General features: G+C 39.9%; 3 protein-coding genes across 14 annotated transcripts; 1 reads left to right on the top strand and 2 right to left on the bottom strand.

Annotated features, from left to right (window-relative positions):
• The first annotated feature begins 2,275 nt into the window (after positions 1 to 2,275).
• On the top strand, positions 2,276 to 4,957 carry ndufb11 (NADH:ubiquinone oxidoreductase subunit B11). The gene is made up of 3 exons (XM_032569869.1): positions 2,276 to 2,505; positions 3,766 to 3,896; positions 4,754 to 4,957. The coding sequence occupies exons 1-3, from the start codon at positions 2,332 to 2,334 to the stop codon at positions 4,881 to 4,883; spliced, it is 435 nt and encodes a 144-aa protein (XP_032425760.1). The 5' UTR covers positions 2,276 to 2,331; the 3' UTR covers positions 4,884 to 4,957.
• Positions 4,958 to 5,162: 205 nt separating this feature from the next.
• Positions 5,163 to 13,251, bottom strand: LOC116724249 (mitochondrial carrier homolog 1). Of its 10 annotated transcripts, none has more exons than XM_032569776.1 (14): positions 12,974 to 13,251; positions 11,218 to 11,368; positions 10,782 to 10,866; positions 10,158 to 10,264; positions 9,782 to 9,841; positions 9,561 to 9,618; positions 9,319 to 9,354; positions 9,189 to 9,240; positions 7,692 to 7,751; positions 7,530 to 7,623; positions 6,681 to 6,728; positions 6,517 to 6,584; positions 6,180 to 6,255; positions 5,163 to 6,087 (listed from the first exon to the last, which is right to left on the bottom strand). In XM_032569776.1, the coding sequence occupies exons 2-14, from the start codon at positions 11,317 to 11,319 to the stop codon at positions 6,013 to 6,015; spliced, it is 921 nt and encodes a 306-aa protein (XP_032425667.1). In that variant the 5' UTR covers positions 11,320 to 11,368; positions 12,974 to 13,251; the 3' UTR covers positions 5,163 to 6,012. The 10 variants fall into 10 exon arrangements, with proteins under 10 accessions (XP_032425667.1, XP_032425676.1, XP_032425686.1 ...); XM_032569785.1 differs by lacking the exon at positions 12,974 to 13,251 and adding an exon at positions 11,538 to 11,671 and having other exon boundaries at positions 11,218 to 11,462; XM_032569795.1 differs by lacking the exon at positions 12,974 to 13,251 and adding an exon at positions 11,538 to 11,671.
• Positions 13,252 to 16,281: 3,030 nt separating this feature from the next.
• stk35 (serine/threonine kinase 35) lies at positions 16,282 to 44,225 on the bottom strand. 3 transcript variants are annotated; one of them, XM_032569754.1, is made up of 4 exons: positions 43,424 to 44,225; positions 40,278 to 41,086; positions 17,672 to 17,782; positions 16,282 to 17,311 (listed from the first exon to the last, which is right to left on the bottom strand). In XM_032569754.1, exons 1-2 carry the CDS (start codon positions 43,944 to 43,946, stop codon positions 40,344 to 40,346), a joined length of 1,266 nt encoding a protein of 421 aa, XP_032425645.1. In that variant the 5' UTR covers positions 43,947 to 44,225; the 3' UTR covers positions 16,282 to 17,311; positions 17,672 to 17,782; positions 40,278 to 40,343. The 3 variants fall into 3 exon arrangements, with proteins under 3 accessions (XP_032425645.1, XP_032425653.1, XP_032425636.1); XM_032569762.1 differs by lacking the exon at positions 17,672 to 17,782; XM_032569745.1 differs by lacking the exons at positions 16,282 to 17,311; positions 17,672 to 17,782 and adding an exon at positions 26,355 to 29,298 and having other exon boundaries at positions 43,424 to 44,224.
• Positions 44,226 to 60,948: the final 16,723 nt, after the last annotated feature.

The following is a 60,948-nucleotide window of genomic DNA, read 5'->3' as shown; positions in this document are numbered from 1 at the left end:
TGGTGTTTTATTGAAAAGTTGCTTACTCAGCAACTTTTAAATGTCCGTTTCTAACCTTTAGATGGGTTGTTTGAAGAACAAACTTGAACAAACGTCTGGAACCGTGGTATTGTCTTGTTTGACTGTGATCCAACTTTGCACCAGCCTTTTCAGGATTTTATTTCCTACTTTTTGCATGATTTAGTTAATGAGAGCATGTCTTGATTTCAGTCTATGTTTACCAAGTGTTTTACGTTGCCTGAATTATTTCTTTAAAGGTTTCTCTAAGATATACCTTTGAATAAAGATTCCACCCCTTTGAGCTAAAGAGGACTTTCTACATCCCAACCTTTGTCTTGGCCGGGAAAACGAGTCTCCCAAAAGAGATCTTGAATTTCTTCCAAATGTAACAGATGAGCTTGTTTTGTTTTGGTTTTTGAAACAAGATGTTCCAAAAAGAGTTATTCTAAGCGATCATCGCCTCATTTATTCCTGATCCACTAAATTAAATAGAATCAGAGGTGAATCGACTAAAGCAAACGATGTTGACTAAGGATAAAAGCAGAGAAAATTCCCCCTAAACTAATAATAATGGGTCAGTTTTTGCAGAATAATTTCATTTTTATAGGATTAAACCAGGAACTACATCATGTTGTGATTCCAATGTTTGATCTGAACTGTTTTCTTTTTCTCATGATTGTAACGAGCACAGACGGCACATGTCTTCTTGTTCTGTTAGATGATCTTTTGTTATTTTTCCTATTTTAATGATGTTTTCATGGTGACATGCCTTAAATGAGTTTGATAGATCACATTGCAGCAAGGACTGGCAGTCTAAGCGGTGCAGGTTCACCTGCTGGAGCTTTTTCTTCGATTTAACTCCTGAACCTTTCGGTCGCCATTAAAATGAACCACCAGGCAACCAAAAAAAAAAAAAAAAACTAAACAAAACAATAAATATTTGTTGTGGCAGGTCTAATTTTCGGTTTTGGAATGTTTTTCTTAAGACTGGCGACAGTGATGGTGAAACAGAACAGCAGGAATTGTTGATGTATGATTTCTCTACCAAACAGAGAGTCAGGAATGCAGCCAACAATTCAGCATTACCAGCTTTACTGTTTTGCGTGACACTCGAAGCTCGTCTGCAGCTTCTCTTTGTGGTGCAGAATGATTTACGGAGCTCAAGAACAAAATCTCACATTTCTCCAGATTTCCCCATTTGACTGTTTCTTTTCGTAACGTGGAGAGCGGCGTCTGTCTGCAGAGACCTGCAGTGAGCAGATGGACTTCGTTGAGCTGGTGGTGAGATGCTGTTGGTTCGAACTCAACTGATGTCACTTCACACCAGTTCATCTTTTAAACGCATATTAATGTTGTTTATTGTATATTGGACACAAATAAACAATCATGCATCTCACTAGTCGGTTTTGTCGTGTAGTCATTTTCTGGATATCTAAAATTCACAAAAACGTTTGACAAAATCCAAATTTAGTTAAAGGTTATACATTGCAGTTTTGCCAACCCAGCAGATTTCCCTTTCGCTTTCTCTAAAGCAAAACATGAGAAATAATCTAAAAAAATGTTACAAAAAAATAAGTATCATTATAAAAGAGGTTAAGCGACAATGGACTGATTCTTCAAAACAGGAGAATCTGTGTTATAGATTCTGTGTTAACTTAAAGCCAGAAACAACACATTGTTAAAAAGTGAAAATACAAAAAAGGTTTTGGAAATGTACAGTAATCTTTGTGGTAGAAGAATAATAAAATTAAATGTGTAAGACTTGAAGGAGAACATCCCATCTTTCATCATTGAAATAAAAATAATAACTTAATTTGTTCTGTAACAGAATAATAGAAGAAAACACTAATAAGCTTGGCACTTAGATTCAAAACTGTTGCACAATAAAATGGAAAATAATAAACTCAAGTTTGTTCCCATTTATATTAATTCATTTGTTAGATTTGTCAGAAATTGATTGTGCATGTGAATTTCTCTTCCTTTCCCTCAAATACTTGTTAAAAACTTTGGATTTGCTAAAGGAGATCTTAATGCCGACAACAAATGGCATAATATGAGTTACAACAATACCTATTTTATCTCTGTGAAGAATAAAATAGTTTGAAAATTAAATTTGAAAAAATGCTTCAATAGAAACCCAGCTGTTTTAATCCTTTTATTATTTATTGAACTGTCATTTGGAATTTCGTTATTTCTTTATTTTATATTTGGTCAGTTTGCATTACCATCGTCCACCAGCTGATGGCGGTAATGTTCCGGCTCATAGTAAGGCAAGTACAAAACGTAACATTTCCGCTTCCGGTAGCGCAGTATCCTTCTCGGGCAGGAGAAATGTTGTCCCGATTACCGCGGCTGGGGCTTGCGTTGCCCCGGTCGGTTTCTGTCCTTTCGACCCGCTTCGTGTCGCAGTCCAAGGCGGACAGCGCCATCTCCTCCACGGCTGTGACGGATCCGTACGAGCCCGTGAATCAGTCCGGACACGGCGAGGTCAGCCCGTACGCCAAGGTGAGTGCAGCTACTGGACCTCCTGCGAACCGAGCCTGCGCTGACGGGACTGTGTCCTGGCGGGGGGTGGTTCTGTTTACTTTACTAGTTTATTATGTGTTCAGGTGGGTTTGCGCTGTGCTGCAGGTTCAAATGTGACAGTAAATCTTTATTGAGAGAACCGTTTTTATACAAACACTAGCTAAACAGACAAAAACAACGCTGGTTGTTGTTTTTGTTGTTACAGCAAAACTTTTACAGCATAAAGTCCTGCTGTAACTTTATGTCCAGAAGTTACAGCAAGACATAAAACGAAGTATAGAATTGTAAAGTTTGCTAAAATCTACATTTTATCCAGACAATGTGAGGCTTTATTAGTAGTCTCTATATAGGAAGAAAACAATTTAAGCAATTTAAGTTCAAACTTACAGTTGCGATGGATAAAATTACTTTAATTAAACAAGCAAATCCCCTTAATTAATGAAATAATTATTTTAAACAGATACATCTCATCCCTCTCAGGTATGAATGTGTATTTATAGATTTGACTTTAGATAGAATATTAAATGAGGAGAGGCACAACTCTTGACAGCTGAACGTAAAGTTAAGATTATTTTCTGTTTGTCACCATTTATTTTTTGAGCTCTTGAGTATTTCTTTCTTATAAACCTAAACATTAGGTTTTAGCTAAACATTAGGTTTAGGTTTATTATTAAGTTTAGATTTACTAACAGATGATGATCACTAGATCTTTTTTGTCACATTCATAATGGCAGCATGTATCATCTCTGGTATACGGACTTGGGTGGTCTGTATACTCAATTATTACACTGAGGGATTAATAAGCCCTCAGTGTTATTACCTTGAGAAATAATGAGATTTGGTTATATATGAAAACAGGCTTTTAATGCTGAAAAATGACCAAATGTTACAAGCCATACATGTCACACAAATGGAACAGATACAGAGTTGCATTCACCGTCCATCGCTGGGCCACACTGAGCTCACCTTATGGATGGAACCAAGTGAGGCAAAGATTGTAGAGCGAGTTTAGCTTTTATTCCTCTCCGCAATCTGTTCCCTCCCTAAAGAATTGTGTTTCATTTTGTTTATGTGTGACTATAGCCAGTCTTATGTGATATGGTTATGTGAGCAGCAGCACGGTGCGTGTAAGCAGATAGGAGATAGAGGAAAACACAGAACCCATAACAGTCGTTTCAGGTCAGCTTTCGACAGCCTTCTCTTTTTTTAAAGAGTTTCTGATTTATTATTTTTGATCAGAATCCAGACTTCCATGGCTTCTCCACCGATCCTGCAGAGGATGAGAGGAACATGAAGGTGGGCTTCTTCCTGGGCATCTCTGTGGCTCTTGTTATCGGAGGAACCTTTATCCACTATTTACCAGACCATGGGTAAGATTATTATTATTATTATGTTTTATTTAGTTCTGTTCAGATGTGAGGTGACAGAGGTCAGGGAGGCAGGAAGAGTTTATTCAGAAATGTTTGGAAGTGCAATATGTTTCGGCTGCTGTTTGAAATATTCCTTTAAATCTCTCTAACCCAAGAAGCCATGACTGTCAAAATTGAACCCGTCCTGTATGTACCCAAAAATGTTGTCATTGTTCCGATGACTATTGTTGCAGAAAGTTTGTTGGTTATTCAAATGAAAAACAAGACTAGGCAAACCTGTCATAAAAAGCAATGACATGATAAAGTAAAACGAGCTTGATCGTTTCATGATTGTTTTTCTTGCGTTTCTACCAAAGACTGGTCGACAAAAGTCTTCAGTCTGGTGCAAAACGTATGAAAATGTTTTGAGACCATTTTCATGTTCCTTGAAAATGGTCTCAAAACAATATGATTGTTTATAGAAATAATTTGGCTTAGTGTGGTTAAACAAAACCCCACTGCGGTGTGAATATTGCACACACTGATATTGTGGTGAGGATATATCCTGCGTATGGCGCCGCCTTACAATAAGCAGTACAGTAGAATGATGGGAATCAAAAAGGTGAAAATGGTTTCACAGCCCTTCACAAATTGATGAGCAACAGCTCGTGGCTGCTACCTCTTTTGTGTTTTAGCTTCTTAGTGGAAGCAGGAAGGAGTTTTCCTCACTACCGCTGCAGTTTGTTAAATAAGGATCCAGTATAAATTAATGAGGCAAGCGCTGACGTCAGGGAAGACTACAAAGTTAAACGGTCCTATGTGGGCACTTTCATGTTAACATGAGGCCTGACCAGTATTTGGGGTTGTGTGGCTTCCAGGATGCGGAAGTGGGCCAGAAGGGAAGCAGAACGACTCATTCGGCTCAGGGAGAAAGACGGTCTGCCGCTCATCCAGGAGAATTACTACGACGCCAGCAAAATCATCCTGCCCTCCTCCAGCGAGGACTGACCCCTCCTGCACTGTCCCACTCTATTTCATGGTTGTTGTAAATCACTGATTAAATAAACTATGTTCTCATTGGATGATGTTTGGGGGTTTTTTTGCCTTCACATCTTGATTTTCAATAGTCAAATATAGCTTTTAGAGATTTCACCAATAAAATACCAATTCAGTTCTGAAAATGTTTCAGTTCACCCATATTTGACAAAAAAAAAAAAATCATAAGAAATCCAAACAAGATGTAATGACTCACTAGAGGGACCCAGAAAATCAGCCACGACACAGGAGTGAGCAGAAAACTCAGATTATTTATTAAAAGACAGCTCAGGCCGGCCACACTGGACCGTCAGCTGCAGCACTGGCCTGACGATCAGGTACAAGGAAGAGAGCAGATGCTCCACTGACGCAGGGCTCGGGAGGGAGTGCCCCGGGGAGGAGAAGCGCTGATGCTGGCCAGCGCACTAACTCTGAAGCGGCAGAAGTCCAGGAGAAGTACCAAATCCAGATCCAAATCCTTGGTCGGACGGGCTGAGGTCATGCACGATGGGGCAGAGAGCAGAATCCGTGGGAGTGGGCGTGAGCGGTGGGACCAAAACAGGTGTGGGTCGAGATCCAGATGGGCAAAAGGCAACAGCAAGGTGAAAGGGGCAAATCCGGGGAACAAGAGTGTGGTTGCAACGATGAGGGCGAGATGGGAGTGCTGGAAAACTACTTGCTGAAAGCGTTCGATAATCTGGCAGCGTGGTTGTGACGGAGAGAGGCTTAAGAAGGGAAACAGGGAGCGACAAGGAATAAAGGAAATGAGGGACATGACATGGATCGGCTCAAAACAAAGAACACAGAGCACCATGTGAACATCACACAGGAAGTAAAATGAAGGCAAAAATGTATGTAAAAAAAACAACTTAATTGTCACGATGGCCATCAGTTCATTTTCTCCAGTTAACCAGCGCTGATCCTTTGTTGCTGCAGTGAAGACATCAGAGCTGTGGCGTGGACTGGTCACAGTGGGCTGAATGGCCCCAAATCCTGTGAAAAACCTAATGAACCATGAACAGCACGGCCTCTTCTACTTTATCTGGAACGTAGTTCGAGGGTGAGATCTCTTCCTGCTTCATCCTAGCAAGTGATGACTACGTTAATCTTCGACAGAAGGCGGTAGAGTCACGGGCACCCGGCGGAAAAAGAGCCTGGAGCCTCTGAAGAGCTGACCCTGAAGGAGGTTGGGGAGAACAGTTGAGCTCTAAATGTTCTGAGGACAGGAAGATGGACATGTGGTCACTGCAGGTCAGACTGTCAGCATACCTCGGTACTCAGATGATTCCAGCAGTGCAGCCAGGATGTAAAGACAGGAAACCGAGGAGGAAGACCTGCAGCCAGACTGGAAACACAGAGCTGAATGAGTCCGAGCGGCAGCATGGAGCAAGATCAGCTTCTGTTTTCTGTGATTCTGACAATCAGTTCAAGGTGTTGTCTAAAGCCTTCGGGGAATTAAACAGAGTCCGACTTTGATCTGTTGCTTTAAATTGAGGAATCAGAGTGAAGAGTATCAAATTAAAATGAACTTCCAGGTTGTTAAAAAACAATCTGCCAGACCTCATCAAACAGAAAACAATAAATCGCGCCTCACTCTGTTACTCACCCACAGTTGTTGACGGCCATTACATCAGCAACCAGCGTGAATGGGTAAGTCAGGACCCTCAGTGTGATCTAGAGAAATGCAGTCAACATTAATGTAACCGCGGACCATCAGTAGCTGTCAAAATGAAAGTGCTATAATAATAATAATAATAATAATAAACTTACACTCATCACAAACTTTGTGTAGTTTCTTAGTGTTGATGCCTGACTAAACTAAAACAAGAACAGGAGTTAAACAATGAACACTGATGAAAAGGTTAAAGTTTTCCATTTAACTAATAGTACAAATTTCATGTGGAGTCCCAGACAGCTTTGATGGTGCAATACTAAAATAAACGGAACAGAAACATCGAAACCAACGATGTGATCTAGCAAGAAGAATGAGACAATAATTAACAGACTGAACTGATGCAAACAGGTCGAGAGTTCAGAGTTCATGATCCTTCAGGTGACCTTTAACACAAGTGCTAAGAGCCTGTGGAAGACGGTCTTAAAGCTGGAGGTAAAACAGCTTCGAAAGCTGTGAATACACTCACCGGCCACTTTATTAGGTACACCTGTCCAACTCCTCATTAACATAAATGTCGAATCAGCCAATCACATGGCAGCAACTAAATCCATTTAGTCATGTAGACGTGGCCAAAACGCTCTGCTGCAGTTCAAACCGAGCATCAACATGAGGAAGAAAGGTGATTTAAGTGACTTTGAATGTGGCATGTTTGTTGGTGCCAGACGGGCTGGTCTGAGTATTTCAGAAACTGCCAATCTACTGGGATTTTCACACACAACCATCTTACAGAGAATGGTTCGAAAAAGAGAAAATATCCAGTGAGCAGCAGTTCTGTGGGCACAAATGCCTGTTGATGCCAGAGGTCAGAGGACAATGGCCAGACTGGTTTGATCTGATCATCGCAAATCTTTTCACGCTCCTCTCCAAACCATCGGGCCTCAATATTAATGCGTGTTCTGACCAAACAGCATCACAGCTTGGATACAAACAGCTGGCATACGTACGCTGTCGTCTACAGCATAGGTGTTGATAAGGTAGGCCAGCAGGTTACAGCACCACAGGAAAAGGACTTCTCCCAGCACATGTGGAACAAAACCGCTGCAAACAAGCACACTGATCAGACCTTTAGGAATTAAACACACTGTAAGGACTGTAGAGCTACTTACGTATAAAATCCAGACAATCCTTCCTCCTTGAATATCGTCATGATACAACTGAATACACCACTGCAAATGAGAAAACACATTCAGCAATATTTCACCCGACACAAATGATACCATATAATTACATCAGGATTAGTGATTAAAGACTTGACTGGGGGGGATGAAGGGAAGGGCGTCTTCAATTTAGATGTCTCTGCAAAATGGAACCTAGAATAATCTTTGAAAACCTCAACAAGAAGTCTGGACTAAACTAACATGTTGACTTTATGTTAAAGTCTTATGTTGACTTATGTTGAAACAAAGAACAGTTCTGACTAACTGGAGCGATTCCTACCGATAACCGATCAAAGGAATCCAATCACTAGTGAACGACACAACACTCAGCAGCTACGATGACTTAGATTCCTCTGAGTAGTCCTGGAGTTGTTTTCTCTCCACCGGTATTTGTAACTTTTCTTTTGTATAGCCCGGTTTTAAGCCAGGTTTACATAATTATTTTTAATACAATCCTTTTGTAAGCTAACTGTAGAGTGGTGACCTCAAGTCACGGCGAATACACGGTCGTTTACACGCAGTACCTCGTGGACCACTAGATGGCGCCCGCGGACCACCAGTGGTCCAGGGACCATAGTTTGAGAAGGACTGCCTTAAAGTGATAATACTTTAAGGTACAAATATGTTTGACTAGCTTCAACTCCCCTTTTTTTACTTTTCAGTTTCTTGTAAAAAAAAAAAAAAGAAAAAAAAAAGATGTTCTGTTTCCTGGAAGTTAAGGTGGCTTAAAATTTTACCAGAAGTTTAGTTTTAGCACAATATGCTAAATTATGCAAAATGTAAATTTTGCAAAAGTATTCACATCACTTGGTACTTTTCTGCTTTAATATTACCTTTTTGGATGATACTAATCAAATTTGCTAAAAAAACAAAACAAAAACAAAAAAACAACCCCAAAACAACAACAAAAAAATACATACAAGCTAAATATTTCCTCATTTTGTCGTTTCTGTTGGGATTTGTGTCATTTTAGACTTTGCTCTTACATATAAAACAATTAACAGCTGCTGAAGCCTCATCCCACACTCGGCGTCACCAGTTTTTTTTTTTAAAGCACATGGAAAAGCTAGTTGTGCCAGGGCAGATTGCTCTAAATGGATATCAAGAGTTGGTATCCTGATTGTGTGAGTGAGTTTTTGTCCCATCAAAACTGCCTCTGACTTCAACATAAACAAATCACATCAATGAAACATAGGGACTTCTGTTTGTATGACCTTGTTTGTTAAGGGTGAGTGTGCTTGTGGGGACACAAAGTTGCTAAAAGTCACCAGGAAGGAGTCAGTCTGCCATGTCCAGAACTCAGAAGGACCAAGGAAGGGAGAGCACAATGCAATCTCCCTCAACGTGGATCCCCATCAGTGACTAGCTCTTCCCACATCTGTGTTGACTTGGAAAACTTTATAGGAAGTTATTGTACTGTACCTGGACCAGATCTTGTGACCTTACCTGTACTTGGTCTCTCTGCCAACGAACTGGGCCATGCAGCGCACTGACATGACTGCCAAAGAAATACAAAACAGCCGATCAGATAATCTACTGACTCTGGTGTTCACTCAGAAGCAGCACCGCACATCACCTTGGCTTTTATCGGACTGATAACAGGGCGCGTAGTCTAGAGAGCGGGAGACACATTTGTTGGTTTCACCAGTTAAGCGTTAATTTCGTCCTGCGTAAAAAAAACAATGCGCCACTTTGGCTTCTTTTGTCTTGCTTGAAATTGTTCCATTTGCGCCATCCGAGTAAAACCTTGTAAATGACATGAGGCCCAGAGGCAAGTTCAAAACCTCTGTAGAGGAAACCATCTTATTGAGGGCATACCATGAAAAGGATGGGTGGCCACTCTGGACAGGCACCGAAAGATCATATCATGTGATGTCTGAGGGGAAAAAAAGTGGAAAGAAGAAGGCCATTATGATTTTTGATTTCAACATGGCATGCTGAAACATATGAACTGTCAGTTTAACCCTCGTGTTACTTGGATTAAAGAGATAGAAAATACTGTACTGCTAATGATTCTTCAGAAACCATTGACCTCTCACCTCTTGGACCAATTTCCTAAAGGAATTCTGGTGCTCATCTTTTTTGGACTGAAGCACCCTCTGGTTATAGAAAAAAGTTACCGTTTGAATAAAAAAAAGTTGCATCTGAAAATAACTGTTGCTATCAGATCTGTGTTTATTAATGCAGTGAACATCAGTAAAAAGCAGTCGGAGCTCTGAGAACAGCATCTAAATAAATGAACACAAACATTGAACATAATAAGTCCATCTGGTGTTGCACAGGAAAACTTCCAGGCTCTATTACTTTCAGTGTTATTTCCAAGTATACAACAAGTGACTAAAATTAGTTTCTGTCTCAGGGAGCAAAGCATGAATTGCTGTGTTAATATCACCACAATATTAGTCTCTTTCTTACCCCTTCAATTTTGCCCCTCACCAAGGTAGAGATGGTGCTGGATGCTATACGAGGTGAGAGGCCCCGAAAGAGTCCCAGCTTTCCATCCACTCTGAGAACATGCTGAGCTGAAAACAAGCACACTTCCTCGTAGCTGTTCTGAACTACAGCGGCACAGTTATTTCTTAGTCAGCACATTTAGTTGACACGTTAAACATGCTGCGACAGACTATATATGCCGCAGCATATATAGGTCATATACTGTGCCTTTTTTAAAAAATAAAAAAAATACTTTATTAATCCCACAAGAAAATAAAATCTGCTCATCATTAATCCACTTGTGTCTTCTGGAGTTTCAGACAAAAGCCGATCCAAGCTGAATCAGAGAGCATGATCCTCACAGTGTTGCCTCCTTTTGTCCAGGGATGTGACTGCATCTTCAGGTGTAATGATATAAACATGCCCAACCAAATTGGAGTTAAGTGCCTTGCCCAGGGGCACATCGACATGTGACAAGAGGAAGCTGAAATCGAACCTACAACCTTCCGATCACAAGACAATTACTGTACACACAGAGTCACAGTCGCCCCCACAGAAGAGTGCTTTGGTCTTTGGATATCCCACATGTGCAGCCACGTAACTCACCGTAGCTGAAGAAACCAGGCAGGTATAGAACTGGTCTTCCAAACATTGTTGACCCAACAGCTGGAGGAAGAGGTTCGTGTCCCACCTGGGAAAAATGAAAAAAAGGGAGAGAATACAAACTGATCTGAGGTGGAGACAGAGGTGATACTCGCCCTGTATTTACTTCCCAGGTGGAAAAAAAAAATACTTTAGTATATTCCAAACATACGTAAGTGCGTATGCGTAAGTACATTTTAAATATACCAAGTATTATCATACTTATGATACAGTATTATCATCAAACACATTAGATTAGCTCATCCAATGCGTTTGATGATCTGTAACATCTGTAACAAAGAAATGACAGATAGATTAGATATGCATGTACATTCATATACACATATAATCTACCTCATCTGTCTCATCTCTATATATTTCGGTCGGTCGGCCCAGCTACCTGAATTAGCAGTTTAACGTATAGGAGCGGGTGTGTGATGGTAGTAACAGTCGCCCCTAGCAACACAACGGCAGCGTCCACTACCACGGGAGTAGAGGGCATCCTAGTCCACGCAGGCTTCCAGTGTGGGTTCTACTGCACGGAGATCCATCTTTGGTCACCGAAACACACACATCCCCAGAGAAAATCAGCTGGAGCTAACATGACTTCCGCTCTGAGCTCTCACTCTCAGCTGGACGCGGTTCCTGAGGTGAAACCGAGTTCAGCTACATTAACGTGTCTGATTTTAAAAAACAGAACAAAAACAAAAAGTAGCTTACATCCTTTATCACAGCACTATTTGGTTTAAAACAGGTGGCTGAGATCTCTCGGCGGAGCAAAAACAACTGGGCGGAGTCTATCCGCTGACGTCACATATTTTATGATCTCAGACGTTCGGTCGTCAAGGTGACCAGATGTTACCAAAAAGCAGAATCAACAATAAGGGCTTGTAATCAACTTGGAATTTTGGATGATCTTTTATGTTAATGCACTGTGACATCTGGCACACATATCACAATTTGTGCTGTTTCCTTTATACATATTTATATTGATGGTCGTTTTCTTATCTTCTTGCTTTATTTTATGCTCCCCCTGGTAAATTATTGTTATCTTCCTGAGTTTTGTTCACAGTACAATTGTATTGTTGTTTATTATAATAAATAAAGTTAAAAAAAAAAAAAAGATGGCCAGATGTTATATGGTGCTTTCACACCAAACGCTTTTCTGGCGTCAGGTTTACATTCAGACCCTAGTGAGAAAAAATATAGATCCTTTAGTATATTTCAAACATACTTACATTTGTGTAAGTACATTTTAAGTATACTAAGTATTAAGTGTAGTATATAAATGAAGTACACTAACAGCATGCTTGTACCAATTTTGACATTATAACTTTAAACACACTTAATACTGTTATCTAGTATTAAGATAACAGTATCTTAACAATATTAAGATACTGTTATCTTAATAACAGTATCTTTAACAGTAAAGATACTGTTAATATTGTTAACAGTATCTTAACAATATTAAGATACTGTTATCTTAATAACAGTATCTTTAACAGTAAAGATACTGTTAATATTGTTAACAGTATCTTAACAATATTAAGATACTGTTAATCTTAGTTAAGATTAACAGTAAGATGTTGTTAACAGTATCTTAATACTGTTAAGATACTATTATCTTAACAGTATTAAGATAACAATACTGTTATTACTATGATAACAACAGTATTATTATGCTGTTATTAACAGTATACTAGTACTGTTGATAATCTATATGTATGATACATAACTGTATTATCACATACAGATATGCTACATAAATCTTGGCGAGCTAACCAGGAGGAGTTTGTACAGAGCTGAAGTATTGCCTTTTTCTATTTTGTTGCTACCATGAATGTATTGGAGAAACATGGGTTTAAAATCCCTAATGCAGTGCTGATTAAATATGTGACGAACACAGAAACTGATAATGTAGTAGCTGATTTTCTGACAGGCTATGGGTCAACGAAAAAGTTTGAAGTCATAGCTTATTCTGATTCCGTTTTCCACAGCTGCATAACTTTTGAGTTTGCCTCAGGGAGTGTGTTGGAGAGGTTACATAAAATCTTGTACACCTAGACTTGTCAAACTGAAAAAAATGACTTATGAAATCGAAGAACTGTCGGTGGTTTGCTCGGAGTTTGAAGCCAAAAATAAAAACACAAACGTACCTGAGATCCTGCTGTGTCAGACCTGCAGCGTTCCAGAAAGATATTTGACAGCCTACTACCACCAGCTGCAGACATGGTTAAACATCTTCAACCAGATGCACCTCCTTTAAGTTACCTCAGAATCCTTGACTCTGCCTATGGGACAGTCCAAGATGGTGACGAACTGTATGCAAAATTTATGGAGCAGTTTCAAATCAGCAGGTGAAAAACCATCAGTCTATTTACAACGCCTGCAAGCGAACTATGAACTATGCTGTAAGGAGGAGCGGAGTGCTAGCTGCTGATTTTGAAAAACATTTGCTGAATCAATTCAAGTCGTGGCTGTTGTGATCACACCTTAATTTCTGAAGCAGAGCAAGTCAAAACCACCATCTTTGGAAGAGCTGCTAATGTTGAGAACAGAAGAAGACAGAGAAGCTGCTGAAGCTCAGCGTATGAAACAGCACCTTGGTTCCAGTAAACCCAGAGCTAGCGTGCATTCACATCACGCTTATGCACCAGCTGAAGAAAAGAGTGCTTATGATAACCTGTACATCGGCTAACTTGCCAAGCAGTTAGCTGATGTCCAAAAACAGTTGGCTGCTCTTACCACTGCTCAGTCTGCTCAGAAACAGTCTGTTCTGCCTAAATCTCTGCATGTTGGCAAGTTCAGTCAGCCCCCACATACTAGTAAATGTGCACCTCAACCCTCTCACAAAAAGGCAGCTTTTTGTGAGCCAGGTTACTGCTACAGCTGTGGGGAAGATGGTTGTTTCCTTATTGTCAAACAAAGGGAAAAAAAATACATGTTTCTGAAAGGGATTTTTGTCAAGAATCCCTGGAGTCATTTCTGCTCCAGCATTTATAGATCTGTCAGACATTTATAGATCTTTGTATTAAAGGAGTCACTGCATCAAAATCTTTATTGGTGTTATTTATAGAGTGCAGGCCATAAAGGCCCATTTTAATGGAACATATAAATTGAGTAGAGCTGTATCTTCCTGCTCTAATCCTGCATATTGGCCCTTATCTTCGAACCCATAAAACTAATGCTTTAGGTTCATCTGGAGAGCATGTGATTTAGGATATGGCTAATATCTGGAGCTCCCACAGATAGATCTGCTTTAACTCCAGGTGAAGGGAAGGGATGGAATGGCTTAAACGTATTTGTGATTTTTGACCCTCATCATTGTCTGGTTTGAAAAAGGTTGGTACATCCAACTGGAAGCAATAGTTCCAACTTAAATGAAACTTAATTTGTTATAAGTAACGAAGTTAAGTTTACGTCTCGCGCAGTTGCTCGAGATGTAACTGCAGTTGGTCTGTGGCCATCTTTACAGGCCACAGACCAAAACAAACATTATCCCGGTGTTTTGATTGTGTTACCAACTGCAGTGAAGTCAGTTTCGAGTTGGATATCGGATATTCCAATATCCGCCGAGCAAGCGGCGTTTAGCTCAAGGTTGATCCGATTTATGAGCGCTAATTCTGGCCAGCCACAGTCACTTAGGGACTGTCAACAAATTTCCAAACCAAACACTCCTGTCAAACAAATGCTTATAAATGCCTTGCTTGTGACCAACTGATACAAAAAGTGGTAATTCATGCTTTTACATGAGACACACTACCCTCTGTTAAATGTCAAGTCATATTCAATATTTTAAATAACTTTAATATTAAATAATAAAATGTTTTCTTCAATAGCTTCCATATCGTGTCACATTGACTAGAAATCAGTGTGTAATTGTTGTACTAAACTGTATATATGAGGCACACGCATTTTTACTCCATTTTAACTCATTTTTTTATTTTTGTTGCCTTTTTTTTTTTTTTAGTTTAACTTTAGTATTTCTCTTCAAAAGCTTTTAGGTCATGTGGCCTCAGGTTCTGGTTCTGGTTCTGCTCTGCATCCCCAGAACCAGAACCAAACAAGGAGAAGCAGCATTCAGCTTCTATACACCACAAATCTGGAACAAACTTCCAGAAAACCGTAAAACAGTTGAAACACTGACTTCCTTTAAACCTCGACTAAAAACTCACCCGTTTAGAATTGGACTTGAAACGTAATCAATTACGAATTTAACGACTTCATGTAATGTTACATGACTACGTAACATGACTTTGTGTTTTTGATGATGTAAGGCACTTTGAAATGCCTTGCTGCTGAATTGTGCTATACAAATGAAATTTGATTGATTGATTGATTGATTGATTGATTGATTGATTGATTGATTGTCAGTGGGTCACATGACATGTGAGCTGTTTAACACCTATCATATTTTTTAAATATAAAATAACGTAAAAAATAAAAGTAAAAACACCTAAAATGGGGAATAAAGATTGTGCCTCATCTGTGCAGACTGGTAGAACAATTTCACACAGATTGTGACTCCATAGGTCACATGACCTAGAAGCTATTGAAGAGAAATACTAAATTATTATATTAAAGGATTTCTCAAGCTTTCACAACAGAATCAAGGCAACAGTCCAGGTGTGTTTTTGATGAGGGAATAACATAATATGATGTAAAGGTAAAAAATTTGATTTCACATATCACTGCAGTAGTATATTCATTTATGCCTTTGGTTATTGTTCTCTGCCATAGATATCCAGTGGAGCTACGTTGAAAGAACATCAGTCAGATGACAGACATGGAAACATCTTGCTGGCTGCTTTCGGTTCTCTGTGATCGTCGATGACAAAGAGAAGATTGTGAAAGACTTCAAACAGTGGTCCATCATTTACCGCAATCATTGCTCTATTCAACGGTAATGTTTCTCATCTTTAATTAAACAATTAACTACGTTAATTAGCTGCTATTTTGTTGCAGTTAAAACATTTGAATGTAGGGTAAAGAATCGACAGCAGCCAGCAGACAAATAAATAAGACCCTGATTCAAGAGCCTAATTTTCTACAGTTAGTGGATTTGCAATATACAAAAAAACAAGAATAGAGATAAAAATCTTTATGTGTGACTGTAAAACACATCCATTTAATATCATGCTCTTTTTAGCATCATTAAAGTGATGGTTGTTCTAAATGTTTTCTAGATTCAAGCCTTTCAACCCTGGATGTCATTTGGAGCTTCATGTTTCTGTGTTCAGGCCCTTTATGTGCACAAGTGCGGAAAAGCCGACACCAGAAATGTCAGAGGAAATCTTTGAGGTTCAGCTCAGCGAAAAGAGCAGCACCAGACGACAAGAAGAAACCAGACTGCCTGGATTCTCCTAGAGACAGACCAAACCTCGCTTTCCTGTTCAAACACTGTCAAAATACCAAAGCCCAGAACATACGACCAGTTCCAAAAGAGACATGGACTTTGGGATACAAAACTCTTTGGACTTTATTAAGTACAAATACAGAATCACAAAACTCAAATGTGGATGTTGGCCTGTGAAGGCAGATGTTAACTTGTGGAACCTGCTCTGTCAAAGCAGAGCTGCATTGTGGTTGTTGGACACACACCTTTAAATTTCAGACTCATTTATTTCCAAGTCCACCATGTTTTCCAGTCTTATGTAGTTTTCCACACAGGATTCCCAAGTCAGTGGATGCACCAGGCCACTGTCTCTGCAGGTCCTCAAACTGTCCCTAGAGACGGTCATGGCCACATTGACTGCTGTTTGACTCGGTCATAAACTGTCCCAGTTCCTCCTGGGAGTCAGGGAACCTACAGTCTGTCCTGCCAAACCCAGGAGTAAAATATGCACAGGACGCATAGATTACTTATATATTTACATTTCTTCATTCAACTGTCACCACCAACTGTTTTGACTATTGTTGAAAACTGTTGTAATGCTTAACTGTATTTATGTCATCAGAAATTGTTACAATAAAAAGTGATATCCTGTTAACACATGGCTGATTTTATTTTTCTTTCTTTTTGTTTTGATAAATTATTTTTGAAAGTTGCCAAACAGACAACAAATTAACCAGAGGTTAATTAAATAAATGAGAAGAAAGACAACAACAAAAACCCCTGTTAGGTAGGTGGAACATGACATCCGGTTTACCAGTGAGACTGGTTGGCAGGTCTGATGGGATTTGTAGTCCATCTTTCCTGGCTTTCATCAATGTCACATTGCAGCAAACCCATGAACACAAACCACACAGGTCTGCTCAACAACAAACCAAAATTATAACAAATTAAGGAAAATTTCAGAAAAGACACAAACAGTCTAGAATGACATCATTGGTTTCCATAAAATGGATCATTTCTTAATTTTGCTCTTTAAAGAGCGAAGGCTCATTTGAACATTGTGTTGTTGGCAAGAAATCCAGAACTTCTGCATGACTGCAGCCGTCATGAAAGTACGTCTTGATCAGATCCTCTTCTGAGAGCGAGTCCAGCACCGACCCTGTTAAACAAAATAGAGCAGAATAGAGAAAACTTTGACTGTCCAACAATGGAGAAATTCAGGTGCTAAACTAACAATGCGACACACAATTAAAGCAGTTCGGTTCACATAAAGGTAGAAGATAAAATATGTAAAAACAGAGTAAAATGCAGTAAAGGCAAAAAATTCAACATAAGTACTGTGGAGTTATTAAAAGTAGCATATAAATACTGTATTCAAAAGTAATGTGCAGTAAGGTATGTTCATTGAAAAAAATCTTCAAAAATCAGAATCAGAATAGCATATTTACTGATAACTAGCTGGAATTTGTGTCTCAACAAATGTGGTTTGTTGAACCAAAAGAACTTCAAGACTATTTACCGACGTCTTCGCCTTGTGCCAAGAGCTGCACATTTTTCCCACATGAAAAGCAGATCACTTGAAGTGTCCCTAGATTTTTCACAGACGTCGCAAAACATGAAACATGGCCACCTAAAAAAAATAATAAAAAAAAAAGCCACAGTTGAAACCAGATATTTATACACCAAGAGAAAGATACAAACATATGTCTCTGTCTGTATCGATAGATTGAGATCCATTGATGGGTAAAAGAGTTCATTTACACTCTCAAAGTGTTAGAATTGTGCATTATTCTGGTGTTATTTTATGTCCAGTGTTCTTTCAGCACTGGGAGTTTGGACCCGAATGATGGCCAAGTTTGGTTTACTCTTAAAGTGCAACATATACACTTCACAATTTGCAGCGTAGTTGTAAGTTTCCCACCTGCAGTCAGAGTTATCGTATCAAGGAGGAAGCTGCTGCTGCTCAGAGCAGCACAGAATCTCACATCCAGTTTGCATCCAAATACGTAAAACATTTTTGAAAACTCATATTTTTGCAAATTTGTCAATTTTTTTTTGTGCAAATCCAACATAAAGTATGTTACTTAAAAACTACTATTACGTTAAAAAGTATTGTTACTTTTTTAAAAAAAAAATAATACTTTCTGCCGTTGGTGGTATGTTTCAGTGGGAAACTGATTTCCAGCCGACGGAGGGCAGCAACGCTTCCTTCAGGCTGAATGTTTTTCTGCAACACTGAGTTCCCAGGATCAGGGCGCAGCTGTAAATGTGACAGGACATCATGTCCTGAACACCGTGTGCCTCTGTACAGTGTGCCACAACAAAAGGCCGAGCCGCATCGAACCCTTTAAAGCCAGCCGTTAGACTGAGCAAGGCGTTCACTCCGGCACCTCAGTTCACCGGCTGATTGGATGATTGAAATGATGTATACTGGCTTCGTATCGAGGTCAGTCGCTGCAAACACTGTGTGGGCAAAACAACAATGTCTGCCGTGTTTTAAAATCTTTCCATGCGAAAGTACAATGCCTATAAAAAGTATAGGAAGTTGTACCTTTTAATTGTGCTTAAAATGAGTCATGAGCAGATTAATGTGACATTTTGGACAAAAAAAAATTGTATAATGTAACAGTAAAACCTGATTTCTACAAAATAATGAACTTTAGATAAAAATATGTAACCTAAAATAATTGCGTAAACAATTATCCAGTCAGTCTTTAGTATATGCACCTGGGCTTTGACTGGGCCACTCTAGAACATCCACCTTGTTGTCTTCAAACCGTCTCTGTGTAGCTTTAGCTGGATGCTTCAGGTTGTTGTCTGGCTGGATGGTGAACGTTATCTGAAGCCATAGCTCTATGATGGAAGCTAATTTTCCTCCAGGAGTTTTAGGTTTTGCTGCATTTATTTTACTTTCCACCCAGGGCTTGAGAGGCCTCACTGCATATTGTTCGATGCTCCATTCACTGACATGGGACTGTCATAATGTAGCCAAACAAATATAACACAAATAATTTTTGTCGACCCATTCGTCAGTTTTCTTGAAGGGTTTTGACCTAATCAAGTGAATCCGGTCATCTCACATTTTGCCACTTGAGCTGACCAGAGTTAGAGATAAGCCAGTGGAGATGATTGTAGCCCAAGGGGACGGAAATAATAACACTAAAACACTGCGGCAAAAAAGAGAAGTACTAAAAAGTTGTAATCCAGACTAGAATTAATTTCTGTGCCAGTTATTATTAATTACAAGGAAACAGAGGCTCTCATTGCCATTCATTTGGCTTCGGCCGGTGAAGAACCTGGGCAGCAGTTTGTCTCCTCCATCTCAGCTGCTGCAGCATGTAGCTTCTTGTAATTTCTCCCTAGAATGGTTCGGTCCAGGGATCCTCGTGTCCCGATGTTCCGGAGCTTTTAGATGTGTCCCTGCTCCAGCACACCTGAATCAAACGACTCAATCACCCCTTCAGCACACAGTCAAGTTCTCAAGAGTTTGACTCAGGTGTGTGAAAGGGTTGTCGCTATGTCTCTTCCGTCTCTGGAGAGCTACAGGACCGACTTCGGAGAGCCCACAACGTCACCACGGCCCCTTCATGGCCCCTTCACGGCCCCTTCACGGCCCCTTCAGGGCCCGGCCAAGTCTTACCCTCAGCGAGGCGTTTCAGTGCAGTAAAGAGCTGTTGTCGTCCTGGACACCGCAATTTCATCCAAGCCCTGAAAAATCCTCTTTTTCTTAAGGTCCCGATCCTGATTGTTTATATTTGTCTCTGCAATATTATTTTATATTTATTAAAATATACTTACTTCTTCTTTTTTTTTTTTGGCACTGCCTTTGAGAGTTGCTATTTTTTAAATTTCGTTTTACTGTTTTGTACAATGACAGTAAAGAGACTCTGATTCAGAGGAGTGAATGCTGAAAGTCAGTGACTTGATGCAATCTGCTGGGTTTCCTTAGATAGAAAACCTTCAAAACTATTTTTAGCAATGAACTGAACTACTGCACTGCTTGACAACTAAGATCAAATGGAATGAATTTTTTCTTTTTTTTTTTGTGAAGTGCCTCAAGGCAACATTTGTTGAATACTGGTGGTGTAGAAAAGAAAACTGAATTGAACTGAAAAGGTTGCCTGGTTGCTTGAAAGGAAAATCTAAAAACACGTCACTGCACTGAAACCATAAAGCACTGCAAGGTGAATCCATCTATAGGAAATGAGACAAACTGTGCGATAAAGGAAGACTTGTTTGGAGTGAAAACTTGTTTTTTCCTGCAGCGTCGTCCTAAAAAGAATAACCATCATCTAGGCCAGACCAGGCTATGTGGAACAAGCCGCAGGTCATTTAAAGTTTGTTCTCACAGCAGATTAAAGGCAGGTGGATTAGGATTACTCAGATCCATGTGTGTCTGTCCACACTTCCACAGGAGAAGAGAGGTCAGGAAGTGACGAGCGCTGGGATTAAAGCCCTGACTTGGGTCAAACGACAGACCGACTGCACACACACACACACGCACACACCCCCACCCACACGCACACACACACACACACACACACCCACACCCACACCCACCCACACACACACGCACACACGCACACACACGACATCACAATCTGATGTTAAAATAGAGCTGGTCATGAAATGTCAACAGTTCAAGCACAGTTCAGGTGCAGGTCTGAGCGGCTAGTGCAGAACACGACTGCATCCGTTTAAAACATGAATCAATGAACTTCGTATCGCCAATTTAAGACGGATGTCAGCTCTGAGGTTCAGCTAACAGTAAGTTTAACTGATACCAGCAGGAAGTTCTGGATTCAATAAATATATTGCAAATGTATGAATTCAACAATTAGAAAATATCTAAAAGGTTCTTCCAGCTGTGTGTTTTGCGTAATCTCATTTTTGCTTTTTTGTTGTTTTTTTTTTGTCACATTTAAATGTTTCAGATCTGTGATGAAGATCTTATGGAAACACAAAGAGAAACAGAGAGAGTAATCACATTTCAGTTCAATCTCCCAATCCCAGGTCTGCTTATTGACAGACGTGTGGAGTCAGGAAATCTCTTAAATATGTTAAAGTCTACATAAAGTAGACTCACAGGAGATTACAGGTCTAAAAAAAAATAAATCAACCTGGCATTTCCCCGATCTACAGGAATTTAAGAGCAGTTGAGAAACCGACGTCTGCAAAATAATCTCAATGCTTTTTGACTCCAGTAATCCACAGTGAGACCCACAAACAGTGAAAACACAGGACAGTGGTTAGTCTTCCCAGTAGCGGACCAACCAAAATGATCCCAGGCTCCCTGGCTGCAGGAGGTCACAAAGAGCCCAGGATATTAGGTCTCAGCAGGATGTCTTCGAGGTGAGGTCAGAGATCATGAAGCATTCGTCCCCAAGGATAATTATTTCCTTATTGTTTTTAAAAATCAGTCACGATTAACAAAATCTGGCTTTTTGATTAAACAAATTACCAAAACAAAAAACCTTTTTCTACTGATTTCTGCAAAAAAAAAAAAAGAAGTAAATTTTTAATAAAAAATGTGCACCTTAAACCCTTTATTCAGTCCTTCCGGTCCGTATTTAGTATTTGCGCCTCCGGCTGATGTGCAGTTACCTTTGTCTAATATTAAAATGAGTTTGACGGGAAAAAAAGAGAAAAGAAAAAACACAAACAAAAGAAATCTGTAAGGTGCAAATCAATCCCTCAGCACTGGAGTTAAAATCTGCTAGCAGTTTGGAGATAATTTTGTGTTTTGAAATATAGAGAGATATTCCAGTAAGGCTTTTCTGGAGGAACCTTCCTAGGACTGGACTCAGTTTGCGTTTACGTCACAGTGAACGGTCGGCGCCGCAGCAGGACTGGGTGAGCCTGGTTCTGAGCCAGACAGACTCTCTGAGGACAGCTTGTCTGTGTGGTTCTAACCCGATGTCAGGTCTGCTGTGTTTCTATGTGACCCCTGTGTGAACTCTCCACGAACTCCTCATCAGAGATTCAGAGTGGATAGAAAAAAAGAAAACCTACCCTGTGCATTTGGTAGGGGAGCGGGGAAGACATGAGATCTCTAAAACACAGATCTGACTAAGACAGACCTGCAAGGCATAGATCTGACTTTGATCACAGAAGAAAATAATATAGACATATTTCGTTTGGGAAGGCTCACTGAAGACTGACACAGTAAAATCACAGAATTATGTAAAAGCTTTTATGTGCTCTCCTAATCTGAGCCTGTTGTTCTGAAAGGAACATTATAACAGGGGCTGCAGAGTGAAATGATGAATCAAAAGTAAAACCAAGAGTGATGGTGGAGGAGCCTAACATCGGGTTAGTCGTCAGTATTTCCTCATGGAGATGCTGAGGCTGAACGCTGACACATTTTTATATTCATCGCTGATGTAATCTAATGTTTAAATGTGATATATGTCAACATTTTAGTTCATGTTAAAATGAACTAAAAGGACAGACAGACAGACAGACAGATAGCTTACAGAAGCTGTTTTTAGGCCAAATGTTGTAAACTGACTATTTCTATAAATGGAGCTCAAAACACACAGCAGGAAAAATCCTTCAGAAGAATAACATTGCAGTAAAGCGTTGCCTTACTTTACGTTTTCAAAGAGGAAATCTCTAAATATTCGCATGCCCACGCTTTTTGAGCCGCCGTGTCAGCCATTAAACTTGACCGCCAGAGCAGGCTAGTTTTTGTCCTGTCCATTAGCATGTCTAGGAATAAGGCTTTAGCACTTTAGCCCTAGATAAATATTAACCTCACACACCTTAAAACTGAAGACATTTTAAAATCCATCCATCTTTCTACACTCTTGTCCCTAGTGGGGTCAGGAGGTCCTGGTGTCTATCTCCAGCTAACGTTCCGGGCAAGAGGCGGGGTCACCCTGGACAGGTCGCCAGTCTGTCACACCTAGGGAGAATTTAGAGAGACCAATTTACCTAACAGTCATGGTTTTTGGACTGTGGGAGGAAGCCGGAAAACCCGGAGAGAACCCATGCATGCACAGGGAGAACATGCAAACTCCATACAGAAAGACCCCGGGCCGGGAATCGAACCCAGGACCTTCTTGCTGCAAGGCAACAGCTCTACCAACTGCGCCACTGTGCAGCCCCATTTTAAAATCCTCATCATTAAAACACAATTTACTTAAAGCCTTTTAAGTAAATCAAAAATGTTTTGTAATAAACACAAGCAAGATTTTACCCTGAAAGTTAGCTAGCTAGCTAGTCTGCTAGCTTGGTGAACTAGCCTAGCAGACATGTACTTCTACTGAAACGTCTTTATTCCTGCTTAGATCCAAACAAGTGAGTTCCCTCACTTCCTATTCTGATAATGCAAAGTTTATCAGTGAGTTAATATTTTTCAGCTTCTTTCATTTGTTAAAATAAATGCAAACTGCATCTAACGTAGCAAGTTAGCGCGATGCCTTAACTATTAACAGAGATATTACAGCTTTTTTTTCCCCCCAAAAAAAATCTGCCCAGAGTTTGTAGATTATGAAGGGACAAAGTAGAACATGCAGAGAGAGCATTATTAGGATTCATGTGAAAAGGTGACATTATCTATTTTAGCAACCATAAAAATCGAAAGCAGCATCAGTTCCATTTTGGGACTTCTTCCCTTTCACAAAATGACTCATTAAAACATACTTGAAACACCTCGACGCGGTCAGAGTGCAGTGTTCGAAAGCAGATAAAGGAACTGATCAATAAGTCTTTTATGAGAAACTGAGGCCTGAACAGAAAGGCAGAAGCCATTAGGCTCATTAAAGATTACTCAGCTGCATCAAACAGGACGCCGAGCATATTGTTTTGGCTTCCTGCATGTCCACACTGAGCAGAAAGATCACAAAGCCTTCACGCATTAGACGGCATATGGTTGAAAGGACAGAAGCTAATGGAAAACTTGATGATCAATAAGACAAAGAAAAACAAATATATTTCAGAAATCAATATGCCGAGCCCATGTGTGGAGCTCAAAATGTCAGATATTTACAGCACTTTTTTTTTTTTATTGTTTACTTGTCGCTTCTCCCAGCACACACACACACACACACACACACTCCTGACATTTTGTCTTGTTCATCTCAGTTCTCCGTTCAAAATCAGCAGTTCAATATTTCAGGATGAATCTGTTCACTGGAGTTCAGCTCATGTCAGTCATTTTACATTTATTTTAGTTTTTGTCAGATTAGATTCAGTGGTCATATGTATTTGCATAGAGATCTTCCATTTTAATTCACCTGATTTCCGGCTCCATGCTTTAACATAAACACTATCGTTCTGTGAAACGTTTGTTTCTTTTCTCAATCGACACTGAAGGGAAGAAACAATCAGGTATGACAACAAAGGCTGAGGTCCAGCCAATCGTTGGATTTCTGGGCATCAAAATCGGTGACCTGATGTTGTGATGACCTTCCCCCAGTGAAAAAAAGTATATTAAGTATATTTTAAATAACTCAGAAATAGCTATTTCTGAGTTATTATTTCAGAAATAGTTATTTCTGAGTTATTAGAAATAACTAGAAATAATTATTTCTATTAATAATAATTATTATTTTGGATTAAATAATTAATCCAAAAATTTATTATCTTGGATGTAATAAAAACACATCCAAAGATAGTTTGGATGTGTTTTTATTTCTTTCCTTCTTACAGAAAGTTTCTGTTTATATCACAGGTTTTGTGGTGCTTTTCTATTCTAAAGAAAAAAGATCAAACTTCACATATTTCACAACGAGATATTAATATACATAGAAAAACCTCCCATAAACCGGAATAACAGAACGTACGATGGGCAGCGTAAGAAAGGCTTACAGTATTCAACTATGCCCCATGAACTAATCAGTACAGAAAACGCGAGTGGAAAAGAAACTTCCCGTGTCCCACAGGGACTCCACAGATTCGCAAACAAAAACTCAGAATTGCAAGCAAAAGTTTGAGAAGAGCAACCAAAGGTTTCTGACACGCGCAAATACAAGTTTATATTTTTGCAAACAACTTTTTTTTATTTACAAAACTAGTTATTTTAATTTGTAAAAATAGCTTTTTATATAAATTTAAAAAAAAAATAATAATAATTTTAAAAAACCCGTTATACTTCCAAACGTTTTTATCACAATTTTATTTCTTTTTATTTATTTGAGATTAGGTGTTTTTGATTGAATAATTGCGAAACAAATTTAACTCCATACAAGTATTAAAAGACAGGAAATCCTGCTTTCAGACTGAAAATGTGCGGCAGAAATGTATTTAGTCATTCTTTACCTAAAACAGAGCTACGATACTAAAATTATGAGAAGCTGAAGATTAAAAACCAAGATATACAGATTTGTGTTTTTTTTATTGAATCCCTTTGAAAATATCTTTATATCTTTTCATCGTTTGTCGAGAGTGGCATGACGTAACAATATAATCTGAATAATATGTTTTTATTTGTATATAAATTCATCAGAATCGGCTTTGTTCGCCAAGCTGAGCACAGAAACAAAGGATGTGACTTTGATTCTGCTTTTCTTTCAGGAAGACCAGGCTGAATTTAGGTAAATATGCCTGTTATCAATTTGGGCACACTTCCTATGAAGTGTTCACCAGACCACCTAGGGGTTAAACCATCTCTGTGGTGCTGCCCTGAAGGTAAAAGTCCAAACCGTTGTATCCAGAATGTGTGGGGTCTGCAGACATGTCAGCTGCTTTGTTTTTGGTCTTGGTTTTAATAAACTGAAAGGAATTGAACTGAATAAAGACTGAATTGTATGATTATATATGAACTTGATTTGAAAGGCATTAAGAAATGATTTAAACGAACTGGATCGTTTCTTTGGACCACGGCTATAGTTCAAATTTAACTTCAAAGTAAATAATGTAAAAATGAATTTAATCGTATTGGATTCTATTGCTTGAGTTAAGAGTGCGTAAATAATGTTTTCTAAACATTTAAATGCAGCCAGAACGATTGATGGAATCTGGAAAAGATCTTCCATTTGCATTTGCAAACATTTTCCAGACTGCAGGATGGATTTAGTTTGGAGCGATCAAAGGCCGTCTGGTATTTCTAGGCTGATAAAACGGGATTAATCCAGTGGGAATTCAACCTCCTGCTGCTTGAAAACACACTGCTGGTCACAGTCGCTGTAAAACAAACCAATCTTCTGCTTGCTAGGCGTGGATGTCATCGCCGAATCACACACCGACTTCCACGAACACACATTTTAAGCTTTTATTTGCCGAAAAGTTGTCAAAGATATTTACAGCAAAATAACAAATGCTTTCCTCAAACATCTAATGGCTCCTGTCAGCTTTATTAAGAACGACAACAACAAAAAGTCGCTATTTTACACCTGAAAGACGATTCTGTACACACTGAAACATGGAAAGAGTTCAAGGTATCATCCACAAGAGTTCGAGGAGGGTGTGGCTCTGTGCAGCATTTACAGTGAGGCAATTAAATCTTTTGTTGCATAGTGTTCAAGTGAAGTTATCAATATTCTGCAAAAAAGGTACATGGAAAAACAGCAGCAGGAGCAAGTGAGCACAAACTGTGACATGAACTATGACCTTTCACTGCGTTTGGTGGCTATAAAGATGAAACACAAAACGGGACAGAATGAACACCTTCCAGGTAAAAAAAAAAAGAAATAGCTCTATTACATCGTAGAACTGAAACCTTCACAGTTTGATGTTTGGTACCCTTTAACATCTACAGCTCCCGTAAGAGTTGGACATTTCATTTTGCTACCAGATGTCACTTTATTTCACACTCTGAATATTTAATGCAGAACCAGCTGCTGGCATTTTGACCACACAAGTTACTGAGAGCAAAAACACAGTTATGGCCGAGCAGGAAAACATGAGAAATGCTGAGAAATTTAAAAACTGCAGTATGTAACTTTTATAAAAAAATAAAATAAAAAAAGTTACATATCTGTTGAAACTGTCACCAAATCGTGATAGTGTAATACAAGAGATAATCTGTGTGAAATAAAAGGTAAAGTTTCCCTGCCTTCTCCCAGCAGCACAGGAAGGAGGTGGAGGAGATCAATCTTTTAACAGACTGTCTCATAAACTGTCACGACATGGTGACAGTTTTAAATACATATTAAAAATAGTTTTTATGAGTTGCATACCACAGCTTTTATGTAACTCATTTGCTGTTCTCAACAACCTGAGCTCATAGACTTAACTACTCGCTGAAGCCCGTCGTAGCTTCCCCAACAACTACAGAGGCCTTTCAAAACAAAAGCAGCCTTCTCAGACTTCCATGCAGAATTAATCTACATATGATTTTCAATCTTCCTGCTGATCTCATGCCAGTCTGAGCGTCCAGATGTACCCAGAGGAGGGTTAAACACCACCATCTGCCTTTAGATAAAGTCCTGGTAAAACCCTTATTGGAGCTGTAGCTTTTAAATGAACACACTGTGGCTCGTAGGTGAGATGTACATTTAGTAAAACTCTGGGAAAAAGAGAGGTGTTGGTTCCAGCCAGAACCTCGGAAACAAGAATAAAACATCAAGTATGGGGTCAGATGCTTTCCTACTCAGCCACTGTGCACCCTATCCTCACACCTAAGACGTTACTACAGACCGTTGAGGGTGATGAGTGTTAAGCAGGAGGTAGCATCACGCTACAGAACTAAAACAAGTCTCAGAACTGCTGTGGCTGCAGAGCCAAGTCACTGAAGGACACTCAAGTCCCAAAGAGAGGCTGGTGACAACATTTCGTGCTCTCTCTCTCTCTCTCCGTTTGTTCAGTCATATTCCCCTGGAAGTCCTTCAAGCTCTGGATTTTTCATTTGCCTTTAGGGCTCTATAGCAGACAAGTCCAAACGTCCTGTGATTTCCTGTCTAACCGGTCAGCAGGCTACAACCGAAAGAGTTCAAATCACTTCAATAAGAAGCGGGAAGGAACCAGAGAAAAGGACGAGTGTCTCCGTGTGCCTTTGGGATTATTCTCAGATGGTACAGCTTCCAATTTCCTGAAGAAACCCCCAAATGGCACCGGACAGTGAAATATTTAAAGACTCAATACTGCTCACGTGTAAAAGCTACAAAGTAACCCACTTCACACCATCCAAACCCGTTACAAAATTGAAAATATATAAGGTGCAATGCTGGAAATGGCTGAAATCTGCACATTTTCTTATGTATATAGAGGTTTTCTGTTAGCCTGTCCAAAATGCCAAACTCAACCTCAACAGAAAAACATTCAGTTGCTAAAACATCTGCTAGCGCTGGGAAAAATCATCAAAAACCAACTCCTTGGTCATGAAGAACTCTTATGGCAAAGGAAAACCGTGTGCACTTGGTCCATGAGGGGCTCTTTGGTTTGAACAGGAACTAATGCCCAGTAAGAGTTTAAATGATCTTGTTTGGTTACAACTGCACAGGTTGAAAGGCCTGATATGACGAGTTCGCCTCCACTCTAAAAACCCATCAGATCTTCATCTGGAATGTGGCGCAGATCATCATCAACACACATCGCTGTCGTTCTCTGTTTTTAAGCTTCTGGGAGATTTTTCTGATTCCTAATTGTGCCTCAGTGTTGAACTCCGAGAGACCCCCCGACTGCCTCCTCTGAAATCATACCCGCTCGATGAATCATTCAAAACTTTAAAAACAAAAGTGTTTGCACATTTTGCTAGCCTGAAACTTCACAAGTTCGCAGACTTCTCAGGTTTCCATCTTGGTTCAGAACCTTCAGGATGAATTCTCCCGCGGGTCCAGTCGACTCGGGGTGAATCCTCTTAAAGGCACAGGGATGTTTGAAGGTAGCAGTCGTCTGTTCTTCAGAGTCATTACTCCCACGAATGCTTTAATCGGTGAGAACACGGCCAACCTGCCTCATAGTTCAGTACAGTACAAAAGTTAAGGAAGAACAAACTCATAAAACAAACTAGATTACAAAATGAAAGCTGCTTTCTGATCCAGCCAGCACTCTGACTTCACTCTGACATTGTCCATCTCCCCAGTAAGCGAATAGAAAATAAAAATGAGATTGTAACGAGTCTATTTGCATATTTCTCTGCCCCAGAGGTTTGGAATAATGCTCCAGTTTGTCTTGCAGCTCAGTTCTAGATCATGAGTCTTCACATTTCAGGTTGTCAGAGTCCTTCTTCCTTCCCCGTCCACTGCCACGGAGACAACAGGTCTGCAGAGAAACAGAGTGAAGAGGTCAGAATGAGGCGACGACACACACACAGTGACTTTTGAGGCCGTCAGTTCTTACTGCCAAAGAATCTCTTTATGACGAAAGAAACCTAACTTTTACAATCCACCTCCAGCTTTGCTTTGTCTCATTCAGTAACAGAAATCAAAGTTAAATTTTATTCCTCAGAACCTTGAGCTCTGTGAGTTTCCTCAGCAAAAATCTTTTCCTTTTTTCACGGGCAGAGAGGTTTCCTTTTTACTCTTTGTGGTTCTTCACAATCAAAACTGAACAAGGACATGATGTCAAAATAAGTCCCAGGTTGCTCGAGTATTTTCCCGCAGAGGAGCAGCAGTGGGAAGTAACGGCCTCAGGAAAGAGCAGCTGCACTGGAATCGCCTTACTGGACAAACGTCGCGTTTTCTGTTCATTGAACCGATCATGTTGGGATTTGCTGTAGGTTCAGCAAAAGAAACTGCTCTCCTTGTGCATTTAGGATTGGTTTAGACATTTAATATTTAAAATTGTAGTATCTTGTTTACATTTCTAGAACTGGTTTTGGTTCTGGTACAGGGTGAGATAATATCCGTCAACCACAATGGTCTGTCCAAATATCCAGCTATAATTTTTGTGTAAATTAGAATAATAAAAATAAATTTGCTTAATGGAAACCACACTTTCAAAAGAACACGTTTCTCAGTAAAGGTTTTTGAGTTGGAATGAAGTGGTTTTTCAGCTGCATCAAAGGTATTGTATTTTGTAAAACTGCAATGGAAGCACTTTTTTTGTTTTTTAATCACGAGTCATGTGATCAACAACCGGATATTGTCACTGGCGTAAACCATGAAGAAGACAACAGGAAGTAGTTGGAGCATCATGGCGCGGCAGGGTTTTTTTATTGCGTGAATAAACTTATTCAGATGTTATTTTAATTGTGTTTGTTATTTAATTACAACACCATGATTGTGAAATTGTGGGGTTTTTAGCGGAATGTCAACAAAGGTTTGGACTTCATGCTCCATGAAGACCATGGACTTTACGTTGCTCATTAGCATTGTGAGAGCTGCTCTAGGTTGTTCTCAGTTGATGTTCAGACATAACATTCAACCCTCTGCTTTCACAAAACAAAAACAGATATAGGTTTGTTCTCTCTAGAACATCTCCGAAGAAGGCGTTGCTGGACAACAGACTGACTGGCAGAGAAATTTGTCAAATACATCTAAAGACATAGAAGAAACATCAACTTATATATAATGAGATTTCAATATTCCAGAGTAAAATCATCTACATTCGTATGTTAATATTCACGAGGCAAAATGTGTGAAATTATTTTCAGAAACTTCTGGGTATAGACTTTTTTTTTTTTAACAAACATTCAGTTTACATAAATTTATTGCATGCATAGCCACACACCTAATAACTAGTTTAGAATGGTCCTAACCAACTGTACAAGTATTGGCACCATATATCACCATATATATGGTGATGGTGATATATTACCATATATCACCATCATGTATTAGTATGTGTGGAATCAAACAGGATCTGTGGCCATGACTGAACAGAAGGGAAGAAGACCAAGTGTTATTGTGGGGTAGAGTCTCGGCCGTAGTTTGTTCCTGGAGGGAAGCTTGCTGAACCTGCGTCCATGTTGGGTTCAGCGCTCGGCTCCAAGAATAGCCCAGCGGCTGACGTGCAGCGGCTCGTTCCCCTTTCACAGGTTGCATAACAGCAGTGCACATGTTAGGAACACAAGCTCAGCTGGAGGCATGCGAGCTGGAGAGCCTCCACTCCGTACTGCTGACTCAGGATTTCTAGTATATCACCTCCAAGTGTGTGCTTAGTTTTTGTTTAAATCTGTCAGTAGAGAAAAAACACAAACCACCCAGATGCTAAACATCTAATTTGAGGATATATTATAATGCATCAACGTTGAGCTTAGTCCACTTCTTCCCAACAGAAAAACAAGACTGTCTCCATCTGACTGTAGCGATTAAAACAGCTTCAAGAATATTTTGGATTATTTTAGGTGAACACCAGTCACGATCTGAACACCTGCAAAGAGTTCTTCAGTAAGCATCAACAAGATCAGCATTGTCAGATGTACTCAGACGTGTACAGTACTGTCTCTTTCCTCCAATAAACTGGTCCTGCTCATGTCTGAAACTAATGCCTGACCTGAAGTAATGTTTCAAAGGTCTTTTGTTTAATTGCAAGAGAAAATGATTGGAGAACAACCAAAGAAGCCCAAATAAGAAAAAAGTGGAAGAGAACATTAAATAGTGTTCCCTCTTATCTGCGTTGAAATTTGCTTATAACAGTGCTCTGCATCACCAGCCTTTCGATGGTATGAAGCCAAGTTTACATCATCAGCAGTTTCATAGAAATGCTGATGAAATGTGTTGATTTGCATGTTTTACCACCTCTAAACAACCCAGAGCCAGCAGGAAAGCCAACATTCCCTCACTAATGGAAATGAAGGGAACTGTTAGCATTATTAGCATACAAATAAGAGGCTTTCAAATTAAAAGCAGATGTTCCCGTTCTGTCTCATCTCACACTTCAAGTGTATTTCACAGCCTGAAGTCCTAATCTAAAGGCTGTTTCCACCAGACCACTGTCTGGAAAAGGCTGGTATTTTCGGATGTTGATTGGAGAAACGTTCCATGTTTAGACCATCGAGACACCTCAAGTCAGCTGCAATGTTCATGCCAATGATTTTTGCACATCATTGAACATGCATGCACTTGTAACTCTTAGCTTCCATTTCACTCATTTTCACCTCATCGTCAACAGTAACCCGTCAACAGATCTATTCTTCAGGAGGAATTGTGTTAAACTGAACAGGTTAAGTAGCAGAGCACAGCACAATGCTGTCTGCCATTGTTTTTGTTATCTGCCATTGTTTTTGTTTATCTGCCATTGTTTTTGTTATCTGCCATTGTTTTTGTTATCTGCCTATGCATGTGTAGAACGAACCCAGCAATCGTTCATTCTGCGCCTCCGCGCTTTCACGCCTGCAGACGCCTCCGTGGGGGAACGGTCCAAAAACGATCTGACGTGAGAGACTCCTGTCACTAGAGACGTGTAAACAAATAACTAGACCACAACAAAAATGTTACACTTTCACCCAAAATTACATTTTTATTGCACTGGGAAAATCTCATCCATCCATCCATCCATTTTCTTCTGCTGATCAGGGGTCGGGTGAAGCAGCCCAAGTAGAGAAAATAGATTGCTCGATAAATCAAGCCTTTTGACTCAGCGCTCTCTTCACCATGACAGACCATTACAGCACCAGCTTTACTGCAGACCCCGCTCCAGTTCTCATTCATTCATTTGTGAACAAGATCCCGAGATACTTGAACTATTCCACTTGGGGCAGAACCTCTTCCCCGACCCAGAACAGACACTCTACCCTTTTAAGACCCTTTTCATTCTCATAATGTCAAATTATGACAGTCGCTATCTTATGTCATACCTAGGTTTTGAAGTAATATTCATGTTGTAATATTTACAAAATGTAGGATCTTCTTGGCAGAAAAATGCAACTACTTTTTATACAAGTGTAAGTAAAACCAGGCAATAAGTGTCACTTATTTCATAACTATAGAGAAAAAAAAGTTTGGTAAACTCAATGGACTAGCCATATGCTGACAAGAAAAAAAAATCTGATTATTCCATTTAATTTTTAGGGCACAAACAAACACAAGGATAGTCTAGCTTAATTTTTTTTAGATGAACATTAAAAACATTAAAAGGTACAATAATTTTTCCAGTTTAAACACTCAGCAGAGACACAGGACTTTCAGATCCCTCCTTATTTCAGCAGATGCTGCCAGTGCCCCTTTTCATCAATTATTTACACCCAGAGAGACGGCTTTTCTGCTTTATTATTCACAAAATGATCCCATTAACATCACAAAGGCACGACAATATAACCACACAGAGCATGGGACAGATCCGTTCGACTTAAAGGGGATTGAGAAGTGTAAACCAATTAGATCCAACACAGTCACCATGAATGAGGACAGCAGACGGGAAAAGATGTGGACAAATGTTATTCTAAAGCACGGCGTAGCCACAGTTATGCCTCTACTATCCATGAGCTGTACATTTCTGACCAGACTCAGGCTTTTCCTCTTCCTTAATTTAAGTCTGATTCATTTTACCACAATGTTATAGATTTAGAAATCTATTTTTGTGAGTTTTCTGCTCAATTCTGTTAAACTTCCTGATAAACAAAAACACACTGAGGTGTTTCAGTCGACCAGTTATGCAACAGCTCGCTTGTGTAACCGGCTCTGAATCCCAGAAGAAACATTTTTTTTTACAGCCTCCCCAATCACTGAACCCAGACTTTTACAAGCATGCTATGGGCACAAATGTGATGGACACTCCCAGATCTCGGAGAGCTGCCTCCTTCTGGTTCCCCAACTTCTGTCCAGAACATGTTGTACAGTACAGTGTCTTTCAGAGGAGTACTATCAAAAAGTTTGAATTATCTGAATCCTGTTTTTAAATGCTTTTGAGCATTAAACTGCGAAGCAGCAAAGCCTTGGAGGCATTGGCATATTCATTAGAACCGCTCTGCGCGGTGAAATGCCTCAACTTGTACAACGATTGTCGGTGCTGTCAATTAAAAAAAATATATAAAAATTGATTCCTGAAGTAATGAATTACTTCATTACATTCATTCAGAGGAAGAGAGGAGCTGTCAGAGCTCTGGGCTGTTTAAGACAGAGAGGCGTAAGCCTGGCACGCAGCGAGAGGACAAAATGTTCCCGACCAAAGCCTCCATAAGCCTTGAACCAGCAGCACTCGCTGTCCAGCAGTGGAATCAGATGGGAGTTTGAGGACCGGTCAAAATAAAAACATGCACATGATTTTCAATATTCTGATTTCACCTAAAGGCAACTCTATGAATGACATTTTCACTTAGAGGACTTTTAAAGCCGTAAAAACACAGTAAAGCACAAATATTAATTACCAACAGGGCCGATACGATTCATTGAATGATTCCAGAACCTCAATGTTTACAATTCTTCCAGGCAAATTGTCTGCATTGAAGGTTCATTAAACTGTTTTACCATTTACCTTGCTGTCTTCCAGCCGGATAATGGTTTGTGCAGCTAAACGCTCTCACTTCCAGCGCTAAGTGCTGTTAGCATCTGTGCAGGGAGGCGGCGGGGGACAGAAAGAGACAAAAACCGCCAACGGCATGGGATCACTAAATAAAAAAGATTACACAGCTCTGTGTGTGCACTGCAGAGCAGAACTGGTGTTTCACATCAGCCTGACCTCCGACCTCAGCAGGAAACATCCATCACATGCATGGAGTTCACTGGTGGCTGCTGGGATCTGATATGCAATGCATGTACAAGAAAATACTTTTAGGCTAACATTGCTGAATAAGAAGAGAATCTACCTGAAATGAAATAACTAAAAAGTGCAGTAAATTAGAAACGTCTATTTAAAAAAATGTTTTTTACGCTTCAAACTTCACTGAAGGTGATGTTTGAATTGTATTGTGTTTATTAAGACTTATAGACTATATAATAAAAATGGATATAATTAAATGTTTTCTTATTAAGTAAGGAACAGAATAGTTTTTTCTTACAATTTTTTCCTTTCATATTACTTTTATTAGCTTAAGTAGCAACTACAGAACAAACAGTTTACTGGAATACCTGACGGATTAGTTGATTACTAAAATAATAATTTACAACAGTAGAAAGATAGATTGTTCTATAACAGTGGCTGACACATTAGTAACTAATACCTGTAACAATATACAAATCTATACGTTAGTGGTCTGTTTTGAGTACATTTCAGGATTTATTTTGCGTATGATATTTTATCTTGCCATGTCGTTTAATTGGATTTTCAACCGTTTGTTCCACTGGACCTCATCAGAACCACAGGCTGGTTTTCTCCATGCATCGATGCAGGAGCATGAACAACCATGGATGAAGTGAATAATATTGAACACACTTCCCAATAGCTGACATTTTTGTTTAAATATCCCTTTTTTGTAATATTAATTTACTGAGACATTGAACTTTGACTTTTTGTCACCTGTAAACCATGATCACTGAGATTACAAGAACGTGGCTTGAGAGGATGAATGAATAATATACAAGTTTCATAACTTTTTCACAATATTCTAATGTTCTGTGCTGTATAGTAAAACAGGAGCTGAAAAAGTGGTTTGCTTATAAAAAGTTACCATTAAATGAAAAACAACTAAATTCATCATATTTTCTGGTAATCAAATCTATAATGATGCAAAGTTTTAAGTAAATGGAGTTGAAATTGATAGTTTATCAGAAAATATTATTCTAGACAATAAACTCAGTTTTAAGCCTCATATTGAATATATTAAATAAAGTCATAAAAACTATTGGAATGTTGTTTAAAATTAAAGATTTAATAAAGGTAAAAGGCTTGAATGTTGTACACTCCTCCTTGGTTAGGCCCTATTTGTCATATTGCTCAGAAGTTTGGGAAAATGCAAGAAAAAGAACCATTGATATATTAGTTAAGTTACAAAAAATAGCTTTTAGGCTTTTTAATAATGTGGGATATTGTGAACCAACTAACTTTTTATTCAAAGTAATACTTTTAAATGTAAAAACATTGTACATACTGTATATAAAAAATACTGTATAAAGCTTTGAACAAAAACCTTTCTTCTGAAACTCAGAAATAATTTAAGTTAAGAGAAAATAAATATAATTTGCGAGGTTTGTTAGAGAAAAAGAGGTAAAGTTTACATGTGTTTCAGTTATTGGTGCCAAACTGTGGAATGAATTGAATGATCATTTTAAATTATGCCCTTTCTTTAAAAGAGCCTTAAAATGTGAAATGATAAAAGCTTATACTGTTATGTAGATGTTTCTATGTATTGTGTAACCATGTAAGCAGGTACTGCATGTGTATTTTTGTACATACATGCATCTTTAAATATAAATGTGTGTGTGTGTACATGTGTGTGCATATGCACACTGTATGTAAACATATTATTTCGACTTTACTCTCATAACTGAATTCTTTAAGATGTTCTCTGTGTGACTGAGTCATAGATTCTGCATAATGCAAGAGAAATAAAACCAGGCTCCACGTTGCTCCATCGCAGGTTTGGCTGTGTTCATCCTGCCGTTGTCAGCTCCCTTCAGTTTAGCAGCTGCAGACATGAACACCCCAGTAGCAGGTCCAACACTCCTCCCCTTCTTTCCAACACTAATCACTAATCCTTCTTTCCAACAGATGACAGCTTTATCAACTGAACCAGTGCTAGCCTGTTGCGTAACCGTCTATCCCGTCGTGCCACAAGAGAACGAGGCCAATCGGAGGCAGCAGGGAAACGTCCCGATTGCTCTGCCCCGAGTGCCCTCCACCCGGAGCAGCTGGGCGGTGTTATGTCACAGCGTGAGCAGCCTGTTATGACGAAGAGCTAACAGAATGGCTGAAAGGAGCGCTGAGCTAATTTGCCAAACAAACCCAGAACTCGGGCCTGGTCAGTGGAGAGTTCGGGTTCAAACAAACAGGCGGCCAGTTTGGGTCGCTGAGCATCCGCTCAGCGGCGGTTTGATGTCATGCAGGGAGCTTCTGCTCCAAATAGCAAACTGAGACAATTAAAATCTTACAGGGACACTTTACTGCACTGCTGCCACCACAAACACATTTTTGCTAAAGAGTTTCAAATGGAGAATTCACATGCAAGAAAGATTAAAATAATCTCCCTCTATAGATTTAAAAATTTGGGCCATTATCAGTTATATAACTAACCTACCAACTGAAGTTGATAACCTAAATGAATGTGCCAACTATAATCATGATCCAAATGTTCAAACTGTTCCACTCCTATTTTGTTGCAAGAGCATGGAGTTGTTAACCTTGTACATTAACATAAATGAATTAAAGTTTAGGTCAGAGTGCATCTCAGATATCTACTGAAAGTAGGGCTGTAACGACTCCAACATGATTCAAGTACCTCAATTATTTAAATTCCTGGAGGCATATTATTATCTGCCTTTAAGTGCTAGCAGCATAACGTCTAATTTTCAAGTTTGGTCCAGGGGGATTTTATTGATCGATAGTCTCTACTGATTGTTTTTCTGGGGATCAAAAGCATACTTAACGTAACTGGCAAGATGCATAGAGTACAGCAGCCTTTCTCCTACCAGAGCTGCTTCCTGGTGGGGAAGCGTGCGGCGGGTTTATTCATACAGGTGAGTGGATAGACTCAACACTGCATTTGGCTGTGCTGTAGTTGATGCAAGTTAATGCAAGTGTAACTTTACGGACGAACCGGAAAATAAATTCACCACCATTCCAGTCTCAGCAAATGTGTGGCGCAGTGCATTGTGGCCGAACTGGAAGATGTGTTTCTGTGTGTGACGGAGGAGCCAAATCCAGTCGTTTACATGGACACAAAAGTATGTGCATAGTGAGAGTTCACCTATTGACTTGACTGAAGATGAATACATGAAGGAACAACTTGTGTATAGACATCTTTGCAAGTCTCTTTGCGAGCCTGCCTCTTTATTATCCTGCTAGTTTTGGGATTTATTTCATTGTGTTGTGTTAATTGTCATGTGGCAGCCATTTTGTTTTTCCCTATTGTGTCCATATGGTTTAGCTAAACCAGTATTTAAATGCTCTAATGCGTCATTTCAGGAGGTCAGTCTGTCTTTTGTCAGTTTTGTCTTTGAGTTTAGTATTTTGAGTTGACTTCTTTTATTGGCATGCCTGTCTAATTGTTATGTTAATCATTTCTCATTCCTTGGGGGTAAATAAAAACCCACTTCTCTGAATTAATTTCAGCTTCTCCATTCTGCACCGTTTGGTCCCTGACAATGGCACACCTCAATTCACAGCCTGCTGTTAGAGCACTTCACATAATGAGCACGCAATGCTAAAGACATTCGGTGACAACACCTTGTTTTGGGCTTCACTCACACATCCCAGGTGTTAACATCCAATCAAAGGCTGTTTGCCCTGCGGCTCAGATTGTACCCTTCCTGCTTCCCAGTGGCAGCAGAAATGCTGACTTCCATTTCTGATCAGCAGCTCTCTGGTTACCACACCCTAAGTTTTCTTTTTTTTAATCCAGTTTTGAAACTGGATTAAAAAAAAAAAATACAGAAAAAGTTTGAGATTTTGATTTTTGACTACATTTAAAGCCCTACACTCTAAAATGTGTTTTTGGCTGTAGTTAATTTTGTGGACTAATTTACATTAATTTCACTTAATTTATTTGGTCTAGTGATGACAACTTACTATTAATTAACTTAAAAGTTACAAAACTAACTGCCTCAAATTGACTTGCACTATAAAAAGTGTATTCCAAACAAATAAGTTCAACGGCGGTTTCGTATCCTACGTCTGACACAAGATTCACCAGGGATGGATCCTGCACCAACTGTGATGGCACAGGGGTAGAGCACAACTCGCATAAAGAGATCTTAGTCCTTAATGCTGCCGTCGTAAGTTTGATTCCAGCCTGATGATCTTAGCTGCATGACGTCTCTCTCTGTCATTACCCACTAACTAGTCTAACTAGTCTCAAAGGCGGCCTGAGCCAAAAAAACCCTGGTAAAAAAGAGATCATTTATTAGTTTACTTTTTTATTTGAAGTATATGAAATGATTTGAGCAGGACCGACTTAAATTTGTCATTTTTAACACAGTTAATGAATTCAATTATATAAACGGAGTTGGATGAACTTAATGAATTGAGTTAGATAATCATAATATGTTGAGTTTATCCAACTCAACATATCAAACTTAATTGAATTACTTGCTACCAATAGAAGGAATTCAATTAAGTTGGTTCAATTAGTTGAACCAATTAACTAATTGAACTAAGGTAGGAAATGCTACTCAGGTATGTTTAAAGTAGAATTATGTCCACAGCTTTAAGAAAACATGTTCACAATGTGAAATTCTCATATTTTTTTAATCTTTGAGAAATTCAAGACAGTTAATATTTATTTTTAAAAATTTCTACACAATTCCACTAGATTCTCATCTCTCTTCACTGCTTCTTCTGGGGTTTCTCCTATTGAACTTGATTTCTCTGGTAGAATTTCAACCGGGTCAATCAGGAAACCGGAAGAAAGAGGAGGAGACGGCGCAAGTTGATTTTCAATACTAAAAGGTGCGCCGTTTTAGTATTGTAGCCTGTCTGTAGTTTTGTAATGTAATATAATAATAATAATAATAATAATAATAATAATAATAATGGCAGCGGAGGAAGTGAACAAAACAGTTCAGTCTGTGTTGGCTATGTCTCTAAATACTGAATTAACATCACCAGTCATCCAGTTCAGCTCAGCAGTTCTGTCTTCGCAGTGGAGGATGGTTCTTTACAAGTTCTGGTGAGATTCATAGCATTGAACTGGCACGTTACACACATCATGGGGAAATGTTAGTGATTGGGTAATATTTAAAACTAGCAATTATTTCGAGGGTCCAGACATTACGGACAAAGCAAAGAGTAGAACTTGCTTTCTGACCATCACGCTCTTCTGGGTGAGTGTTGGTACTTGTGGGCTGCTTTACCTGCTGCCTGGTGTCTGACCACTCCGGATGTCTCTTTTTTCCTGCATTGAGCCTCGATGTAGCCAAACTCCATCAAGTGTTTGTGTTTTTAAAAGGTATATTAGATTTGTTGTGTTGATGCATTTTGATGTGCTTCAACCTGAGGCAATTTTCCATTGCAATACGCAAACGTCCCCATTCACTCTTGAGCGTTAAAGTTTCACGCAACATTATTTAGGATTTGTTGCTGCGCGCTTGCGCAGTGTGAAGGAAAGAGGAGATGAGCTGCACATGCAGGCTGCGAAGTGAGATACAGGTGATCGGTTTTGGTGATTGGCAACAAGAGACAGTGATCGGCCATCACTGATCATACACTTTCAATCGATCGGCACACCTCTAATTACTACTAACATGGAAGAATGAAAGGCAGCCTACCTGGAGAGGAAATGGGTCCCTACTTGGATGGGTTGGGGTAAAAAAGGAAAGGTTTAGAAGTGTTTGTCATGCAGCAAAAGTGACTTGATCCATTCGTATTTCCAGTTGGAGAGCATCTGGTCGGTCCTGAGGGTTTACTGCAAGCATGTCCAGAAGGAGTTTCTTTACCCCTTCAGTCATAGAGCTCCTGGCCTTCTGAGGGATGTGCAGAATCATCTTGGGGTTCTCCAGCAGAGCTTCCCCAACAGGAATGATCTCAGAGCCCTGTCGAACGTACGTGCCCAGTAGTTCACGCTTCGACTCTGCATCAATGAACGTGATTCGTTCGACCATTGCCCAAATGATGATGCCAAGGGCAAAGATGTCAGCTTTAGCTGTGTAGTGGCCCTCCCAAACCTCCGGGGCCATGTAGAAGTCTGAGCCGCAAGCTGACGATAACCAGAACTTGTTGATGTTGACAGTGTTGTACTGGTTGCTCCCTTTGCCACCAGCTCTCGCTGTAGGATCTTCTTCACTGGTCTTGGAGGTTAGTCCAGCACAAACCTTACTGAGGCCAAAGTCTGCTACCTTAAGTACAGGTGAACCAGATTTCTGCGAGATGAGAATGTTGTCTGGCTTCAGATCCCGGTGGACAATGTTGTTCTTGTGAAGGAAAGCAATGGCACTTGTTAGCTGGAGCATGAAGCTGCTGTTGGTCTGGGGGTCGGGTCGCCGAGACAAGATGTACTGGTTGAGGTCCCCACCTTCGCAGAACTCCATAACGAACCAAAGGTAGCATGGCTCCTCTGGGTAACCCAGGATGCGCTCACCTTAGGATTAGAAGACAATACTTTGTTACAACTCTAAAAGTCAAAAATGCCCAAATTATGAAAGCAAAAATCAAATAATGCTCAGGAACACGAACACAATTATTTTCACATTAGCTCAGCATTAATGGTACTAAACTTTCTACAAATCTAAAAGCAATGGATTTTCCAGGAAAGCTAACGTGGCAAGGTTCTATGCCATGGCTTAAAAATTTCCCAAGTCTCTCCAATCATTCAGATATCTCAACCTGAAAAACCAGAATTAATTTATTTACTTACTTTCATTGAGGCACATTTTCCAGTGCTTCTCCAGTTTCCCAAGGTCTTTCTAAGTTTTACCTTCGACTGCTTTTTCATTTTTCCCACCAGTACTAACCCTATAATCCACTTAGTGATTAAACATAATAAATAAAACAAACAACTGACAAATCTTTGAACAATTTCCAGCAGATTAATCATGTCTAGTCAGGCACTGAAGACCCGACAAAGGACCAGAAATCGGTTGTACAGTTGTCATCAGCTCTTTGAGAAAAGCCTTGTTAACGTGACAAGATGGCAGTAAAAATCAACAAGAATCCCATTTAAGCTGGTTCTTTATTTATTTGTTAATGTAAAAAATGGTCTTAATGCTCCAGTAATTAAAACAAGTGGACTGAAGTTGATTGACATTGGGCTTTTCCATCAGTGTCCCAGAGCTCAACTAGAGCTAGTGTTGGAACCAGTTCTTAACTGGTTCCACAAAAGAACTGGTTTGCTTTTACGCCACCTAAGAACAAAGCCAGTCATGTCCTGACAGTGTTTCAAAAGGTTGATCCTCCCCTGCGTTATTCTGGGTTTATGCAAGTCTTGAACAGCATGGCAACAGCTTCCTTAAAATCATCACCATGACTTATTAAATCCTTCTAACAGCCCCTTCATTTAGTTGAAAATACCAGCTACAACTAAGCAGAACATTGACCTTTTTAAACTCTGGGTAGACAGTAGGAAGGATAGGAGGCAGGCTGTTTTAAATCTGACAAATCAAAAATGAAATTGAACCCAGGGGTTTAACATATGGTGCTCATTACGTTTATACTGGCTGAGTCCATATTGAGCTCTTGCAGAAAGTGATTCTTTCTTCAAGTCCAGCAGTGAACTAGTGTCGATTTAATGTTATAGAATCTGTTTTATTCAGAACAGATCTCTTCATAGCTGCAATCAGCTGAGCTTACAGCAAAAACACAACACTTTGCGACCAGACTGATTTCGTGAAGGAGCAGCGACTGAGGCTTCAGTGAAACTAGATTCATGACAGGCGGAGGAAACCACGTCACTTGTACGCATTGACCTGTCATGATAATCGCTGTGGAGTTGTCACGTATCGTGCCATGCCTGCTTCTTTGCTTCACACTTCTGAAACTTACAAGAATCAGAGCAAAACAAACTCAAAATGTTTAAGTCGAAGGCTTTAACATTGTTGCTGTGATCTATTATTTTCTATTAGATAACAAAGCCTAGAAACAATGTCACTGAAGGATTTTACTTAGAGAGCCAGAACTGTGACACTTACATAACTGCGCTGCTATTAAAAGAAGAGACGCAAACACAGCAGCTGGGTTTAGTTGGAAACATAGATTGAACTAGCAAAGGCTGAGTTAGTATCAATAATATAGAAATAGCAATGATCAGCAAAATCACTAACTATGTCAGAAGAGACAGACATAAATAGGTCAAGTAGAAACCCCCGACCTGATTCGAAAAGTGTCTGAATCATAACTCTGGCTGATTTTTTATGTTTCTGAGTTTATGGTGCAGCATTAAAGTTAAACGTCCAAGTGTTTAGTCAGGAAGAAAGTCTCTAACATGCAGCCAAGTAGTACACCGTGTTCTCGTTTGCGCTGGAGGAAGCACAGCGTTGTTCTCTCTGCGGCTCTTCTAGGTGATGTACAGCGACATCACTGTCAGATAGGAGGCTGCAGAAGGAAATCCATATCACTGGAGTAGAACAACGTTTCCCTTCAACTACAGTAAAAAACGGTGTAAATGCAAACTACTTCATCTGAGTGCAGAGTTAGCAGCAGCAGGTCCTAATCTCACAAAGTTGCATTTTATTTTGAAACACAGAAAGGTGATAAGTAGTTATTGCTTTTAAGCTAATGTTAGTCATGCAGGCTAAAAACTGCATTACATCCAATCAATTGGCTAAATCAGAAGTTTTCTATGCAGCAAGAGCATCAAAGTTTGGCTACATGTTGTTGACACCAGTCAGCACATTATCTCCTGAATAAACTCAATTTGCAGGCCCTTGTTTCAGGTTTCAAGGCCTCTGTCTAAGCACTGAGTGTGTTAAAGTACAGGTACCTTTGAGGGAGGTCTCCACTAGCCGCAGGTACTGCTTGGACTTCTTGTTGCCGTGGCTCATCTTCTGGGCCAGGCCGTTCCGCTGCAGCACGCACTCCTCTAGTTGAACCACATTCTGGTGTCGGTTCTCTAGGCTCGTCAGGGCCCAGAACTCGGCCAGTGCCAGTTCGACGTTTTCTGGGGCGTCGCACTGGAGCCTCTTCACCGCAACCCTGGCCCCTGTTCTCCGGGCCACGGCCTCGTACACCACCCCGTAGCTTCCCCGGCCCACCTCCCGCAGCAGGCTGTACCGCGGAGACACGGCCGCCGCCGGCCTGGAGGGGTCACTCCGGAGGAAGGAAATGGAGAAGCAGTCCTCGTCGTCTTCCTCGTCCATGGCCTCAGCACGCCTGTTGTTGTTCCCCACTGAGAGGGAGCGGAGGACCTTCACCGCCTCCCGCTTCATCTTGGCGGCCACGCTGCGCCTGCAGCCCCGCACGCCGCCGCTTACCTTTCTTCTTCTCTTCCCGTCGCATATATCCATAGCTTATTTTTCGTCGCAAGCAAACATGAGGCGATTACGTGTTTATCTGTCATTACTTAAACTCTTGCCAAATAAAAGTTGGCCGTTCTTGCGTCTTCCTGGTCGAAGGTTTCGGAGAAGTTAAACCTCTGCCTGTCTAAAATGGCAGACTTACTTTTTAAGCTGTTAAAATGTTAAAAGTTGCCGATAAACCTGCCGATGCGCCACAGGCTGCCCGTCCAGATGTTCTAAATATTTTCTGCTTCCTAAACAAAATGTTCCAGCTCTTGCAGAGAACAGAGGGCGTGGCCAGAGCCGCAGCTCCGCCGCGCAGTGATTGGCGCAGAGAGGAAACGCTCGCTGACATAACAACTGCGTGTTTGTTTTAGCTTTAAACGGACAATTGTTATTGATGGTAGGCTAATTGCGTCAAAAACACATGTTTGCAGCGGGGCTATAAGTTATTATCCAGCGTAAACGGTCCTGTCCTCCGACTGTAACGTGGCGGTGGGAGCACGTGGACTCAGGCGTGCTGCACGCGCGGCTTTAAATCTGTCAGGTCACAACTGCGCGTGGGGTTGCACGTGGGTGGATGAATGGACAGATAGTAAAAATGCAACATGTAAGTAACATATAGCCCACATTAGTGCAAAACATTGTTTAAGACAACCAGATAAAGACAATGTACCGGTGCAGAATAGTTTAGAGACGTTTTTGGAGAGGGAACAAATCACAAAGGTTTTCTTTTTTTTGTTTGTTTGTTTCTCCCAGAAGGAAGAAGCTGAACAAGACAGTGAAGGAAATGTCCTTTGTGATCTAGGAAGCATTCCTGACCACATTTCCTCATCTGAACAATATAAATATTTCCAGAGTCAGTCCTCACCTCCACAACCCAACACACAAACCTGCTGTACAAATGTAAGCAACTTCATGCAAATTTAAGTTCATTCATACAGATTTTCCTGGCTTCTCCAACTAATCTCGTCTCTGAAGTTACATGTATTACTTTTTAAAAAAAATTAAACTTAGCTCATCAAATCACAATCATCAAAACAATGATTGTAGAGTCAATTAGTTTTGATTCAACACTTGAAATCAGTCAGTTTTGGTTTCAGTCTAGATTTTAAGAAAAAATATAAATGCTGATGCATTTATTTTAAACATGTATCAGCATTATCCTCCTGTATCTTAAACGAGAACATTCAAATCTCCAGTATATGTTTGAAACACCCACTGACTCACCAGACATTGCTTTGTATTTATCCAAACCAAAGCCGTATAAAAACACTGTAACATGTAACTAGTTAATGATTTTTTACAATCACTTAAAACATCCAGCAGGTTTCTCTAAAATGCACCTACACTGCACAAAGAAATTAGTTCAACCAACTTAATTGAATTGCTTCCGTTGGCAACAAGTAAATCAATTCAGTTTATCCAACCTAATTTATTAAGTTTAACCGACTCAAGTTATTAATTGTTTTTTTTACTGAATTCATTAAGTGTGTTTAAAATGGCAAATTTAAGTCAGCCTTAATCAAATCATTTAGTTTACTTCAAATAAAGAAGGAAACTATTAAATGATCACTTTTTCTTATCAGGGTTTTTTTTTGGCTCAGGCAGTTTTTATATGAGACTAGTTAGACAGGATAGTGGATAATGACAGAGAGAGAAGACACGCAGCTAGGTCATCTGGCTGGAATCGAACTTACGACGGCCGCACCAAAGACTAATATCTCTTTATGTGAGTGTGCTTTACCTCTGCACCATCACAGCACCCTGCTTGGTGCAGCATCTGTCCTGCTAGAGCTTGATCATGACATCAGCCGCAGGCTGCGAACGCGGCATTGAACTTAATTGCTTCAAATACACTTTTGAGATTTGACTGATTTGAGTAAGAGTGACTTAAATGTGTCCTGCTAAACATACTTAATGAATTAAGTTATAAAAACTTAGTAAATTGAGTTGGATAAACTTAATGAACTGAATTGGAGGATCGTAACATATTGACTTGGTCAGACGTGGGATACGAAAATGGCATTGAACTCAATTGTTTCAAGTAAAGTAAAAAGTTCCCTTAAACTACAACGGCCGAAGGTAGTCCACGTAGACAACACTCCTATGCAGTCTAGAGATTGTCCAAATGGCCTGAATGGATTGTAAGTACCCTTAAGTACCCTTAAGTACCCTGGTAATGGCCTCAACGCATCTCACAGTTGCACAATTGTTCCTTAGACTTAGACTTCGACTTAGACTTAGACTGGATAATGCAGCACAACATCAGCTGCAAAAGGTCACATCTCTCCAAAAACACTTCATGTATGCTTCAAAACTAGACTGAAGAGCATTACCTACAGGAGATCTGATCTCCTGTTGGTATCATAGATACCCACCCCCAACATGGACTATTCACACTCCTACCTTCTGGCCTGACGGTCAACGACCACATGTACAATAGAAGAATAGAAGAATGGATCAATGGAGGCTAATTTGAGCCATCAGAGTCGTCAGTTTGGACAGGGTCTTGTGGCCCTGTTTCAGCCAGTCTGGGGAGAAATCGAAAACCTAGCCGTCCTAGTGTTTTTAAGTTAATTTCAGTCAGTTAGACGTGTAACTTTTAAGTTAATTAAACACAAAAAAAGTAAGTTGTCATCACTAAACCAAATGAAACAAGTGAGATGAATGTAAATAAGTCCATAAAATAATCTACAGCCACAAACACCTTTCAGAGTGTACATCTGGTTTTGTGCCGTTTTAACGCTCTGTGTGTGTGTGGCGCTGCATAAAGCCATCAGAACTGTCTGGATCACGGTGACGTCTATTCACCCTCTGCTTTTGCCAGCAGAACGAAAACCCCACAGAGCTATAAATCCATCCATTGTCTTCTTTCCTTTCTTGCTGCGCTGCATTCACAGTCCTGCATACCAGTCCTTTCGCTGCCCCAGAGTAGATGTGTCCACTGTCACAGCTCAGCAGCCAGTAAAGCTTTATTTGTGGAACTTGTCAAAAGGGGGAATTAACTTAGGCTTAGACCTCTCCACTGAAATCAGCAGGAATCTAACCGAGTCCACAGCACTGTGAACTCATCAGTGGGCACTGAACTGCATTACGTTTTAGTTTATTTTTTAGCAGAAAATAAGGGAGATTTAAGCATTTTTAAATTAGCTTAAGTTTTCACACCAATTTCCAACGTTAAGTTCAGTTAAAACCAATCAAGATTTCACTCCAATTCCATCCATTCCTCCGTTATCCGGACACTCTGATCCTTGCAGGGTTGGGAGTGGGGCTGGTGCCAACCCACCTCCAGCGACAGGCAGGGAACACCATGCAGTTCTCATGTTCATCCCCCTCCTTTTGCTTCTGAAGGACAAAGAAGGCTGCATTTCCTGTGCAGCACTGCGACTTTACGTTGATTGCACCTCGGGATGCGTGGTTGTGTGATCAGCTGTTTGTCTAGAGGCGAGGCTCTGCCCAGACAGGGTCCCGAAGGCCACTTCTCTGCAGCAACAATGGCCTCCCTTCACCTCCTGGTGTGCTGTAATGGGCATTGTAGACACTCACTCATTCTTGATGTGAAAAAATGTTGGAGTCGTCTTTACCTACTGCTGCAGGAATTCAGAGAGCAGTAGCCTGCAATTCTAGCAGCTACGCTGGATCAGCGGCTGAGAAAGAATAAGAAAAGCGACAGATGGAGCTAGATAGACGAGATGGGTAGGATATTTGATCACTGATGTATGAAGCCTCAACTCGAAAAACAGAAACACACACAAGACAAGATTAAAATGACAGTATAAAAACGAATACTGCGTCACAAATAGTCTTCATTTTCGTTATTCTTTTCTATACAAGCTTGCTCAGCCGACTGAGGAGGATTTTCGAGAAGCAGATGATTTCAGCAGTCTTGGAAAAGCTCTCTGCACGTCCACACGCAGTGTGTCTTCAGGACACAGCCCCACACCTGGAGAAACTCGTGTGGGGCTGAAAGAAAGAAATATCTTTATTCCAGCGACTTGATCAAAAATATGGGCTTTGCAGGATGACGATCGAGGACTTTCTCCAAATGGCTACTGCACTGGACCCATGCTTCGAACAGAAGACGGACAGCAGTCTGAGTCCAGATCCAGAGGGAGCTGCAAGGGCAGGAGACGAATCATTCATGCACTATTGCTTTAAGTTATTAAAATCTGAGATCTAAAGATTAGCTACGTTCTTTTTAGTCAAAGGATAAAAGGCTGTGGAGACGAGGTAGTCAGCAAGCAGCCTGAGGGAAGGCCTGAGAACGAGGAGGAGAATGGAAGTGCTCCACGTTTCTTTTATCATACTGTTTTAATCTAATTAAATAGAAAGTTATTAATATTCTTTAAAAAAAAAACTTTTTGTCAATGTAATTTCAGATTTTCAAAATTTCATTCATACCAAAGATGCAGAGCTATTTGATCTCATGTCATCCTGTCAGCTAATCTTTTATGTAGCAGCAGTTTGCATTTCAGCTCCTGAAATGAATAATGGACTGTTGTTGTTGGGTTTTTTTTACACCGTTTTCTAATATTTTCTTTACTTTCCACTTGTTTCCACTGTGTGGATAATAAGCACATGAAAAATTATTACCAAAATAACAATTAATGGAGTTATATATTCTAAAACAGCCGAATATTTAATGTTTTCACATTTTGAAGAGAATGATGAACAAACATCACAGAGCAGAGAGTCAGAATCCATCTGTCAGGCTTTTTGATGCTGGATGTCACTTTTTAGCCATTACGTGTGACTCCAGGAGCTATTATGACAACACTAACACTTCAAAAGCATGCTCTCCTGACCTCTTGTGGTGGACTTGGAATAGCACTCTATAAATTACACTTTTATGGACTTTTCACATTTGTGTTCCACCTCCTGAGACAGAAAACGGACATCAAAGCGTGGAGTGCCTTTAGATAATGTGGAGCCGTAAAGACATCCTCAACACCTGGACCTGGTTCAGCTGACAGGGATCAGCTGATGACTTCAGCTCACATTATTCTGAATCTAAAACTTGTTTCATCTCCTACATACAATCAGGGGAAAAAAAGAGGAGAAAACAGTTAGTGTGTTTTGTTGAGTGGAGGCGGATATTCACCGTGGTGCTCTGTGTGTGTGTGTGTGTGTGTGGGTGTGTGTGTGTGTGTGGTGGCTCTGACCTCGCCTGCAGAGCTTTTGTGCTACAGTCGAGATCTGGCTGCATTATTTTTTTTTCCTCTGCTCTGCTCCAGGATGAATATCTTTCACGAGTTTCAGGGACGCTCACTTCGGCTTGTGAGTCAGAACAAAAAAATGGCGTTACCACGGCAACCTGAAGGCCAGTGGCGCTGAGGTAAAACGACGTGGATGCAGATACCGTGATGCTTGTTAGCTGATGTCTTTTGTCTAGTTTCCTGAGAGGTTAATTTCCTGAGCTGAGGCATCAAAGGGTTCCTGAACGCACCACACGGAAGTCGGTATAAGGGGATGGCGTGCAGAGAACAGGGAGGAGGTGGAGGCTTACCTGGAGCAAAAGTTATGACAGATGCCCCAGTTTGAACGGTGTAGGTCACATCCACAGCGCTGCGTAGTGACAACAGCAGCAGGCTGTAAGCTTTTGAAGCGTTTCTTCGGTAGTTTTTATTTGGACTTTGTCTGCCTTTTCATTCATTTCATGCTAAGCAAATCATTCTCATCTGTTTCTGGACCAAATTCTGGCCATTTTGTATGGTTGCTCAACTCGCTCCTTCACTGAGTGAGTTAGCAGATGACTTCCAGCTCTTGGTGGAAAAGCTGAAGCATGCGAGTGAAGGTTCAAAGAAACTGTACTAGTACCGAATATTTCCTGACCAGTCCTTGTCTCTGACTGGGCAGAGTGTAATCAAAAAATAGAAACAGTAAGAAACGTGACTAAAGCCAAAATAAAATAAAAAAAGAAATATTGAACAGGTTGCCCATTTCAGACTGGATCAGAGCATGACCCAGTGCATTTGAGAGATTTAATGGACACAAACATGTAACTCGTTCAGGTGCTGTTTGGATTCACTGCTTTCATTTGTCTGAGAAAGCCTGAGACGAAGTTTCTTTCTCGCTTTGGGACCTAATGTTCGATCGCTTACACTTGCTCCATCTTTTCTTTTGTTTTTGCTCTTCTCCTGTTCATATTTGAAAGACTGATTATTAGAAACCATGTGGGACTGCTTTAGACTCAAGTACCCTTTCAGGATGAAGAAGCTGTGTTTCATCTCCTCTGTGTGGGCAAACAGAGAAAAAAATCCTTCCTCTTAGTAAATATTTATATTCAAATCAGATGTTTCATTGAGTTGTTTCTTAGAAGCGGCACATTCAGCCTGTTGCCTCGTTATCCGTCTATTCTGAGACATCCTGGCCTTTACCGCTGATCCAGAGGTTGGGTGTGTTTTTCAGAAATGTAAGCCTGTTTGTTATCCCTGTCTGGGTGAAGATGTGTTCGTTTCTCACCTTCAGAAGTTGGCGGAGCCGCCTGTGGAACCTGTGAAGCCCCATGTCAGGTGCAACAGGGATTCCAACACCTCGTCTCCACCTGCTTGATGTGGACTGGCAGATTCTGCAGCAAGTTCATACAAAACACATCCACAGCACCCGACCAAAAGATCAAACTTTTTCATATTTTCTTACTGGAATCAGTTAAACTCGGGAGTAGAACCGGTTCTAGTTCAACAAGGAGTGGCTTTACGAATGTTGAATCGCAGGGGTCTTCACACTTTACACCCAAGCCTCGGCGCTTCCGATTCACAGAGCAGTCGTCCCTCACAACTCCCCTGCTCAACTCCTCCAGACTAGCCAGCAGCAGTTAGCAAACACCTGGTGACACTGAGCATCTGCTGAGCTCATTACATGAGCGGCTTGTCAGTGGTTAAAACGTTGTTAAAGGGTTAATAGAGGAGACATGCTGTGATGACTTCCTGAAGGCGGAGCTTCAGAAGGAGCAGGAGTTTTAAGTCCAATTTCATTTATGCTATATTTGATATATAGCCTTTTTATAACAACTGAACAACAGTGTTACTTGATTATGCTATAAAACTGCAGTATGAGCCTGGAAACCTCATAATACTGCCCCTTTAAAATGATTAACGCTGCCTCGTGTCTACACTTACTACTGCATCTTATTACTGTTTATTCTCACATCTTTGACGCCTTATTTCCGGCGTACTGAGCGATACTTTCTTGTATCCACCTGGCCTCAGATTGACACAGTGAGTTAATCTGAAAAGTCTCTTTCATAGTGGTTGGCTACTTTAGAATTAAATGATTTGGTTTTGACTAAAGAAGCAGATATCTTTCACACTATGAAGCACATCCAGCTAGGAGCCAGCAGAGAGCGGTTCCGGCTGTTTTCCATTACAGCCAGGCGAACTGTAGCTGCAGCCCGGGTGAAATTCCCTCTGCATTACGTCCCTCATCATGATCACCCTGATGACTCTCAGTAGAGCACGCGTCCTGAAGGAACAGCTAATTGGCTGACATTTACCACTACTCCATTCTGAGTCAGCAGCCAGGTTTTATCTCTAACTTCTGGGTTTTGCTTGCTGCTTTCCTTTGCAGGTCGTCTGTGTCGATCAGCCTGACTAGAAGCACATGTACGTAAACTGCTTCATTAAAAATAACCGTCATTATTCTGACGTTCAGCAAACGTCTGAATAATTACGTTTGAGAATCCTGACTGACCTGAAGCAGTAAAAAAAACCCATGAATTTAATTCGCTTCCATTTGATTTTCATGTCTGCATTATATTGTTTGACTACTTTGTCGCCACATGTAAAATTTTGTCTTTTTTGCTGTTCCAACGTTTGACCTGTCGATTCAAATGTCAGTGAAATACAGTGAATATCAGGTGTGCAGACGTCTGAACACTGTATGTGGCAGAGTTAAAACCAAACATTAGTTCACTTCAGCTCTAAATAGCAACAAATGTTATCTCAAGGCACTTTGCAAGAGAATCATGTCCAGTTCATATCCCGTTGTTTGTTTATAACCAAATCAATGTGGTTCATGACAATACAATGCTCTCAGACAGACAGATTAGCATAGTGCGGTCCAGTCAAGTTGGTGATAATTATAATACATTAGCGCATTTGTGTAAACATGAAGAAAAAAAAAAGAAGCATTTTTCTCCTTTGTCCTCATTGTAGAAGTCACATTTCTTATCCACATACTCATCTTTGTTTCTTCCATGAAAGCACAGCAACCATTTCCCTGAATAAAAGTGTCAGGATGAGCTGTTGATTTTCCTAGATTGTTTTTTGGATGAGGTGCTTTAAGGCAGAAAAAGAATTAAGCTTTAGTTTGCAAGATACAACGACGTGCAGTGAGGTTCATAGCTGGTGAGGGACTGACTTAATCAAAATCAGATTTACAAATACAGACCCCCTGCATGTTATTGGTTACATATAGAAACTTTGCGCATGCAGACAATGCTGGAGGGCCAAAAGATTATTCTTTTACAGGCCATCCATCAGGTACATGGGGGCTTGACCCTCTGCCCCTTTTATCCTTGATGCTCCTAGTGCCCTTTTTGAGTTTTTATTTTCTTCAATTTTTTATTTTAATTTGTGTGTCAGGAGTCCTGCTTGTGACCCTCAACTATAATATTTAGCTAAATATAATAATTTAGCAACATAAACTAGTCCGGCTGCCTTCGTCTAGTAATGACTCTGAAGACTCTCCGTTTCTCTGCCTCCATGTTGTTCAGACTCCGGGTCCATGGTCAGGAGCAGGGGGGCTGATCTGCGCCCTCTAATTATCAAATTATGGGCAAGAATATTTTTCTCCCAACATACACTGGTTTATGAATAAAAACGCAGGTCTGATGTGAAGTTTCTATTTATTTTTCATAATTGTCATCACAATAGCAGGAAAATCCTCCTCTCTCCTAAACACAGAAATGTTTTGCCTGCAGAGAAAACTTCTGACTTTAACGTCATCATTCTGCCCCAAAGCTGGACTAAATGCCCCAAAGCTGGACTAAATGCCCCAATGGTGGACTAAATGCCCCAGTGCAGGACTAAATGCCCCAATGCTGGACTAAATGCCCCAGTGCTGGACTAAATGCCCCAGTGTTGGACTAAATGCCCCAGTGCAGGACTAAATGCCCCAGTGCAGGACTAAATGCCCCAGTGCTGGACTAAATGCCCCAGTGTTGGACTAAATGCCCCAGTGCAGGACTAAATGCCCCAGTGCAGGACTAAATGCCCCAGTGCTAGACTAAATGCCCCAATGTTGGACTAAATGCCCCAGTGCAGGACTAAATGCCCCAGTGTTGGACTAAATGCCCCAGTGTTGGACTAAATGCCCCAGTGTTGGACTAAATGCCCCAGTGCAGGACTAAATGCCCCAGTGTTGGACTAAATGCCCCAGTGCAGGACTAAATGCCCATGCCTTGCTTCATCCAGAGGGCTCTGGACCCTCAGTTCCTGAGAAATAACTGCTTTCTTACTTCTTATCTTTAATACTGTTGAAGTATTAAATTTTAACCAATCAAAAACATTTGAGAGGAATCAGCTTCAATCAGAAAAAGTCCAGACGGAGCACTGAAGGGAGATGAGATCTGATTGGAATTGCATCTTAAAACAATTTTTTAAAAATTGTATCTTCAAATTGTGTATGTTTTTTTTTCTTTTATTCCATATACGTTCCATCACCGTCTCCAGTTCCTGTGTGTCAACACTTCACCTTTTGTGACATTTTCCAAATGTTAAAAAACAATATAGGAATATTTCATCATGGAAGAAAGTTTTGCTGAACCAGTTTTCTGCTGTTCGTACTTGACTTCCTGTATGTTTTTATGGATGTTTTTCATAGAAAGAAATTACTAAATTGACTTTAGTTTTAAAGTAAGCTGTTTTTAAATCTAATACAGTTGTTTGCACACATTTACAATGGATCTGATCACTCTGCATAGGTATCTGAAAACAATGTCAAGCCACACAAAACTGAACAGGTCAAGTTTGAGTCAGACGCAAAACTTTTTTCTATGATTGTATAACTTTTTGTGGGTTTTTCTTTCAATGTGCTTTACCTCGCTCTCCTCTTAGATTAGGCAGCTTCTCCCGACAGAGTTTATGTATTCCTTTGCCTTGCACTGTTCTTGGCTCCAGAACGCAGGACCAAATCAATCTGATCAACTGACTGTAATTTTCCAACAGGACTACATCAGGTGACCGTGATTTATTAGCTTCAAGGTCATCTTTTCAAACTTCTCATTTTTTAAAAATCTTTTGCAGCGTATTTATTTGGTTTTACTCTCCTACAAGTTACCTTTCATTCAAAAGCTCTTTCACTCTTTCACTACACCTCTGCAGAGCTCAGTTGAATTATACCAACATGAAAAGCTCATTCTGCCCTCAAAACCCATCGACTCTGAAAAATTATCTCTTCATAATGTCATGAGATGTGTGCAAATAGAGAGTGACGTAAATGAAAGTTACACAGCTATTTGTTTTTGCGAACTCCCCGCTCATCGTCACCGCCTTCACTTTGTGCCTCTATTCATTGAGGTGAAAATGTATAAAGTGATCCTCCGCCCATCAAGAAGGTTTATTTCTGCTCACAATGGCAGCTTCTCTTTATGGCTGCTATGGTTACCTTCACACCAGATTCGGTGCAGAGCTCAGGTTGGCGGTGTTATTGTCGCTTGTGCGATCACCTCACTCTCGTCTCATAATAGATATTTTTCATTGGCGGAGGTGTGAGGCATGTCGGAGGAGGCGGGAAGGGGATGGGGGCGCTGCGTTAGCATGTGTGTGTGAGACAATGATGATGCATGAAATGGCATACGGAGAGGTGACAGGTTACTCTTCAAGCACTTTGTCAACCACCGGGTCATGACGGTGGCCTGTTTGGAGACGGAGAGGCTGCTGCCGAACTAGAGCAAGTAGATGGGAAGTAAATGCCATTATTTCATGCCCATTGAACACTAGACAAACAATTCAAGGTAACTCCGTGTAATTGTGCTGTAAACCATAGCACGGGAGATAACGCCAGGCTCTCTTGTGGACTGTGTGTAAGTCCAGGAGCATGTGGGAGGTGGAAGTTGGAGATGTGAAACAGGTGTCTCCAGGTTACTGAAGAATGTAAATGTAAGCGAGACTGCTCAAACAAAAGACTGGAGCATGTATAAAACCTTAGGTAGCATACATCACTGAATACTGACTGGTCAAGGCAGAAGTTGTGTATGCGCGTGTTCTTGTACTTGATATTGTACCATTTTCATGATATTGTAAGGACTGACTGCTCCTCCTGGGGTTCAAAGTCTGTGCTGTTAGGATTAAGGATTAGGACTAACGGGGCGTGCTGTGGTGGCGCAGGGTGTTAGCACGCCCCACGTTTGGAGGCCTTAGTCCTCGACGCGGACGTCGCGGGTTCGACTCCCGGTCCCGACGACCTTTGCCGCACGTCTTCCCCCCTCTCCTCACCCTCCTTCCTGTCTGCCTACTGTGGAAAAAATACTAGCCACTAGCGCCGCAAAAACTCTTCGGAAAAAAAAAAAGGAAAAAAAAAAAAAAAAAAAAAGGATTAGGACTAAGGTGCGAAGTGAGTTAAGGTTAGGATTAGGTGTGTACTGGTAATGGTTAGGTTTAAGTTTAGGGTTAGGCTGTGGAAGTCAATGCAAAGTTCCTCTGAAGATAGGTGAAGATAGAAATACACACTATGTGCATGTGCACACCCACACACACACACACACACCCACACACACAAAATGCACACACAGACTTATATTAAAAAATTTTTGAGATTTTATAAGGTAAATAGAAGCCAAAATATCAGCAGGAAATGCAGGCGTGTCGGGACACACACCTGGGACTTTTAGAAAAATGATGATAAGATTTTTCTTGCTTCAAAGCAGCTGATGTAACCATTAGGACATCATGTGGGCCCCATCTAAATGAACCCAAACTCAAACCAGTGCTAGTTATTAAGCAAAATAGTATTAAGTATTCATTATGTTTAAATGACTAAAAAGGCATTTGCAATCAATTTAAAACATGTAACAAAAACAAATAAGACCATGTAGCAAATCAAAAAACACTAATGAAAAATCTTATTTTGAATTAATCCCACCCCCCTCCAACACCACAACTTGAGTAAGCTGTCACTCAGACTGGGTCGCTCTGAGGTTGAGGCCAGCAGGACATTCGAACTGCATGCAGAAAGACTTGAGACCAAGATTTGAACCGAGGATCATCTTTCTGTCAGTAGCAGGTTGTTTGCCGATGAAACAGAATAATTCATGATAACTATTTAATTTTCAGTTCATGTTGAAACAATTATTTTCCTGCCTAGTGGAACAGCTGGTAGCATTGTTGCCTTGCAGGTTGTGAGTTCAAATCCTGGTCTGAAGTCTGGAGCTAGCATGTTGTCCCTGGGCATTCATGGGTTCTGCCTCCCTCAGTCCAACGTTCACAGGTTGGACACTCTAAAAAGTGTTCTTGGCTGTAGTTCATTTTATGGACTTATTTACATTACAACTTACTTTTTTTGTGTTCAATTAACTTAAAAGTTACCAATCTAATTTAATTTAAATGAACTTAAATAACTTAAAGAAACTTTTTACTTTGACTTGAAACAATTGATTTCGATGCCAGTTTTGTATCCTACATCTGACCAACTCAATTCATTAAGTTTATTCATGTCAATTTACTAAGTTTTTATAACTTAATTCATTAAGTGTGTTTAACGTGACAAATTTAAGTCACTCTTATTCAAATCTTTTTTTTCCCCTAATAAATAATTCAAAACTCTTTGACTTAATTCTACAGAAAGTCAACTCAAACTTTTAAGTTGTTCCAAACTAAAAAACTAAAATATTCAAAATTACATTATCACTTACTTAAAGTACAACTTGAATTAAAAAATTTTAAATGTATGTTTTAACATGTGAATTTTTTTTTCAATGATCCTGTAAACTGATAAAAAAAATATACAAGAACCAACTTAATTGAATTGCTCAACAATTGGTAACAAGTAACTCAATTAAGTTTATCCAAAGAAAATTATAAAATGCATAAAGAATAAAAAATAAAGTTGGCTTCTGGCATAAGGTTCTGTAGCATCCGCTGCAGAACAGCCAGACTCAGATATATTCGTCTCTCATTGGCCATCAGGTTGCTCAACAATCCCATCACTAAGACTGACTGAGAATGCTTGAAAATGACATATATATTTAGCAATATGTTATTATTTATATATTTATGTAATTATAGGTACACTTGTGTTTTTGTGTGTGCTCCGGTGGCCAAGCGATGACATTTAATTACCAGTTTTACTTGCATATCTTTGTGCAACAACAGTAAAATAAGTCTAAGTCTAAAAATCATTCTCAAGGTGGGGAAAGGAAATACAACTTAGTGCAATATCAGAGGCTCCTTTAATCGCTTATTTACCTCCAATATTTAGGACATAAAACTTAAATTCAAAATGACAATTGCCAGTTCTGAAATCAAATGTGCTTGTGTAGCAATACTCACTGCTTCACCATGCGTATTGTTAATTCCTAATAAATTTATAGCGACTCTTTCTGATATATTAAATTCAAACTAGAGCCAGTTTTCATCTCTGTATTTCTCACCTTAAAAATAACAACTTTGTTGGTTTTATGACGCTTTATTAAAATGTACACTTTAGACAATGAAGAAGTCAATTTTGGCCTTGCTTTTAATACAGTGATCAGCAGGACTGCAGTGTGTCTGCGCATGTGTGTGAGTGTGAAAAGCCTGAGGAGAGGATTAATCATTTATTTAAAAAAAAAAAAAAAAAAAAAAAAAAAAAGCCCAGCAGAGACAAACAGAGGCACGTCCTTCAGGAGATGAGCAGAAACATCCAGAGTCTTATTTGGTTTGTTGGACTGGAAGCTCCTGTTATTTATGGCTGCTACCCAAAGATTTTTCTCTCTCTGAGAAACCGATCGACTCTGTTCTGAAACACAGCAAAGGGATAATTCAGAAGTAAAAAAACCTGGAATTTGCCATCTAAAAGTGGCAGGAGACGATGCAAGGCAGGTTTATTTGGGTAGCACAGTTCACAAACAGAAAATTCAAGGTGATTCATAAAACAACAAACAGGCCACAAATCATATGTTCTCAAATCTCATGATTAACATAATTAAAAATCGTCTTTGTGAAATATTGGAACGAGACTAAAATGAATCTATGTTCCAGTTATCACTACAAACGCAACTCTAAGCAAATGGGGTTTATGCATCGATTTAGAGAAATTCAGTGTTTCAGCTGTTTTGCAGTTTTCTGGAAGTTTGTTTCAGATTAGAGGAGCTTAAAGACTGAATACTATTTTTACGTGTTAGTTCTGGTTGGTTCTGGTTCTGGGGAAAGTGGAGGGGCAGAGTAGACTAGAACTAGAAGACAGAGGGGCAGAAAAGTCAAATATATTTAATGTATTTTGGTGCTGAGCCGTCCAGCGATTAATAAACTAACAGGAGTATTTTAAAGTTTATTCTCTGAGCTCTTTGACTTTGATTTTCTGCACTGTTTCAGATTTGTGGTCTGCCTATAATGGCAGTGAGCAAATCCATTCAGTCCGTGTTGGTCAGATTCCAAACACTCATTTGTTTCTAAACTAAGGATGGTTGTCTACAGTGCAAGCAGATTTTCGGTAAGCTTCATAATGTTTTGTTATTGCCAAACATTAGCGATTGGGTAAAATTTTAAACTTCAACAGAGTCCAGAGTGGAATTGCCTTCATATGGGTCTGCGGTGGTAGTGCCACTGTCGTGTTTGAACTATTTAAATATTTCAGAGCAGGTCTCAGGTATTTATAGTTTTCACAGTGGCTGTGATCCCCGTCCAACACCACAGGTCCACCGTACTTTACTGAGATGCACCTACATGCAGCTATTTAAGGGTTTTTCATTTGTTGTCTTTAAACTGGTTTGTGCTGTTATTGTTCATAGTCCTCAATTATAAATAATTCATAATGAAATGCTATTTCCATTCAGTGTCATCATGAACATAATTCTGTGATTGCACTAGTTTTATTTCTACTCGTCATTAGATTTGCATTTTTGTTCTTGTACTGAAGTACTGTTCTTGTAGGCATGTTTGTCACCATGGACACTCTTTACAAATCTCCAACATCCACTTGATTAGTCCATTACAATGAAGCATCGGTTTATCTACTTTAAACAAAACCATGACATAAGAAAATCCAGCTGGAGGCTCCAGCAGGTAGAGGTGAATCATGTTTCACATTTCCATGCTTTGCTTCTTACTGTGCTTGTCATTACACCTCGGGGCAAAGATTCACATCTGTAACGTCTCATCACACAGAAATTGTTTTTTTTTGCTTTTTGTTTTCTCAAACTGACTCACTGTTGTTAATCAAGGTCAGTCTTTCAGGCTCTGTTTAGCCCAAAAATAGCGCTACATTTAAAGAAGGTAAAGTGACGGCTCCGGCGTGGGCACGTTGCTATCTCTACCGTTGAAGAAGACACGACTTGCTACAGGGTAAGATAACGGCGTGGTTATTTCAAGTTAAAGAACTTCATGTTGGCTTTAAATAGTTTGCAGCGTAATATTGCATACTCTAGAAGTAGACAATAATAAATTAATAAAACCATGGAAGAGAAGAACAATACCAGAGTCCACTTTTAGGAGCAACGTACATATTTACCTTACATATTTCAGAAATAAGCAAAAGAAACCTTGAAATAAAAACAAACAAATTTTTTTTATAGTTTTTCTTTGGCTCTATTGGTCAGAAAATCAAATTTATTTATATATATATATATATATATATATATATATATATATATATATATATATATATATATAACATTAATATATAAATCTAGATATATACAGTATACAGTATATATTATATATTAGCATTTTGTTCAGTGCTGCTTCTGCAAGGCTTGCTCATTCGAAACAATTAAAAGAAACGATCAGTTTGAGTTAAAGTAGTGCTGAAATATTGTAGCTAGTTTGCATTTGCAGTGGAAAATGTTAAGATTACTGCATGAATATAAGTAAAACAATGCATAACAGTATAATGATTCTAGTGTAATGCCTGAGAAAGTCTTCTGAAGTGATTTCTCTGGCCTCTGTATTACAGTAAAGTTATTAAATTGTTTCTTCCATGCACCGTCGTGATGTGCTTGACTCCCCTAGTGAAAGAAGACATGTATGCTTTCCATCTGTTCTGTAACCACGGTGGTTACAATGTAAGTACGTTGATGGAAAGAAACCCTCCCTGTAAAACTGTAAGCTGAGTTCTGCTCTTTCTCCTGACTGTGTTCAGTGAGCAGAGACTTGGAGCGCTCTAAAGCCTTAGGATAAATGCTGATTCAGAATATATTCTTCCTCTGGTTCTTTGGGTTTTGAAAAGGTTCTTCCTCACTCTTTGTTAGAGAAAATTTCCACAACACATGCAAAACATTAACTTAAAAAGAGGAGCCCACAGTGAGCTGATGTGCAAAGGGAGCAGAAGCTGCTCGGAGTTCAGAGGGTTAATGAATCCAGAGACGGCGCTTTTCTGACGGAACTGAATCTCACTTCATTATTGAACACTAAATTAGAGTGTTTCAGTTTTGAGAAAAATTAATACAAAACCAAACAGTGATTAAGAGGAGTCATTAGAGGAGGCTTCTGTGGTGGGCAGAAATGACCTCAGTTCCTTTTCACAGCGGAGCTGAAAAGCCCCTTTCTGACAAACGCTGGCTGGTTTAATCAGTTCGCTGTGTACAGGCAGTTTTCAGGTTTTTAGAAAGAACAGGTGATGGTCAATAGGAGAGATGAAAAACCTTTCTATCGTGTTCTCGTCAAGGGTGTAACAACTCTGACTAAACACCGAGTTAAACCACAGCAAATGATGAGAGGGAGACGTGAAGTAAGGCTGATCATTTACTGTTGGCTTCCTCATTTACATGCTAAGGCAAAAACTGCAGACAGAATGAACACAATTTACAAAACTTAGTTATGTGTCTAAACAAACCTTACAGTACATCAGGTTAACCTCATTAGGAGCTCTGTAG

Source organism: Xiphophorus hellerii, chromosome 1 (assembly GCF_003331165.1).
Source record: "Xiphophorus hellerii strain 12219 chromosome 1, Xiphophorus_hellerii-4.1, whole genome shotgun sequence".
In the NCBI taxonomy this organism is placed as follows: Eukaryota; Metazoa; Chordata; class Actinopteri; order Cyprinodontiformes; family Poeciliidae; genus Xiphophorus; species Xiphophorus hellerii.
This window is presented reverse-complemented; position numbering and strand designations above follow the sequence as displayed.

Bases quoted from the DNA above. Each gene is read 5' to 3' on its own strand.
- ndufb11 (XM_032569869.1), top strand. From the start codon at position 2,332: ATGTTGTCCCGATTACCGCGGCTGGGGCTTGCGTTGCCCCGGTCGGTT. The intron at 2,506-3,765 runs GTGAGTGCAGCT...ATTTTTGATCAG, and splicing joins AGGTCAGCCCGTACGCCAAG to AATCCAGACTTCCATGGCTT. The intron at 3,897-4,753 runs GTAAGATTATTA...TGTGGCTTCCAG, and splicing joins CACTATTTACCAGACCATGG to GATGCGGAAGTGGGCCAGAA.
- LOC116724249 (XM_032569776.1), bottom strand. From the start codon at position 11,319: ATGCCCTCTACTCCCGTGGTAGTGGACGCTGCCGTTGTGTTGCTAGGG. The intron at 10,867-11,217 runs GTAGCTGGGCCG...CATTTTTCCCAG, and splicing joins ACGTTAAACTGCTAATTCAG to GTGGGACACGAACCTCTTCC. The intron at 6,088-6,179 runs GTATGCTGACAG...AACCTCCTTCAG, and splicing joins GGAATCATCTGAGTACCGAG to GGTCAGCTCTTCAGAGGCTC.
- stk35 (XM_032569754.1), bottom strand. From the start codon at position 43,946: ATGGATATATGCGACGGGAAGAGAAGAAGAAAGGTAAGCGGCGGCGTG. The intron at 41,087-43,423 runs GTACCTGTACTT...TCTAATCCTAAG, and splicing joins AGTGGAGACCTCCCTCAAAG to GTGAGCGCATCCTGGGTTAC.